At 36.8% G+C, this 70467-nt stretch overlaps 8 protein-coding genes across 10 annotated transcripts in view; 4 read left to right on the top strand and 4 right to left on the bottom strand.

Annotated features, from left to right (window-relative positions):
• The window catches only part of LOC131004557 (uncharacterized), a 1468-nt gene extending 387 nt beyond the window's left edge, over positions 1–1081 (bottom strand). Inside the window, exons 1-2 of the mRNA XM_057931265.1 lie at positions 278–1081; positions 1–198 (exon numbers count right to left, since the gene is read on the bottom strand). The exon at positions 1–198 is cut by the window's left edge and continues 387 nt beyond it. Of these exons, the coding sequence (XP_057787248.1) occupies positions 1–198; positions 278–1081 (1002 nt within the window). The remainder of the gene's footprint in view (positions 199–277) is intronic.
• Positions 1082–6176: 5095 nt separating this feature from the next.
• On the bottom strand, positions 6177–9552 carry LOC131004539 (uncharacterized). Its single transcript, XM_057931247.1, has 9 exons — positions 9196–9552; positions 8946–8993; positions 8540–8599; positions 7898–7984; positions 7672–7776; positions 7226–7369; positions 7025–7125; positions 6809–6920; positions 6177–6628 (listed from the first exon to the last, which is right to left on the bottom strand). The coding sequence occupies exons 1-9, from the start codon at positions 9502–9504 to the stop codon at positions 6599–6601; spliced, it is 996 nt and encodes a 331-aa protein (XP_057787230.1). The 5' UTR covers positions 9505–9552; the 3' UTR covers positions 6177–6598.
• A 2063-nt stretch (positions 9553–11615) lies between these two features.
• On the bottom strand, positions 11616–14749 carry LOC131004556 (uncharacterized). The gene is made up of 4 exons (XM_057931264.1): positions 14696–14749; positions 12441–12979; positions 11950–12349; positions 11616–11865 (listed from the first exon to the last, which is right to left on the bottom strand). The coding sequence occupies exons 1-4, from the start codon at positions 14747–14749 to the stop codon at positions 11683–11685; spliced, it is 1176 nt and encodes a 391-aa protein (XP_057787247.1). The 3' UTR covers positions 11616–11682.
• A 5285-nt stretch (positions 14750–20034) lies between these two features.
• Positions 20035–24183, bottom strand: LOC131004538 (putative zinc finger protein CONSTANS-LIKE 11). 2 transcript variants are annotated; one of them, XM_057931245.1, is made up of 6 exons: positions 23376–24183; positions 22876–23112; positions 22478–22791; positions 21360–21493; positions 20383–20459; positions 20035–20270 (listed from the first exon to the last, which is right to left on the bottom strand). In XM_057931245.1, exons 1-4 carry the CDS (start codon positions 23907–23909, stop codon positions 21361–21363), a joined length of 1218 nt encoding a protein of 405 aa, XP_057787228.1. In that variant the 5' UTR covers positions 23910–24183; the 3' UTR covers positions 20035–20270; positions 20383–20459; position 21360. The 2 variants fall into 2 exon arrangements, with proteins under 2 accessions (XP_057787228.1, XP_057787229.1); XM_057931246.1 differs by having other exon boundaries at positions 22505–22791.
• Positions 24184–31641: 7458 nt separating this feature from the next.
• Positions 31642–50205, top strand: LOC131004537 (cyclin-U1-1-like). The gene is made up of 3 exons (XM_057931244.1): positions 31642–32099; positions 34437–34721; positions 50121–50205. The coding sequence occupies exons 1-2, from the start codon at positions 31717–31719 to the stop codon at positions 34711–34713; spliced, it is 660 nt and encodes a 219-aa protein (XP_057787227.1). The 5' UTR covers positions 31642–31716; the 3' UTR covers positions 34714–34721; positions 50121–50205.
• A 972-nt stretch (positions 50206–51177) lies between these two features.
• Positions 51178–52762, top strand: LOC131004536 (uncharacterized). The gene is made up of 5 exons (XM_057931243.1): positions 51178–51342; positions 51432–51561; positions 51631–51939; positions 52025–52126; positions 52213–52762. Exons 1-5 carry the CDS (start codon positions 51185–51187, stop codon positions 52546–52548), a joined length of 1035 nt encoding a protein of 344 aa, XP_057787226.1. The 5' UTR covers positions 51178–51184; the 3' UTR covers positions 52549–52762.
• A 3087-nt stretch (positions 52763–55849) lies between these two features.
• LOC131004535 (F-box protein CPR1-like) lies at positions 55850–57473 on the top strand. Of its 2 annotated transcripts, XM_057931242.1 has the most exons (2): positions 55852–56793; positions 56971–57473. In XM_057931242.1, the coding sequence occupies exons 1-2, from the start codon at positions 56217–56219 to the stop codon at positions 57351–57353; spliced, it is 960 nt and encodes a 319-aa protein (XP_057787225.1). In that variant the 5' UTR covers positions 55852–56216; the 3' UTR covers positions 57354–57473. The 2 variants fall into 2 exon arrangements, with proteins under 2 accessions (XP_057787223.1, XP_057787225.1); XM_057931240.1 differs by having other exon boundaries at positions 55850–57473.
• Positions 57474–59743: 2270 nt separating this feature from the next.
• On the top strand, positions 59744–68653 carry LOC131004555 (uncharacterized). Its single transcript, XM_057931263.1, has 3 exons — positions 59744–60102; positions 68146–68442; positions 68488–68653. The coding sequence occupies exons 1-3, from the start codon at positions 59744–59746 to the stop codon at positions 68651–68653; spliced, it is 822 nt and encodes a 273-aa protein (XP_057787246.1).
• The last annotated feature ends 1814 nt before the right edge of the window (positions 68654–70467 follow it).

Genomic DNA, 70467 nt, shown 5'->3' with positions numbered 1-70467 from the left:
AAACCAACCAAGGTCATTGATATTGGTGTCGGGTGAGTTTGGAGGTTGATGAATTATGTTGATATTGAAACCATCACTTGATGCAACCTCTCTAAACTCTAAGTCATCATTTCTAATGTGTGGTCTTGCATTATCTTGTTGTATAAAGATATCCTTGCTGTAAAAGGAGGGCCACTTGGCCTTGATGGCAGGTACAAGCTGCCACAATTTATCATTCATACATCAGTACATATTTCAAGTAAATAAACTGAACTGGATTGCATACTAAGAGTATTACCTGCTTGATGAACCCCTCTCTAACAACATCCTTTGTGATGCTCTCTATTGACTTTTGCTCTAGAGTTCCTGCCACTCTGTTTTTACTTGATCTCTTGGCTGCCACCATCTCTGTATATGGGAAGATGCCTATCTTCCCATCAAACAACACACTACCATCTTGAGCAAACAATGGCATGCACACTGCGCACGAAAACATCACCTTTTGGATGAACTTTTTGCTTTTGCAAGCTCTATGTGGCTCAGCCTCTGCTGGAGTTAAGTACCACCTTTGAGAACTTTTGGTTATGTAAAACCATTTCTCATCAATATGTATAGTGTTATGCATGGTCTTGAACCTCAATACATCTTGTTGCCTGTCATACTCCATTGCCTCGAGGCAAAACCTCATCCTTAACAGCTTATTTGCTGCTGTAAGGTCAGGTTTTATTGCATTAGTGTGTGCTTTGATCAGCCCTTGATCTACCCAACGCCCAACAGTACTCTTGCTGCAGTTTATGCCTTTTGCTAGCCTTCTAATTGTTGATCGCTTTGTTAACTCTATACTTGCAATTAGTTCTAGGTCTATGTGCACTCTTCTTCTCCTTGGCCTACATATCTTCTTACTCTGTGAACTTATGCACTGACCTTGCTGTTGTTGATGTTTTGCTTCAGCCCAAATGCGAGAAATGGTCTTCCGGCAGACATGGAACTTCTCCTCCATAGCTTTCATCTTGCCTCTTGGTGGCTTCCCATTCTTGCACTCTAAAAGCAAGGTTTGAAGAATTGAAGTTCTTTCTTGTGTTGTCAAATCCTTCCTCCTCATTCTCTTTTTTTTTTGGCTCATTTATTGCAAGGAAGAATGTAATGCAATAAATGAAGCAGCAATTGTATTTGTACAGCCTCTGCCGCCTTTTTTTTGGCGATGAACAGTAATCTATGAAATTGGTTTTGGTTAAATTTGTGTACTGCAAGTTCAATTTGTTGGCGCCTCTTTTAAACTCATTTAATTAATCAAGTTAAATTGGTGTAAAAGGTGCCTTTTTGGTTAAATTGGTCTACTGCCACAATTTCTCATTTTCGGCAGATTAAAGTCAAATAATTAATCAACTTAATTAATTAATGAATAAATAAGTTTTAAAATTATTCCAGATTTTAATTTATTTTTTAAAGGCAATTAGTTAAAGAAATTAGTTAGTGTATAAATAACATTAAATATTACACTAAACATGTGGGGTCATTTACTTTTACATCCACTTTAACTCTCCTAAATACCCGTGCCCAAAAGAAAGGGGACTTGATTAACGGGACGGAGGGAGTATTAAAAAAGGAAAAAACAGAAACAAGACCTATAAATCCATGAGAGCACAGACGCAAACTAAGGGACGAGTCACAAATGATCCGTCTAAAAGCAAAACAAAATCAGACGAAAAACACCTGCAAGAAACCACGGGTAACCGAAAAATAAACAAACCAAGACTATGAGGAAAAATTTACGAGGCCATCCTCGTCCAAAGAATCTTCGTCGTCCAACATATCTTCTCATCTTTGCATAGCCGACTTAGATCGAGCTATGTCGAAAGAAGAATGAATTACAAAATTTAGCTGAATCGCACCTCCAGCCTGACCTTGTTGCACTTTATTCAAAAACTCTACTGGCAATGACGTGTCAGCGCCCTGCAAAATGGCCCCAGTAGCACAGTCTGTTGCTTTTTGGATCTTACTCATATCTGAAAACATACCATTCTTGATCATATGTCGGAGCCGGTGCTTTATAGAGGAATCAGAAACTCTCCCCTTCTTGGTAGCACCTTTCGGACGCCCTCGGCCGCGAGTCACGGGAGGATCCTCAATCACCGCATTTCCTGACGTCACACTCAAAGCCAGATGATGCCCGCTACAGTGCGTCGGGGAAATAGCCTCATTATCAATCTACGTATCAAGCACAATAGCAGCAGATGTCGAGACCGAAGATGGGTGATCAATCGCCGAAGAAGGAGGCGTCCCATCCGATGACTCACGCTGCCCAGTGATAAACAAATCTGGGGAATGCCGACTCGACTCAGAAGCAGCAGCCGATTGCAGGACCTAGTGCAAAGAACCCGCGGTGGCATGAGTAGATACCGGAATATGCGAACGTGGCGTGACAATATCACTATCTTCTCCGTCGCCAGAATGACGAAGGGGTTAGAAGTCACAGCGCCACCAACCGGAGCCGAATGCAAACTATTAGTGAATTTTGGCTCATCCCCCTCTGTAGTGTCTTTGGTAATGCCAGTGTCAGGGTGCACGACATCAACAACATTTTTGGGGGGAATTTCACGAAAAACAATCGAGCGGCCCATAGGCTTCCTGCCCCCCTCCCCTCCCCCATTCTTTCTTTTGTGATTATGCTTGCCCAGATCGGTGGCCGAAGAAGAAGGCTCCATATCAGTACGATTCTTCCTGCAATCGTCAGTTGCATGGCTAATAACAGAGCAAATCCAACAAAAATATGAGAGATTTTCATATCCAAATTCTATTTCATAGACATCATCACCGCATTTCACATCCAAATAATCAGGAACCTCAGCTACAACATTCATTTCAACAAGCACACGAGCAAAATAACCAATAGAAGCTCTAGCATAAAACAACCATCAATAATAATAAGAGTACCCACATGCCTAGCAATACCAGTAAGAACCTCAAGATGTTAATACTCATGTGGAAGATTGAAGATATGAATCCGAACCTGAGCAAGCGTAGCCTTATTGGGATTGAATTTGGGAACACAAGCTTGGAGATGGAGAATTCCAGTGCGTAAGCGCTAAGAAGCCTTGGAGAAGACGGTAGAATAATCCTCTTGTGAAGAGAATTTCAAAGTGAAATAACCATTCCCAAGATGAATGACTTCCCAAGGGTGCGACGGCTTCCACAGAAAGGTGAGCTCATTGTAAATATCAGCGACGAATCGGGGGGCATCGCCCTTGCAAAGAAATAATCGGCCATGCAAGGTAAATTGGAACGAACGGACTTATCTCTTATAGAAAGCCGGAAAGAGGGTGAGGCAAGTTCGATCATCCTCCATCGAGGGCTTGAGGACAACGAAGTCGTGAGCCGAAAGGTCAGCAGACCGTCCCAACTACAACTTGAGCGTCTCAGCGAAGGATTTAACCGTTGGGGAAACACGTCCTTCATCAGGCGGCGGACGAACCCCAGAATCCTGGAGGATAATAGAAGAACTGGAAAAATCGGGATGGGACGTTTGCCTAGCTCCCACAAGACCCGTCAGCGAAAGCAAGGTGGTCTCTAGAAAAAAAATGTCGGCGGGCCTGTCAAGAGGCACTCCGGCTATAGACCAACCGCATGGTACAACAAGGAAGCTGGCCCTTGAAGCTTATTCAAAACCGACGTGGCAACCGGCTGATGCTGGAGAGCCCCAACATCCGGCGGCTGCCCTAAGTCACGAAGAATAATATTCCCAGAAAAAACATGTAACGGCTGGTCGAGCGAACTGGGAATCAGCAGGGTCTTACTACCATCAGACTAGGGAGAACTCAATGCAGAGATGCCGCCAACAGAAGAAACTGCGGCCACGGGGCCGAACAAAACTAGCGTAAGGGCCGAAACCCTAAAACCAGAGTGAGGCGGCGCTAGCGCCAAACCGGACGAGGAGGGCGGAACCCTAGGAGATGGCATGGAAGCATCGAGAGAGTGAGAGACCCGGACAGTACACTCCGGCGATAACAGTATCGGCAGGAGAGAAAGCTAGGGCAGAAACCGTAGCATCCAAAGGAGATGGAAGCGGCTCCATAACAGAAACCCTAGAGGGCGTCGCAACAACACTAAGTTCAGGGAAAAGAACCGCGGCATCTGAGGGGAGGACCACCGTAGCAGAGGTTATCAGCAGCGGAGGAGACGCCGAAGATCTGCGAGGAGGCGGATGAGCGAAATTATTCAACACAATCGGGAACTGTGAGTGCAACGAAGAAGGAGAAGTCCTGGCCGGTCCGGAGAAAACCAAAGTCGAACGGCCGCAGAGAAGCGCCAGAGAAGCTACAATGAGAAGAAAGAGAAGATCCTCCTAGGGTTGAGAGAGTGTTGGATTTGTATACTGAAAGCAGGAACTTTTATGCTTGTATACAATGATTCCTGAGTTCACTATCTAATCTCCTATCTGAATTGTTCATAATTACATATATATGTCCAATTATCTCTATATAAGTAGATTATATGGTGTGTTGTAGATCACAGAAGACCATATAATTGGAATAACCTTATGAGATATAAAATTGATCACAGCCGAGACGACTTTAGGACGAGTTGTTGGTTTGCGCTACAGTATAGATGAAAGTAGTTTGTCTTGGCTACTTCTCTATACTGGTGCGTGTAAACGTATTGATAGGATCACAATGAGGACCTAAGTGAAGAATCAAGATCCCGGTGACTTAATGAGACCTAAATCTTAATAAGATTTCAAGTGTATGTATAAATTTGTGTATCACTTTAATTTACTATGGGTGAGAGTTACATATTAACTTGAGTACTCTGTATCTTGGGTGATAGCAATTTATATATGACATTTGGTCATCTGTATTAGGTGACCGTATCCGATATAGGATGATAACATCCCCTTAAGGAGCTCAAAAGGTTTATTGCACTAAACCCTGTAGGTTTATTAAGTTCAAATGCAATAATAAGGTTGAGTGGTATTACTTAAGGATTAATAAGAAATTAATTAATATAAGCTATTAGAAGCTTTAATTAATTAATGAATGTTGGATATCTTAAATACGAGCGTTCCATAAGTCTAAATACAAGCCCCGACTCATCATTGGCAATAAAGGAGTAAGTCAATATTGATTCTCTAGTGGAATGAATTAATATTTATGTATTAATTGTGATCTGGGCTGATCATAAGAATTAATTCATTTGAGGCCCATCTTTATTCCTTGTATTTGATCCATGGGTTGGCCCAAAGACTCCTAAGCCCAGTAGGAAAAAAATAGTCCAACTCATAAGTTTGGCCCATTTCCTGTATTTATAATTATAAATACACAGCAACCCTCAAAACAAAAATAAGATTCACGTAATTTCATATTACAGAAATTAGGTTTTCTGTGAGTGTTGAACGGCGCCTGTTGAGTGGGTGATTTCTTCAGGGAATCCTCGAAGATCGTCGTCCATCCGACGTCGGGGATTGAACGGGATATAATCCAGAAGATCAGAGCTGGAGTTAGATTTTCGCAGAAAATCAAGTTTTGGCAGTCTCCGAAGAACGGCCATAACTTCCTGTACAGAGCTCGAATTAAGGCGAAACAGGCGGCCACAGAAAGCTCTTTCGAAGACGAAGAAGTCGTATTTCTAAAGAAAAAAATATGATTGGAGGACGTTTGAGGCTTTAAACAAAGGGTTGAAGACGGTTGACCGGTTCAGCGACGAATTGACGAATTAAGATAATCGAATAAACGATCGTCGGACAAATTGAGTATTAATTAAGTTTAATATTCCTACAGAGAGAGCACCATCCACAAGAAGGAGAAGATCCTCCTAGGGTTGAGAGAGAGCATCATCCAATCGCCGACATATTGCATCATGTAACTTGTACAAGAACTTTTGTGAAAAAAGAATGAGTTGGCATCGAGAGGTTGTAATAAAAGTTGACATCAACATCAATTTAGGCATCCGTATGGTGCGGACGATGTGACAAGAGTCTTTGTATTCAACGCGTAAGGAAAATAAAAATGAAAAGATATATGAAAAGATTGAAAGAAAATAAAAAGGAGAATTTTGTTACATGAGATGCAGAGAGTTATATCTTGATGGAGAGATAAATGCCAAAAATTACAGCAACTCTAGCTGATGAGGATGGAAATAAGATAAATGGATGAAATAAGATAGTATGCCAAATTCGACTTCTAAGTTGAAAGAACAAGAAATTAAGAACTCTATTCTCAAACTTCATATAATCAAATTATCATAAACTCAAGTCTACATTTTTCTCCATAAGATACGCTATTTATAGGCCCCAATACAAAGAAATCTTAATGCAAGAAATAAATAAGAACTTTAGAAATTACCAACATTAAAGAAAAGATTTTTCAGTTTTTGGTGTTTATTGAAACGTCCATAACTTTTCGGCTACTTGGAATCTGAAGCTCCATAGTATATTGATGGAAATGTATCTGAACTGGCTTTTCCAATGCAATTGGCCGTTCATTATTTGGAGTTAAATTGAAGAAGTTATGATCGAAACATTGAAGAGTGGTCAAGCTAACAATTTCCACGAATTTGAACCATATCACCAGCGAATATTACTCCAATAGAACCAAGTATCTTGCACGCTGTTATCGTTTTATTTTCAATTGGCACGCTTGAGAAGTTGATCCATCTAAAACATTCAAGTGCGTAAAGTTACATCAGGCTGATATAATTGAAATCAAAGCAATTAAGCCGGGTTAGAAAAGAGGGGCATTATTTAAGAAATCGCGATTTCCCTTATGTAGAAGGTTAACATCAAGAAGAGAATTTGAACAGACAAAGTAATCAATGAATGACATAAAATCTTTACCTTAACTGGTTGTTTCCAGTTCTTCTGGATTCCTGGTAAGTGGCCCTTTCCCACAACGGCTACCACCGAGTTATGTTCACGTGCTACTTTAAGTAACATGGCCGACATATATCTACATACGACAATATGGAATGAAAACAACCAAACACACAATATTACAAGGATAAGAAGCCTGGCATAGCATAGTGAAGAATTAGAAAGTATGAGAATACTAACTGGTCGCGCTCATGGATGAGGGCTTCCGCAAGAGTAGGAAACTCCTCGCTCAGCTTCTCAATTCTTCGAGTTAAGTTGTCAACATCGTTCAATTCCTTCAGCTACACTAGGGAAAAATGGACCTTCTAACATCAGTAAAATTCACTTCGCCAGATACAATGCAGATAGCATATGTCAGTCTTATACGGCGAGTTCGTATACCCTCTTGGCGATATCTTCTGGGCCTATCACGGAATTCACTTGTCCAGAAGAAATGTCGAAAAAAGGTCGTCGAAAAAACAACTTCAAGAAAAATTTTATCTTGTGCCCAAGAGGCATCATGGCCCATGTTCTCTGCAACGTAATCTACCAAAGGCGAAAGAAATAGGAACTGAAAAGTCAGGAAAGAACTCAAACAATACTAAGAAAACTTCAAATTTAATCGTGCATGAATTTCTTCCTACAGGCAATGGAAAGGGACGACACAACTTGCTGCTATTAATTAAGAGGAAAACATTATTGTAAAGAAAACTCAATAGCCAGCAACAGATGTTCATAATGCACAAATAGTATGACTACAGAGGAAGAAAGAGCAGTGACAAAGCTAGCAAATTTGCCCAAATTGGCTTCTGTGTTACTTTACAATAGTAAAATTAGAGGAAAAGTACCTGAACAGGTCGATCGCCTAGTATAATCTTGCCATCATATTTCATGGCTTCTTCATATGCCACTCGAAATTCTGCACCGGGCTCAACTTCAAGTTGTCTAGCAACCTAGAAAAAGGCGATTATGGGAAAAACAATAAAGTCACCAGATTTATCTATTGTTTGTTGAAGAAGCCAAAACAAGAAGTTTCTCTAGTAAGTTACCACAAAATGGAAAACAGAATCATGCCTTACGAAGATACGAGCTGTAGAGTATCCCTAAAAGACTTTCCTTTTCCTTTTTCCACACGTCAAACAATTCTCCTATGGTCGGCTTCTGCAAAACATGGTTTATTTGTGAATTTGAGTTGACCGTGAGCATATAAAAGAACTAGCATCATGTCTTGAATAAGGTATTAGAAAGTCAGATTAGGGAAGCATTCATAACAGGTCAAGATCATTCGTTGCGGTTCTGAAAGGGAAATGTGACCTCTTGTGGTTAAGTTAATTCTCAAAGTCCACTGAGCAACAACAATACAAGAAGGTTTCTATTCAAGTCTAGCTTCCGATCTCACAGAGTATCTATTTCAGCATCACCTGGCCTTATAGGACTTGAAACAAAGTTCACAAGAATTCATTGTGCTAATTATCTTCTCGAATCAATCATTCAGCCATATGACATTAAATTCATAGAGGGTGAAGGGTCATTGCAAGCAGTTCTGAATTCTCTCACCTCACTCGGAGCTCGGGTCCTATACATGTACATCTTCAAGAAACAGAGCAAAAGCAGACTACATGGCTCTCAAGCTATCATTTCATGTTTTCTGACTAATCACACACACTAAAATCAATTAATTCTAGAGAGAGAATAGAAGTACAAATACAGGCCAACCTTCGAGCTTTGAGGCTTAAGTACCGCCTTGCGCCTATGGCACAGCTCCAAAAAGACAACCTGCAGTAAACACACAACATAACATTGCTATATTGGGGATTGAAAAGGAAAATGGGCCATGACAATAATAATAGCAGAAGACCTAAAAGTACATTGAGAAGGCGTTTACTTTTCATGATTCAATATTTTTATCCTTGTTACTAGGATTTCTCCAATCCTTTTATTTCAATAGGATATTAATATAGCAAAATTAGCTCAAATTACAGAAATTATCAATGGCCTAGGGATATCCTAAGTTTCAATCCATAACGTAAACACTGGATTAGTATAGTGCTACTAGATTTCAAAAGTAAACGCCCACTAATAGAAAAGAAAAGAGTAATTAAATCTATCAAAAGAAAAGCACCTGGGGTTTCAAGAATTGAATCACAGCCCGAACTTCTTCGCAAGATTCCTGAAAATGAAAGAGCAATTCACTTAAGCTATTCTGATTTAATAAGCAATCTCTATCCGAACAATCCCACAAAATTCCCAGCAGTAATCAAAAGGAGAAAAACAGTTGGAAAAGGGTAAAACGAGCTGCTTTAGATTTAGAGATCAAACTGTATAATCATGAAAATCTCAAAACAAATTCATCAAAATAACACCAAAATTACCGTAGAAACGTGGCAGGTTCCAACCAAATAAACATCGCAGACGCCGCCGGCCGCAGACGACTCGCACGTGAGCGTAGCCACACTCCTCGAGAGCTCCGGCGGCAGCACTTTCCTCTCATAACTGCTGTTACTGTCATTACTCGAGAGCTTCTTCAGCTGTTTCTCCATTTCCCCCTCACATTTGCAGCGGTCAGCAATCTGATGGATTCTGGCGAGAGAGCGGCTGTCAAAAATCTGACTGATTTCCGCATTGGGGGCGACGGCGGTGAAGAAAGCGACGAGGTTTTTGGCCGAATTGAACCTGTTCATCTTTTCGCTACTGAGTGCCGATTTTGGGTGAAATTTTTGGAATGTAGCTTTAGACCCGTCTCATTCGAAACGAGCCCTTCTATTTATTTATACTCCCTCCGTCCCCAAAATAAGTTCATCATTGGGGAGGCACGGGTTTTAAGGAAAAGTGGTAAAGTGTATTGATAGTGGAGAAAAATATGTTATAATTAGTATTGGGAGTGGTGAAAAGGTGAAAAAGTGTTATAATTAGTATTGAGAATGGTGAAAAAGTGAAAAGTAAAAATAAATAAAGTATTATTAGTGGTGGGGTAGTGGTCCAAAAATGGAAAGAAAGAAAGAGGAACTTATTTGGGGGACGTTCCAAAAAGGAAAAATGGGAACTTATTTCAGGGACGGAGGGAGTATTAAAATACTACCCTTTCCGTTTGATAAGAGCATCCATTGATTGAGGCAGGTTTATCTAATTGATTCATATCTATTAATTTTATTTGAGTTAATATATAAAACTATCCACTTTCATATTGTAAAGATAAAAATTGTCCACTAAGATAAAAATGATAAAAACTGTCCACTTTTTGATTGAAAAGACAAAAATACCATCCTTTAAATATATGCTCTCTCTCTCTCTCTTCTCCCTCACGGCCCTTCCCCCTTCTCTCTCTATCTCCCTCCCTCCCTCCCTTTGATCTCAGATCGCCGCCTCTGCCTCATCGCCTCCGCCATCTCCTGGTTCGCCCCCCGCCACGAAGCGCCGCTGCCCCCGACCTCGTCGCCTCTGCCATCTTCTACTTCAATCCCCGCCGCGAATCTGCAGGAGAAGGATATGTAACCTGACCCATATGTTTACAAAGCTTTAGCAGAAGCTTTTGCATCCGAGTCAAACATAGATTTGGCTCATAAAGTATTAGACAAGATGTCCGAGATGGATGGTGTAGAGATTTTGGGAGTACTGCTGCCTGGTAAATTTTGGGATTAATTTTTCAAAGTGAGCAAACAGTAAGGGATCGATGGTGTTGTTACTTTACCATGTCAGCCACTGATTCTCTGAATACAGAATCAAGATCTTCCACAAGCAGAACCAGCAACAGCAACCACTAGTCAAGAAGAGGATAACGTTGAGATGCCATTCTTTGCTGCAGATAATCCAGCTTTGTTCCTTAATCTTCGCGTCATAGATGTATTTTGATTGTTGATTTAGAGGAATTGATGTATTTTGATGGTAGATTGAGTTGCTGTATTTTGGTGTTGTAGAACAATTTGATTCAGCTGTATAATTATTTTTTTTAATGTTCTTAAATTCACAACCAAATTTATGAATTCACATCATGTTTTTGAATTCACAACCACATCTATGAATTCACTACTTAATATTCTTAAATTCACAACCAGATCTATTAATTCACAACTAAAACTCGAATTCACAATCAAAATAAATTATAGTTATAGTTGTGAATTCAAACTTTAAAAACTCAAATTCACAACTACTTGAATTCACAACCAAAATAAATTCTAGTTGTGAATTAAATTCAGGTTGTGAATTCGACTGATTGTAAATTCACAACCAACATAAATCTGGTTGTGAATTAAATTTTGGTTGTGAATTAAATTTTGGTTGTGAATTCGTTTGGTTGTGAATTCACAACCAAAAAATTCTAGTTGTGAATTAAATTTTGGTTGTGAATTCGACTGGTTGTGAATTAAATTTTGGCTGTGAATTCAACTAGTTGTGAATTCACAAACAAAAAATTCTGGTTGTGAATTCGACTGGTTGTGAATTCTCAATTCACAACCAGTGTGAATTCACAACCGAAAAATTTTGGTTGTGAATTCACACTGGTTGTGAATTGCGGGATTTTTTAAAGGGGTGATGTAAAGTGGACATTTTTTTAATTTTTAATGTGAAGGGTATTTTGGTAACAGTGGACATTTTTTATGTTTTTTATTTTAGTGGACATTTTTTATCTTTACAATATGAAAGTGGATAAATCTATCCACTTTCATATTGTAAAGATAAAAAATGTCCATTAAGATAAAAATAATAAAAACTGTCCACTTTTTGATTGAAAAGTCAGAAATGCCCTTTTCCCAAAAATCTAAAATTCTCGTGCTCTCTCTGTCGCATACGCTCTCTCTCTCTCGCTGAACTCTCTCTCTCTCTCCCTCCCTCTCCTTCTCCTCTCGCCGCGCTGCCGCCATTCAATCTCCGGCAATCGCAGCGGCAGCGCCGCACAGCCACCACCACCGCGACGCCTCTATCAAAAAATCTGCTTCCGTTCTCTCGTCCGCCGTCAAACTTGAGACCTTCCTCCACGCCTGCAATTTCCCCAATTTTCTGTCTAGGTTTTGCTTCTTCGCCTGCAGCCTCTCCATCATCAACGCCTACTTCGCGTTGACGCGAGCGAAGACCTTGAAGAACTCCTGCGTGAACGGCTCCTCCGCGGCGCTGAAATTCCTCAATTCCGCCAGAGTTCTCGAGTAATTCCTCCCCGCATTTGCTCGGTCGTCGTCGAAGGATTTTAGCCGTTGGATCTCCTTGTAGCTGGATTTCCTCTTCCAGAAAATACTTTTCCTGATGATTTTCCTTGACAGGTTGCGCGGTAGGATCGGCTTCTTCTCCGACGAGGAGCCGAAGGGGAGGCGTTTGACGGCGGCGATGAATCTGTGAAACGCGGAGGCGGCGGATTTGGTTGAGATATTTCTAATGAAATATTTCTTCTGCTGGTTGAGGTCGATCTCGACGAGGAATCGGACGGTGCTGGGGCAGCATTGCCTTCTCGGGAACGATTTGAAGCCGTTGGACGAGCAGGAGCTCATGTCGTCCATCAAGTAATCTTTCAGCAGCGAGGGTTTCGGAAACGCCTTGCTGTGTTTGATCAATTTGGAATCCATAGTCATGGAGTTATAATTGGGGCTTGGGCTTGTATATTTTGAGGAATGAGAAACGGTAATCAAACTAGAATTTGAGGTGTGAAAATGGTGTGAAGATGAGTGTTTGACATCTCGAGTAATTCCTCCCCGCATTTGCTCGGTCGTCGTCGAATTTGCGGAGGGCGACTTTGACGATGGATTCGATGCGCGCGGCGCGTTTGAGGCACGAATCGAGGGTGGTGCAGAAATCCAAGGTGAGGAGGCAATTCTCGAAGACGACGAGGTCGGAGAATTCGTCGTCTTTCCAAATGTCGCGCTTGTTTTGGAGGGTGATTGTGACGACCTCCTGGTTCATCTCGAGGAGGTATTCGGTGACTTCGCGGAGGGAGTCGAGGGGGAGGGAGCGGACGTCGAGGACCACGGAGATGGAGTTGATGGCGCGGCTTGTGCGGATCTGGAGCTTCGAGTCGAAGTTTTGGAGGTCGGGGTCGGAGCAGCACGCCGCTTCGTACGAGCTCAGCTCGGAGTCGGTGGAAGTAAAATTGGAGGAGCTGAGGTCATGATTTGCAGCAGGTGGCTCAGCCGCCGCCGGCGCACGGAGGCTGCCGGCGCGGCGGAACTCAACCTATTTTGCTACATTTGTTTGACATTTGGAATAAATTCTGGTGCTATTTACTGTGTTTTTTGTTTATTCACTACTGAATTGACGGGAATTTCCTAGATGGGATGTAGATTTGATTTCCTTGGACTAAAGTTTTTTTTCTTTTCTCACATAATGATATTGAATGCAACCTGTTTGATGGAAGTCCTCAATGAGATGTTGAAGCTATTTCAAGATGCGGTTTTGCAATGGTGTTTATGAGATTTATGAATTCACAATTTAATTTTCTTAAATTCACAATCACATCTATAAATTCACAACTTAATGTTTTTAAATTCACAACTAGATCTATGAATTCACAACCAATTCGATGAATTCACAACTTAATGTTTTTGAATTCACAATCAGCTCGATGAATTCACAACTTAATATTCTCGAATTCACAACTAAAACTCGAATTCACAACCAAAATAAATTCTAATTTCAGTTGTGAATTCAAACTTTAAAAACTCAAATTCACAACTGCTTGAATTCACAACCATTCTGGTTGTGAATTCACAACCAAAAAAATCTGGCTGTGAATTAAATTTTCGTTGTGAATTCAACTGGTTTTGAATTCACAACCAAAAAATTCTTATTGTGAATTAAATTTAGGTTGTGAATTCACAACCAAAAAAATCTGGTTGTGAATTAAATTTTGATTGTGAATTCGACTGGTTCTGAATTCACAAACAAACAATTCTGGTTGTGAATTCGATTGGTTGTGAATTGTGAATTCACAACCAGTGTGAATTCACAACCAAAAATTTTTGGTTGTGAATTCACACAGGTTGTGAATTGCGGGATTTTTTAAAGGGGTGATGTAAAGTGGACATTTTTTTAATTTTTAATGTGAAGGGTATTTTGGTAACAGTGGACATTTTTTAAGTTTTTTATTTTAGTGGACATTTTTTATCTTTACAATATGAAAGTGGCCATTTTAAAAATCCACTCATTTTATTTTTTGTATTTTTTATTTAATTTAAATTGTACTAACTTAAATAATACATTTACTTCAATTAAAATTGCTTTACTTTAAATTACATATAATTTAAAAATAAAATAAAACATAGCTTAAAGTAAACACCTAAATAACTATCATGGTCCTAGAGGTTCGAAATGTGCTCAAACGTATTTGATCAAATTTTCTTGAAGCTTCGCATGTATCTTCATATCTTTGAAAATTGCATCTCTGTGCACATACTCCGCGAATCTAGGAGGGGTAGATTGAGAAGCATCGGATGAGTCACTGCTAAATGCCCTGTGTCACGAGTCGTCATCTCTCCGGTGCATAGCTTCTTCCCCTTCATTCTCCACAATATGATTGTGGAGAATGATACAGGCCAACATGATGCCTCTGAGATGATTAATATACGAAGGTCGGGCCGAAATTCTAATGATTTCCCATCGAGTTGAAGCACTCCAAAGGCACGTTCGACATCCTTTTCGTGTAGATTCTTGCTTTTTCTTGAACCTCGCCTCTTTCGAATTGGTCGCCAACGGTGGGCTCTTGACGAACGTTGGCCACTCAAGGTAGATGCCATTACACAAGTAGTAACTTATCTGAAAATAGTATCGGTTGATTAAAAATGTCACCAACGATGATGTTCCTCCCAAGACGTCGGTGAACAGAGGCGACTAGTTCAAATACTCATCAAAAGTATCCGCAGAAACACCAGTGGCTAGTTGTCGGATAGTCACCGTGTATTTCTGCAATAGCGTGAGGAAGTCCCAGCCTGCAGCATCCACTATCATTCGGAAGTAACCATCTACACCTTGCACACCACCGATGATGCGCAAGAACAACTCATTTTGTATCCGAAAACGATGTCGGAAAAAAATATTGGATCGTACATCGGGTTATCGTTGAAGTAATCTAGAAGAAGTCGTTGATGGGCGGCCTCACGATCACGATAAACGAAGGCCCTATTCGAGATAACTCGTCGTTAGGGTTGTGGTTGGGAGTGAGAAATTGAGCCACCATTTCTTGCGATTGGAAGATGATGACTTCATCGAACCATGAAGTCATTTTGTGATAGATAAAAAAAATGAAGAAGAAAGGAAGATGAATGAGTGAATTGGATGAAGGAATGGTGAAAAAATGAAGAAGAAAGTGGTGAATAAAGAGAAGAAAAAAGGAAAAAAATAAAATCTAGCCGTTTTCGGCCTTGCAAACTTTGAAATTCAAGATTCTTTCTTTAAAAAAGATGGCGTGTGCAACGCACCTTTCATTTCGCTCGAATGAGTTGAGCTCATCGAGATGAGCCGAACTCAAGTCAACGATGCCCTACATCGGTAGACTCATCCACAAACTGACTTGAGTCCCCCGCATGAGTAGATCGATGTGGGTGCTCTAAGAGAGTATCACATATATGACACAAGTTTTAAAAAAATATAGGTTGTTAATGTGTTAAATAGAAATAAATGATTGTAGTTGAATTGATTATAAAGTTATATAAAAATGAGTGGATGACACGATGTTTAAGAAAATATAGATAGATAATCTGATGAATGAAAACGAATGATTGTAGGTGAATTGATTGTAGGATTATGTAGAAATAAGTGGTTATTCTTAAAATAAAAAAAAAAAAGTGGGGCTATATCTCAAAGCCGACCAAAATATAAAATGTGATATTTTATTATGGGAGTGAAAGAATATATGATTAGACTTCTTCAAAAATATACTACCATATGTTTGACTTATTTATTCAATTTATTGTTCTACAATTTACTATTCATGCTCCATAAGACCCACAAAGACATTTTTATTCAAGGCCACAACCACAACTACAAAAGGAAGATGGTGGCTTACTAGACGACAACAACGAATATGCGGGGCTTTGGGGCTGAAACCCCTTCTCAACTTTTGATTTTTTTTAATTATATACTTCTCCGTTCACGAAAAAGAGTCTTACTTTTTCTTTTTTGTCACAAAAAAGAGTCCTATTTAACTTTTTATACAATTATATCCTCTATAACTTTATGTATTTACTTTATTTGTCATTGGATGACCCACCTCAATAATTAAGAACTCTCCCCACTTATATTTTTTAAAATTTGTTACACCTAAAAAAGAAAAAACACACTCACACTCTACCCTTTTAGGTGATTGGAACATCCGACCTTTTGGTTGGAGGATAAGCGTCTTACCAACATATTGCGTTTCATCGTAAAAAAATATAAGTATTTCTGTCTCCACTTAAACTTAATTAAACACAATTAGCAATTATAAATCCTCATAATTCTTTATGTTTGACTTCTTTATTTATTACTTTCTTGATTTTGCTAATGTTGCGCCGCCTCCCTACCTTCTTCATTATTCATCGTAGATGAAACCCTAAAAATCACAGCCTCTCTAAATCAGCTCCCTCAAATTGGCCGCCTCACTGAAATAGCCGCTTCGCTCCTTCTTCTTCACCATAAGGCGCCACCTCTTTCTTTCTTCATTGTTCACCCGTCTGAAACCCTAAAATCACCGCCTCTGTAAAGATGCGTCGCCTCCCTCAAACTCGTTGCCTCACTGAAGCAGCCGCTTCGCTCCTTCTTATTCACCCTAAAGTGCTGCCTCCTCAAAGCACGCTTCCCCTAAATCATTGTCTCCCTCCGCGATGGATCTCACATTCACTCGGACTTTTCTCTCTGAAATCGGTGATTCTCTCATCGAATCATCATTTTTCGCCGTCGTTGACGGTGACCCACACGAAATTGGACAATGCGGTGCCATCGTTGACAACGGCCCATATAGAGTCCCTTTCAATGTCATTACTAGAAATGGATATTGGGCACAATCCTCCCTTAAAAGGCCTTGTAAGGGAGAAGGGTTGCCTCACCATATAAAGTGGCTCATACCACTATCTCCAACCAATGTGGGACACTTCAACACGCCCCCTCATGCGCAGCGTGGACAATACCAACGCTATCTGTTGACAACGATATTGGGGGCCCATCATTGGATTGGATTGACTCTGATACCATATTAGAAATGGATATTGAGCCCAATCCTTCTTTAAAAGGCCTTGTAAGGGGGAAGGGTTGCCTCACCATATAAAGTGGCTCATGCCACTATCTCCAACCAATGTGGGACACTTCAACAGTCATCATGGGCCTTCAAGCCGGATATAGTGGTGTCGGAAACATCTGTGGATCTGGTTGTGGATGGCTTCATCGAAGATGAAGATGGCCGATCGGACAATTGGAATGGCTGGAGCGACGAGAGGAGGATTCAGCACCTGCAATCGCTTTCCATTTGGTGCCCGAGTGCCTTGGCCCTAATTTAATCATGTGATTGTGTTCCTAATTTAAATTTCTGCTGGAGGGTGGTGATTCCTTATTTCTTATGTTGGTTGTGTTTGGTAAGCTAGTGATGCCATATTTGTTGTGATCTTGGAGCTTAAGAACTGTGGTTGTCATGTGATTTTTGAAAGGATTATAGTTGTTCAAACATAACATTTCATCTTTATTTGATATGTAAGTAAGCCCACTTGATTGCAAAACTTTGCTATTCAGGGCAGTAATTCTTCTGATAGCATTTACTCCCAAATTAACTTGACCTTTATTACGAGAATAAAAGGTTCATGTTTGAAATGTCCTCAATTAATGAGAATGCATGTTTTTAACTATGAATTCACCAAGAAATTATTATTCTTAAATAATAATTCAAGTAGTGTTATTAATAATCTAGAATATAAGATTAAATAATAAAATTAAATTACTGGCTTGATTAATGAGTTGAATTAATAGATCGCATCACTTATTTTGACTCAGGATATCTAATCCCCTTCATTAATTAATTAGAATGAATCTAATTAAGTGCATAATTTAAAGTAATAAGTCTAATTAATGAATTAATACAAGTGGGAATTATCACATATAACCCTTTTTGTTAAAAACATAAGTTTTGTAGCCCTAATTTATATTAGATAAATTATATAGTCATTTTAAACTTAAAAGACTATAACACCCTTTGAATACTTCTTTTAAATTTAAAATTGCTATATATAACTTATCTATTATAAACTAGGGCTATAAAACTTATGTTTTTATGAAAGAGGGCTATAATAAGATTTCCCTCAATTAATAAAGTTTAGCAAACTACTTTAATTAATCAAGGCTCAACTTAAATTAAATGATAGATTAATTGAGCCCAAATAAATAAATAAAATAGAAGCCCATCAAAACAATTAATTAAATTAAACTTAGCCCAAGTATTTAGCACATTCACTTAATTATACCTCATCCGTCCGCGAAAGAATTTTGTAGGAGGGTATGACACAAATTTTAATAAAATCTTATTAAGTGTATTTATTGAGAGTGAAAAAAAATTATTGAGTGTATTGTGAATAGTGAAAAAGTGTTAGTAAAATGAAAAAGTAAGGGTAACTGGGGTATTTTTAAGTGGTTGGGGTATAGTTAGGAAGTTGTTTTGTGGACGTTCCAAAAAGGAAAAATAAGAAGTTCTTAGAGCACTCCCAGCAGAAATCCCAAAATTATGCTCCTATATTCCACCCTAAAGCTTCCCTATTTAATTTTAGGATCTCGATTTTATAAATGCATACACTAGATCTCATATTTTATACATAAAAACAATAATTATGTGTGGGCCCTACTAATTATAAGTTTAAAATAAATTTAGGGTGGGTGTAAATTTAAGATTGAATTTAGGTAGGTGTAAAAAAATTTGTGGGCCCCATCCAATTTAGGGGATCTGCTGGATGCATTTTTTATCTCATTTTTAATTGTTTTAGCCTAAATTTAGAGTTAGTGATGCATTTAAGTGATCTGCTGGAAGTGCTCTTTGGGAGTATATTTTATTTCTTAGACTAAAAAAAAAGCCCAAAAACTAGTCAACCTACTTCTGTAGATGAAAGTGGAAATGATACTGTGGATATACAAAAATAGCAAAAGTGGAAATGATATCGTGGACGGAAATAGTATAATATTGTGAATTATACTTAATTTTTATTTCAGAAAAATTAAATTTTTTAGAAAATATATACCATGACTTTGAATTTATCAACTTCTTATTAGCCCATAAAAGTAAAATTAAATGGTAAAAATAATTATATACCCTAACAATATGGGATAAATCCTAATTAATTATCACAAAATTAAACTAAACTCTAAAGCATACAAAGTTGAAATTTGAGAAAAAAAATATGTAAAAAATGAATAAAATTAAAAGTGAAACACAAAATAAGACATCAAGGGTGATACACTGAATCTTAATCCCTCGTTACTAATGTCCCATTTTCTTATAAAAGTGAAAATTTTCACATTACCTGTAATATTTCAAGCTTGTATTTCATTTCGCTATATATGAAAATAAAATATTTGGACTATCTCATTCAACCTCTTTCCATTTTTGCTAAATATTATACTTCTCCATCCCCAAATAACTTCCTATATTTCTTTTTTAGGACATTCCCAAAATAACTTTCTATTCATTTTGGAACATTACACACCACTAATAATACTTTATTTATTCTTTCTTTTCAACTTTTCACCATTTTCAATACTAATTATAACACATTTTTACCACTTTCAATATTAATTATAACATTTTTTTTTCTCACTACCAATATATTTAACAACTTTTTCTTTAAATCCATGCCAAAAGTTATTTGGGGGACGGAGGAAGTATTTCGATCCTGTATTTTATTTTACCAACTAAAACAAGAAACAAGTGCTGATTTTAGTTCTTCATCTACTTCTTTTTCTATTATCTATCATACTTCAATCTTGTAGGCTTATTTTACTAGCTAAAGCTACTCCATCTAACATAGGATCTGAACTGTTCCACTATGAATATGCATTTTTGACATGATAAATAAAACAAATGTATATCAATTTCACTAGTTAAAACTAAGAAATTACCATTAAAAAAAATATCTCGATTTCAATACAGCTTCATCTCGCTTACAAGGAGTCCCAAAAGAAATTAATGGCAATTTTTTTCACTTAGAGCATGAGGAGGTTTCTGCAAACTAGTTTCCATAAAGACATGTTCACCAAAAAATGATCCTATTTTTTTTTTCTCTATCTCTCTCTCTCTCTCTATATATATTCTCAATCACATAAAACCTTGAAGAAATTATTGAAATATCAGTACATGTACTTCTTTGTACTATACAGTCTATACTGATATTCTTGTAAGAATAATGTCTTGCAAGAAACCTTCAAATCCTTTTTTTTTTTTTTCTGTATAGAAGAAGACCCCTCTCTCTATCTCTCTCATGCACATAGCCTCAACACCAACTCCATCTTCCAACTTGAGGCCCTTCAAAAATACAAATAAAAAACATCACCTCTTTTGCTACATAATGATCTCGAATACGCGAAGAATTCATGAGTGATATTGATGCCCACGGATACAAGTGTTCAAAACTAACCTCGAGTCATGAGGAATTCCCTCACAGGTCCAGGCAGCGCGCGGTTCAGCAGCCTGTCATCCCTTCCGATCTCCGTTCTGATGGTTGAAACGTTTCAAAAGTTGTGTTTTACAATGGGCAAGAATAGGGTTTTGCAGATAACAAAATATGTTTGATAGCAAGCCATGGCTAATTTGAACTTTTTTTTTTATTACACAAGTAAATAAAAAAATTTAAAGGCAGCACCACGGTGGACTCGAACTTAGGACCTCATGCTCTGGGCATTAACCACAGGGTAACACTTGCACACGTTAATTTGAACTTTTGAGATAAAATAAAAGGTGCGGCCCACGTTGAAAAAGTAAAAATTTGGTCCGACCGTGCCAAAGTAAATCAACCGTGCCACGACATGCTAATCGTGCAGAGCTTCAACGAGGCTACCGTGTGGCTTTCTAGTGCAACCCCCTTGCAAGTTTTTCGACGAGGCTACCGTGCCTACAATATCCATGGCTAGATAATCGGTCACGGTTGATTCATGGTTAGTCTTACCCGAAAATTGGCCACGACAGCCTCGTTAAAACGCGCACGGGAGTCACGCCGAAGCTCTGCACAGTTAGCTTGCCGTGGCACGGTTGATTTGCTTTGGTACCGTCAAAACAGCTTTTACTTTTTCAATGTGGGCCCCACTCTATTCTCAAAAGTTCATATTGACATACTTTTATGAATGTGCCACAATTTCTTTTTCAGTCCATGCACGAAAAAACCGTCACTTTCATTTAAAATAGTAGGATCAACATAATTCTACTCATATTGAAAGCGAGACCATTACTCTATTAACAACTTCACTCACATTTTATTAAAATTCGTGCAGTCCACAATGTGGCAAATATTTTGTGGTCGGAGGGACTATTTAATTCAAATAGCTACATGTAAATTCTATACTTGATATGAAAAAGCTAAGATCTATGCAAGAAAATGAAGTGTATATATATATATACCTTAGTCTTGAAAATGCAGTGCTCCTTCAGGATCATAGTCATAAGTCTCCCCCGACTTCACGAACCTGCCTTTAACACGCTTTCTTGTATCTGCTCTCGCTTTGCGCGAGGCGTACCTTATCTGTTTCCCGAACCTGCATTCATAACGTGCGTACGTTCATCCAATACGACACACAAGAAAAAACGTAACACGTCAATCATCCACGAATGACTTATGTTAGGGTAACCTTAGAGGAATGACATATATCAATTATGAATGTTCAAGATTACCCAATGTTAGGGCGCATATTTTTTCCTTATATAAACCATAAATCTCAAACCCTTCATACTAACAATACTGACACACGTCAATCATCTACGAATGCAATAGAAGGTGTCATTGCAAGACCAGTTTTAATGCAACATCTAACTATGCAGAAAAAATGAAGTAATATAGGAAAGCCAAACATTATAAGCCAAAATGAGTGGTAATGCATGATCTAATTAACTCTGCAATAAAATGAAAAAGTCACACATCATAAGCCAAGATGAACATCATCTACAAAAGATTTAAAAATCATGAATCCAAAATAAGTGTTATTATTGCATCATCAACCTCTGCAAAAGAGAATGAAAGTCTAGGAAAACCACACATATCATAGACCAAATTAAATAAGTACTAATGCAGCATATACGAAGATAAAAATGAAATAATCATGAAGCCAAAATGAGTATTATTATTGCATCATCAACCTCTGCAAAAATCAATAACCTCATAAGCCAAAAAAAAAGTACTAATGAATCATATAACTCTGAAAAAAGTGAAATATTGTGGCAAAACACCACAAATCATAAACCAAATAAGTACTAAATGCATCATCTAACTCTACAAAAAAGAAAGAAAAAATAGTAATCAAAAGCAAAACAAGTAATACTATTGCATCATCAACTTCTGCAAAAAACAAAACCACACATCATAAGCCAAAATAAGTACTAATGCATCATATAACTCTTGCAAAAATGTGACATAATCTAAGAAATCCACACATCATAACCCAAAATCAGCAACAATAATGCATCAACCAACTCTTTCTTGAAAAAAAATAAAAATAAATAAATAAATCAAGAAGATGACATACGTCCGTGTCTTCTTCTTCTCGTTGTACCTCATCTTCGCCTTGTCCCTCGCCTGCGGGCTGGTGCTCATCATGGCTTCATAATTCGAGTCCCACCGCGAGTCTCCTGTTAGAAACAGGGGCGACAAACCACAATCTTGATACTCGGACACGCTGCTCTCCCCCGTGATCAGGGGCAGGCTCGAGGGGGCTTGCCTGTTTGCAGCGAACCCGAGGCCAATGCTAGGGTTCATGAGCACGCCCGAGCTCATCCCCTGCATCAAGCTCGTCGTGCCACCCACCTGAGCAACGCAGTCGTGCTGTGCTGACGTGGACGCCTAATGCACACATCAGTCACCATGTTCGTATCATCGGAGTTTGGAATGCGATAAAACGAGCGAAAAACACGAAAAAAATTGTACCTCTATGACACTCTCAATGTGAGTGATGTTGGATTCTGCAGCAGAGGTGGCGTTGTTCTCCATTAACAATGCAGTTAATCCTCCATCATCGCAGTGGAATCTTGGTTGATTATTTGGAAGATTTTCAAATATTTCATAGCTACTATCAAAGCTCAAAGGCATCCCATCAATGTCAACACTACATATATCCTCACTCTCTTGATTAATCCCTAAATCTTTGATACTTTCTCCGCAATTCTGTCACATAAATTCAAATCAAAATCCTTTAAATACACTTTCATCAATTTCCCTATTTTAACACGACCTTTTGGCGACACCGGCTCTGGTGAGGTATGCCACGTCAACTCTTTGACGACCAGAAAATTTAGGGACTGTTAAAGGTGATAATATTATCCTTCGTATTATAATTCAAAAATAAGTGAAAGTTCGTGTATTTATTTAACAATTAAACCTAAACTAAATGGTTGCAAATTGAAAAAGTTTAATTTGATAAAAATTACCGTTTCTAAACTGGATTCTTGAGGTAGGTAAGGGATGAGATCCCCGCTAAATGAAGATGCCCTGCCGTACAAGAACGAAAATTTAGCCTGCAGCTCACACGTCAGCGCCGCCGTCGCCGCCGCCGCCGCCGCGGGCGGCGGCGGCGGCCATTGAGCGAACTTCAGAAACGGCGGAATCTCATTCGCTTCGTTCCCGCCGAATTCACCGGCATCGAGAGCGAACGGCCACACCTTCGAGAGCTCGGCGACGGAGGGGCAGCCGCCGTAGAAGCTGAGCTTGGCGCGGCGGTGGTCCGCCGCCGGGAAGCAGCCGTTGTCGCAGCCCTCGCAGAGGGAGAGCTTCTCGTCGAGGCAGCGGACCACCGCCGCCTCCGAGAAGCAGCGGTCGCAGATTAGCGAGCGGAGGTGGCGGCGCGAGAGGGCGTTGGCGGCGTGCACGCAGCCGTCGCACTTCAGGCACAGCGGCGCGCCGTCGGACTTGCAGTACACCACCGCCCTCACCACCCTGCAAATCTCGCACACCGGCTCACCCATCTCTCTCTCTCTCTCTCTCTCTCTCTTCTCGTTAATTTAATTAATATTAATTATATATATCTATCACAAAAATGTCGAATTTTTCATCATCAACTACGGGAATCGAATAGTGAGTAGAAGCTAGATATATACAAAGTTGTAGTATTTTATTAGAAGGAAAAAAATTATAAAAAAAATGTTGAGTGACAAATGGTAATCAGCCGACGTCTAAGAAGCGATGATCCATTTTTCTTCTCAAGGAAAAGGAAGAAGCGATGATCCATTTACCGCAGTTAATAATTGTTGGGGGAGGAAAGAACAGTGATTTTAGAGTAGCCGCGTATTTATACCACGAGTTTGTGGGCTTGCGCCACGTGGAGGGCCGTGAGCTGTTGGATTCTGCTGACGTGGAGGGGTGCTGATGTGGACAGCAACCGAAGCTGTGGACTCGCTCGATCGCACGTGCGGTGATTGCGGGGGTGAGTGATTCTGAGCCGCACGCTCCCGCCACGTCATCCGTGGAGTTCGGGGAGAGCGTTTCGTGAGATCGCGGAGCGCTGACGTGGCGGCGGAGGTGGGGCCCCGTCTTCTTGGTTTCAACGACGCCGTTGTCCTTTTCCGCGTTTCCTGTGTTGGAATTTCTTGTAAAAAAAGTGTTCTTCTTTTTTAGTTTTTTGTTTAAATATTTTGGAATGCTTAATCTAAACGTGACACCGCTAATGGTGTCAACACTGAGACGAGGTTCGGTGTTTTATCAGTGCATGTCTATCATATTTCCCAGTAATATTTACTATTATTTTCATGATATGGTTTATAAAATAAAATTTGTTATGAATTTGTACTCAGTTTTCTATATAAAAAAAGTTGAAATTATATACTCTAATTTTTAATTTATCAATTATAATAATATACTCCATCCATTTACAACAAGAGTACGTTTATTTTGATTGTAAATTTTTATTAGAAAATGATAGATAAAAAAAGATGAGAAAATACTTTTCTTCTCATTTTCTTAATCATATGTTTACTATAGATGAAAAGATGGAAAAAAAATATTGGAAAATATTTTCACACCTTTACCCTAGAATAATACTCCCTCCATCCACGAAAGAATTTCCTAATTTTTTTTTAAGACGTCCACAAAAGAACTTCCTACCAATTTTTGGACTATATGCCACAACTTATTTTTCACTTTTCACCGCTCTCAATACTAATTACTCCCTCTGTCCTGCCGAGCTTGAGACGTTTCTTTTGGACACGGGAATTAAGGAGTTGTTGGTTAGTTATTTAAGTGTGTGTGTGTGTGTGTGTATATATATATATATGTTTGTAAATTTATGGTTAACTAATTATTTTAAATATAAAATTTAACGTAATTAGATCTAAAATTTAAATGAAATAATAAAATTATTTTGATTATTTTAATTATTTTTTATTTTAAAATAATAAAATTATCTTTATTTTAAATATAAAATTTAAATTATTTAAGTATGGCTGTAAAAATGTTTTGATTTTTGAGAAATAAGGATTATTTGGCGTGATTAAAGAAAAATAAGGGGTGCAATTAGTTATGTTAATTAGTGTTTTAAATTACCTAAGTTTTGGGAAAAAAGAAAATGACTCAAGCTCGGTGGGACAACCCGAAAATGAATACGACTCAAGCTCGGTGGAACGGAGGGAGTATAACATCTTTTCACCACTCTCAATACACTCAATAATATTTTTCTCACACTTAACAACTTTTTTCTTAAAACTTGTGTCACTTCCTCCTAGAATTTCTTTCATGGACGGAGGAAGTATTATCTAACATTAGAGAGAAAATAAGTGAAAAAGAGCTGCCCAAGAAAATATTCCTCCATACCCGGAGAAAATTTTCCATCATAGTAAACATGTGAAAATGATGGAAAATGAGTGAAAATATATACTCCCTTCGTCCCACTGTAAGTGGGACCTTTTTTTGGGCACGAGAATTAAGAAATGTGTATTTTGTGTGTATGTGAAAAAGTGAAAAGGTGTTTAAAGGGAAAAGCTTTTACCCAAAAAGGAAAGATCTCACTTACAGTGGGACGCCCAAAATAGAAAGAGTCTCAGATACAGTGGGACGGAGGGAGTATATTTTTTTCTCCTTTTCCATTAAAGTAAACACACCCTAAAGTGTAATCTTTTTCTCATTTTCGTTCGTTCATAATAAGTGTTATTTACAGCTTTCAGTATTTATCTTCTTACTCGTGCTCTTACCTTTCTAAAGTGAAAACTGATTAATTGCAAAGACAAACTTAACTGCTGACAACGTTATTAATATCACAGGCTATTTCGAAATAAAAGTTTTCCGCTGCGTGTGTTATCAGTCTAACTGATCTATCTTCTGATAGTCAGTAAGATTCATAACATCTCTCTATTTATCAGTTAAAGTCTTTGACTTAACTGATAACTCCTTGCTGAAGAATATTCAGTATCAGTCGTCAACTTTGTTTTGACAAAACTTTTTTCAGTAAACATGTTGAGTCAGTTTGTATTCAAAGTTTCTTTTTATTGAAAAATAGCCTATAGATGTATTCCCCCTCCCCCCATACACCTATTCGAGACTCTCCGGACCTAACACATAATATCAATTTTTTGTTATTGTTATAGTTTTTATATATTTAGCTCATATATATTCAATTAAAATTGTATTTTTTATTATATTTATAAATATGATAATTGAGTTTATATCAATTATATATATAATATATTGTTGGCACAAGATTTTTTTGTTACAAAATAAATATATTTTTATTGATTTTATATCTTTGTTTATTTTGAAATTTTATGAAATCTAAAATTAAATAAGATACATTATTAATAAAGATATTGTCATATCTTAAAGATATACTCCATATATCAATTTCTTTGGCAACAAGTCAAATCTTGATATGGTCCATATGGATATATATATATATATATATATATATATATATATATATATATATATATATATCAATATTCAAGAGTGAATAAAATCATGCCGCGTCAGCTCTTGGCTTATAATTATACAAGCTCAAGCTCAGAGTTTGGATATTCTTACAATTATAAATAGGGGTCTCCATATCAATTCTAAAGACATCAAAATCATAATTCAAAAGCTCAAGAATTGAAGGAGAACTCTCTACAGCACATTTTCTCCAGTATTCTCCCTAGTATTCAAAATCATAATTCGTGCAATGCACAAGTGCAAATGCTAAATTAATAAAAGTGGATTAAATTATGATATATATATATATATATATATATATATATATACTAGTTGAATGGAATAAACTCTAGTTAATAATTACTCACTCGGTCCACAATAAGTGTAGTGTAGATGGAAGGGCACACGTTTTAAGAAGATATATGGAGATATGTATAAAGTGGAGAAAAGATCCCACCAAAGTTGATTTCTTAGGTAATTAATCAATGATTTGTGAGAAGATCATTTCAAAAATATTATGTGTGAATGGGGTAAAAGTATAAATGTATATGTCCCAAAATAGAAAATCACACTTATTTGAATGGACAAAAGATGACAAAAAAAAGCCACTTTTATCATGGACAAATGAAGTGCAATATTATACTTCAACATATAAAATTAAAATCAAAGGAAAAAAAATGGTGAAAATAATCATAAAATTTGAAATGGAGACATATATATGACAATAAATGTGATACAAAGGATCTGGAGTGTGAGACTACTACTAATGTAAAAGTGAATATAATATATAGATATTTTGTCATTTAATTGCTTGTGATGAGCCCATATTTTTGCTCATTTTCGTGTCTGTTTTAGGTTTCGATAGAGTTTTTTTCCTTTATTTTTGTTTGTGTCTTGTGCGTGGGAAGGCATAGTTTGAAAGAGAGCTCGTTGTTAGGCATAACGTGTAGGTGGGACATAATGTTACTGCATTCTGTGAGAGAGGTACGGTTATCAAGACAAAGGCATTTTGGGGCAAAAAGCAATTGGAATTAAAGACCAAAAGTCTGAAGTGAATGTGACTAATTGACCCAAGCCTTTACCTAAAGTACCGCTGAGGAATCCAGTAGGATTGGACGGAGATGACAGAACAGACGGACGCAGTAAGACTAACGTCTGGGGCGCTTGATCAAAGCAGAGATGATGATCATCCATGAAGAGACCGATAGGGTTAAACCTCTACCCTATACACAAGGATTCGAATCTCCAAGATTAGGGCTGAAGATATGGATGTATCATGAGGATGAAAGACTCCTTGCTCTAGCTAGCTGACTCTCTATGGGTTGGGCCTTCTTGAGCCCAAATCGTGCCGATAAATACCTGAAGGCTTCTCACCGGATGATACTATTCACAGACCAACTCGTCCGCGTGTGGGCATATTATCTTTAAATTTTGTTGATGTTTTGTATGACACTTTTGGCCGTAAGTACTCTTTTATTTTAGTAAATGTCCTTTCCAGTTTAGCATGTTATTGTTTATGTCTTTGGCCTTATTTATTAATTTTATTTATATTTAGCTAAGTTTATTAGTCTGATTTGGGCACGATGATTTAAGCATGACCACTTAAACTCGTGAGGTCTAATTGATTCTAATATCTGCATGAATATGATCCTGATACACTAGGTTTGATTCAAACGGGTTGGGCAACTTGATTAATTAAATAATCACTAATTGGTTAAGGGGTTTTGACCACAAGTAAGCTTTGGGCATAAGGCGAAAGAAATTTCGGTTTCGAAGAATACAATTGGTGTTGGATCGCGATTTGGCTTTGCCCATTCGAGAGGTTGAATTGGGTCTTTCTATATCTAAATGCTTTTTGGGCATAATTCCTTCAAGCGAGAGGCCAACGCAGAGAGAGCTTATGGGTAGAATAGTTAATTCCATTAATTGATAATTTCTGGGTTATACACCGAAATGAAAGATTGGATTGGGTGCTTTAGCGTGTGCTACGTATGACAATAGAGGCATTATTGCTCTTGACCTATAACCAATTGATATATACATGTAGTGAATATGATTGCACCTATGATCGTGTAACGTTCATGTTTAATCAATCAAGTCCAAATTGGGTTTCATTTATCATTTAACCAAATTACTTTATTGTTTCAGTTCAACTTTTGTTATCGTTTTGCCCATAAGAGTAGTCATAGCAGGTGACAGAAATCAACTATTTTTCGTAGTGACACCGTGATAAAAAAAAAAAAGTTATAATCAATTCCATATGAATTCGATCGTGAACATGCTGCTAATTATTGTAATTATGGACACACGACAAATTATTTGAGCGGACTTCGTCAGCTTGCTTGATTGGTAAACTTTGTTCAAGTTCATTAATAGCTTGCTTGAGTCTACTACTAATTTAAAGGTGAATACAGTATACAAATATTGTCATTTAATGGCTTGCTTACTAATGTAAAGGTGAATACAAATACGTTGGATATGATAATTTTGATCTATAATACATTAAAGGCTCGCTTGCTACGTGGTATGGGACAAGTCATGATATTTTTTACTTTGATATCTATTAAATTTATTAGATATTTATATCATGTTTGGTAAGATATATATACAAAAGATATTTTACGCTATCACATCTCCCAGATGTGATACAAAATTCAAAAAATATGGATAATAAATAACAGACCATGAATCTATAAAAGGCTTTGAATTTTGAAGCAAACAACATATTAAGGTATTATATGTATTTATCAACACTTATCATGCATAGCAAACAAGCCCTGAATCGATCATATATCTGTACTTTCCCATCTTCGATTATAGAAACTCAAAAATGTTAAAATGAAAAATTTTCTTTTAAATAATTAAATATTTAAAAAGAAAATATATGCACTGATGTATTATGTACTCTCTCCGTCCACTTTAAGTGTCTTATTTTTCTTTTTGCATTGTCCTACTTCAAATATCATGTTTACCTTTATAAAAAGAAAAAAAAAAACTCTCAAAAAGTGAGAATTTTTGAGATCCACGTCACCTTTTCAACTCTATACCACACAACTTAATACTATAATTAATATTTCCATAAATAATCGTGTCAAAAAAATCAGGACACTTAAAGTGGGAAGGAAGAAATATAATATAGTGCATTTTTTGGTAATTATGTGATATGTAGCAAACCATACAGGATTAGGTATGTAGAAAGTAAGCTATCGAAATATAGCAAACCACACATAATTATCTTTTAGAGATGTGAATCCAACTCGAAACTCATAAGTTGATAAATATATATTAATAATGTAATAAGGTTATGATTGAAAATTTTAATTTATCTCAAAAAATTACAATTCTAATAACATGTAAATAGCTTTCAATCTAATAAAGTTGGTCCGGAAATAACACGAGTCATATAGAACTGACCTCCAAATTAGTGAGTTGACCTGATTAAATGCACAATTTACTCATTATGTGATTTTCAAACTTTATTACTTTACTTTTGAAAGTAAAGTAAAAATAACAATTTTCATAAATTTTGTAAAATATATTTTGATGTTCAATATTCAAAAGATATACTCATCATTTCATTTATCTGTATTTTTATTCTTACACTTAACATAAACCGTTTAGTAAAATGATTTTCATTTAACTAAAATATGTGTATCTTTGTCTCTCTAAGAGTCATATAGTTATTATGCAAGTCGATGTTGATATGATACTTATATAATACGGATATTCTTTGTTACAATTATAGATTTATTAATAAAATATATTTGTTTTGTCCACAAAAAATAGTTCTCAAATGGGACAATACGAGTTTTAATAAAAATAGTTGAGTGTATTGTGATTGGAGATAAGCTCCATTTAAAAGGTAGTATTAATAATGATAATTAATTGTATTATGAGTTAAGAAAGAGATCCGTCGTGTAATAGAAAGTTTCAAAAAATAGAAAGAGATTAATTTTTATGAACATCCCAAAAAATAATAAAAATAGAATACTAATAAATGGACCTAACTCACGGTGATGACCCAAATTAATTTCTGAATTTTAGATTAACTAATTGGATCAATCGAATTTGAAAATTTATTTTTATTTATTACTCCCTCCGTCCCAATAGTAGTGTCTCATAATTTTTCGGTACAAAGATTAAGAAATGTGTAAAAAGTAGATAAAATGAGTTGATGAAAATTATTTAAATATTAGGTATAGATAGAGAATATATTGACAAAAAGAGAATGAGATATTTGTATTGGAACGTCCCAAAAAGGAAAGTGAGACATTACTATTGGAACGGAGGGAGTATTTTTGAAAAAAAAAAAAATCCAAATTCAACTGATCCAATTAGTTAATCCAAAACTCAAAAGATTAAGATTAGGGTCAGATAATTTTTAGGCCGAAAAAATTAATATTCCCCCGTCCCGCGAAGCATGATTAATATTTTTTTAGGGTTTTCCTGTGAAACTTAATCAATTTCATTACATGACAATTTTTTTTCTTCATTTTTTCACTTTTTCATCTACAATATTTAATATACTAAATACTAACTTTTTAAAAATTCGTGTCAAAAGATAAAGTGATCAAGCTTGGCGGAACTGAGGAAGTACAACTTAACTTGAATAATTCTTAAATGTCGACAAGATAAGCTAGCCTAAATCCAAGCAAATTGGCCCGATCACTCCAAATTCTATCCGATGAAATGAAATAGTCTCCAATCTTAAACCGGTGAACGGCGGATGCAAGCGCCACGTGGCAGCTCCTCATTACCCCACAGCAGATAAGATAGCATGGCAGCTAAACCCTTCGCTGAAATCCCACCACAGCCAAAAACCGCCCCCGATAAAAACCCTCAAAATGCCTCCTCCGCCACCACACAATGCCACTGTAGATGTTATCCGGCGGCGAACGGCGGCACCTCCAGCCGCGGCTGACGGAGCCGAGCAGCTACGACGCGTCGGCCACTCCCAGAGTCCTCACCGTGCTCTCCTGCGTGCTGGAGAAGCTCGTCGCTCGGAACGACCAATTGAGCGGCGGAGGCTACGGGAAGAGGCTGAGCGCGTTCCACGGCGTCCGATCGCCGGCGATCGGGCTGGATAAGTACGTGGAGCGGATCTACAAGTACACGAGCTGCAGCCCGTCGTGCTTCGTGGTGGCGTTCGTCTACATCGACCGGCTGCTCCACCGCTATCCGGATTCGCTGGTGGTCTCGCTCAATGTTCATCGATTGCTCGTCACCAGCGTCATGATTGCTTCCAAAACTCTCGATGATGAGTGAGTTTTTTCGGTTTTGGGATTTTTCTTTTTCGCTTTTATTAATTTCGAAATTATTGGTGCGCATCTATTTACCTCTTTACAGTCATCTATAATTCATTTATGGAGAGTTTAAATTGGAGGATTAACCTTGATAGATAAAAATAATAAAGTTAATTTCTTATATACTTTGATGGATTGCAACCTGCCATATCCCAAAACTTTAATTATTTCTATCATTTAAATTAGTTTTACTTGATTCTTAATTTCTTATCCCATAAAAATGTTGAAATTTAAGATATTCCATTCTTGAGAATAAAAATAATCAATCGCCTCCTTATTTTTTTGAAATCTATACATTTATTGTGTAAGAGTGCTTCCATGTGAGATCGATATCAATCAGTTCTAACAACTATTTTTTACCGCCAAATTTTAAAAAATTAGTTTTTTTCTTTTCCAACTATAATCCCATATTTTCGGACACTCCAATTTATCCAAATACGGTTTAGTTTCTCAGCCCACTTTAAAAACATGATACTTTACCAATTTCTTTTTTTTTCTTTCTAAAATGTGTATAATTTATATAATATATAAAAAAAGAGTTTGTCCTCTATTTCTTTCCTTTCTTTTTTCTCTCTCTTCTCTCATCAATTTTTATCACTATTTTTATTTTTTTTTCTATATTTTAATTCTTTTCTAAATATTGTCACATGATTTGATTTTAAAAAAATATGTAATATGCATTTTAAATTTAATATAGTATAAAAATCGTGAAAATGAATTTAAAGCAAATAAGTTATGAAAAAAAATTAAAGATTAAAATATTTTATTTCTCTCTTTATTAAAATTTTACAAATTTTCATTTATGTTTGTGTATGAAAATATTTATTTATTTATTTATTTATTTATTACGATGTGTAATACTAGATAATAATGCTAATTTTTATTATAGACTTTTTTTACATTTATTTAATAACTTTAATTATCATTACGCTTTATACAAAGTTGAAAATTTATATTTTCAAGTTCAGGCTTTTATTAAGTAATTGGCGTGAAATGTTTTAGTTTATTTTATTTTTAAAATATATTTTGTATTTATATATTTTAATTTTATTTAATATTTTTATTTATTTATTTAAATATATTATTTAATTTCAATGTTCGTCGTGCATCGCACGAATGGTTCGTGCTAGTACACATATAAGAGATACTCCGCCAAAATTATCTCCAAATTTTTTCCACCAATTTTTCACTCTCCTCTTTTTTTTTCTGGTTTAATTATTTTCAAAACATCTTTAACTTCGATTCATAAAGAATATTCAATATAAATATTAAATTAAAGATTACGAGAAAATTTTTAATTCAATGCAAGATTGGAAAAAATGAATTTGAAATGATTGTCTAAAATGTCAAAATTAATATTTGATATCTCTCTTATTTTTAATACTATTGAACATCATACTCTTTTTTATTTTGTTTTCATTTGTTGGTGAAAAAATAAGTAGATACCATTTTTTTCTTTCAAAAAAATTTTCATGATTGTTTAAGTATAATTATCTTAAGTTAAAATAATTGTAAATTGTAATAGTTTTTAATGCAAAATAAGGAGAAGAAAATTTGTATAATTTTGATATGAACTTTTAAATTAAAATGTATTATATATATATATATATATATATATCTTAAAATTAGAATTTAAAATATTAAATAGATCTATTTAATGTCTGACGAATTATTTATTTGTTTATATAAACATTTTTATTGTTATTTTTTTATACTATTCGTATTTTTTTTCTAATTTTTTAAATTAATATTAAGCTGTTTAAATATGAATTTTTAATAATAACATTGTTTGGACTTTAAGAGCCGAAAATTGTTACATTAAATTATAGTAGTTATTAGTTTTATTATATTGATGATGTAGTTACTAGCTCAAAATGAAATTGACTTAAATTATTTAATTTATAATTAATTAATTTTAATTATTATTATACAATACTCATTAAATTATATAAATAAATATTATACTCTTGAAGTTGATAATATTGGTATTTTACACTATTTTGAATCAAATACTAATATTTAAATTAACATAAAGCTTTTTGTTACCAAGAAATCTAACTCATAATGACAATTTGACATTTTTACATAATTTTAAATTTTAAAAAAGGGTAAATATACCATGAACAGTGCATCGCACGAGATGGTATACTAGTTACACATAAATACATATACTTTCACTCCATGGTCCAATTATCCTCTTCTAAATATATAGTTTATGTTTGAATTTAATACCTTTTTCTCATGTTATTTTTTGTTTATTAATAGAAATATTACAAACAATTTATAATATTGCAGACACTACAACAACGCATTCTACGCTCGAGTTGGTGGGGTGAGCAATTCGGAACTAAACAAGCTAGAACTCGAGCTACTTTTTCTTTTAGATTTTGATGTTACTGTTAGCTCTCGAATTTTCGAGAGCTATTGCCAGCATTTGGAGAAAGAAATGCTCTGCAACGATCTCGTCGAGAGGCTACCGGCGCCGGGGATAACCATCTCCGTCGACGATGTCACTGAGATTTCTGTGGGAGACGCACAAACTTCTTCACCACCCATCCTAGTCGATTCATAGATAAGATTGTAGTGACCCGCTCTTTTATATAATTTAAATCCAGTAATGAGTGTGTATTTTTGTTCATCAGTGAATGAAAACGGATATTATTCTGATATGAATTCAGCTTATGATCCTGAATTTATATTGTTAAAGCAGTTAATGATATTATTTCAGAGTTATAACTGACTTAGCAAGTCACGTTATTTATTTAAGCGAGATGGAATTAGATTTTATTTTTACTCAAGTTGTGGATTATTTCCGACTCGTGAATTAATTAAATCTGCGGATTTAATTTATATATTAGAACAACGAACGAATTAAATCTACGGATTTAATTTTGATTCATTATATAACTTATCGATTTTAGCGAGATATCACATGTCGAAATCGAGATTTATGTAAATACAGTATCAAGCAGAATCGAAGCCAGTATTTTATTTCAGTTACTGAATCACAGAGATTTGTTTATTACAATATATATATATATAAAATACTACAATCTGCTTCGATAAAACAGTATTACACGCACACAACATATTTTTTACAACTACCAGTAACAATATACAATATTCCAATCACATTGATACATTGATGTCCACAACTCATAATAACATACAAAGTCATCAGTATCATTACACAAACTTTCTTTTTTTCGCTCCACCATGCTTTTCTCCCCATTCATACAACACCACCACTACACTCCTACCTCCCCCACCACTACACTCAAGTCTTCACCAATGAATTATTAGTATCAACCCCAGCCAACAAACAGCTCTCAATCTCACTTCATTTCACCGAAAAATATCGAAGAGCAGCCCCAATTCATTCTGCTAAGATCTCAAGGTAAGGCTTGGCCTCAATATTTATCTCTTTTCATCAAGTTCACCTACATTAACAGAAGACCAATTCATTTCAGTCATTTCACAAGCTATTCGAACTTCATCAGCCACCCATCAGCTCGAAAACATTCAAGGTATTCTACTATCTTGAATATTCAATTCAGTTCACATCCATGCTTAGCATAATCACAGTTCATTCAACAACAACAATACTCAAGGTATTTATGATATCCCAGACATTCATCCAGTCCACATTCATACCAATAACATGACAAGGGCTATTTGATAAGAAAACCTTTCCATATATGATAGACAATAGCTAAAGCACAAGTTCCGTAGCAGAGCATAGACCAACTCAAGAAGAATCACATTGATGTAGCTAAAACAAAGACATCTCACACTCTATAAGGCAGAACACCAATCACTATACTTGTATGTAAGAACTCAAGGGACTCAACATAATAAGCACAACAAGGAAAATCAAAATTTAAAATAGAGTAGATGGGGACTTAGCTTTTAGAAATGAGGGGCGCTGCTTTGCTTAGTCAAGCCGAGATACGATATCTGGACGGCAACTCGCGGGAACAGCAGCGTCGACGGCGTCGAGCGGTGAAAGGCAGACGACTCCCGACCTCGGCGATGGCCCTCGCCGATTCTGGAGTAGCAGCAGCGGCGGCGTACCCATTACCCGAATCCAGCAGCAGCGTGGCGAGGCTCAAACCTTCGACCCCGGAGAAAATAGCAGCAGCAGCTCGGTGCGCCGCGGCAGTGGAGTTTCAGGCGGAGACGATTTCTGACTGAGGAACTTGGGTTTCTTCCCTTTTCTTTTCCCTCGACCTTCAAGGAAAGGAAGTGAGGTGGGAGGGGGAGCAGCCGAGGATCGGCGCCCTCGGCGGGCTGAAGACCGGCGGCGCGGCGAAGCCGGTCCTCCAGTCGCAGCGGAGGCGGTATCCTTTTCTCTGGCAGAAATTAGGGCTTCTTCGTTCTTTCAATAGATTCGAGGGAGAGAAGAACGGTTGAAGCCGAGAGGAGATGGGCGAAGGGAGTGTCCGAGTCAGGCAGAGCAACGACCGGCGACCGTTCGCCGTCCTTCCATGGGCAGCGGCGACGGCGGCGATTTCTAAATTGGGAGGGGAGAGTGACAGCTCTGTTTCGGAGAAAATAAGAAGGACGTTGAGGGATTGACGTTGACGAGGAGAAGCGGCGAAGCGTCGACCTCGCCGGGCTCCAGAGCTGCGGCGGCAGGCGCCTCGGCTGAGGCCGGTTGGAGGCGGCGTACTCCTCGGCTGGGGGGGGCTGATCGAGAGAGAGAGATATAGGTGGCGTCTGATTTGAGGAATTAGAGAGAGAGATCGGTCCTTGAGAGAGAAAAGGGATGGACCGAGAGTTGTTGGGAGAGAAAGAGAGTTGGGCTCTCAAATTTTAAATGATTGGGCCTTGTTTTTTTTTTTCAGTTGGGCCGAAAATTTTTAGTTTTGGGCCTCTTCATTTATTTTACTTGGGCTTTTAATTATTTTGGGCACCTATTTTGGGCCGAATTAAATCATCTGGGCCGTGTTATTTCTTTATTTTGGGCCGAGTCTTGGGCCGATTTTTAATAAGAAATGGGCTACCTTATTATTTAATTGTGCTGCAGTTCAAAGAAAAATGGATACTTATTAATTAGACTATTTATTTAGTTTAATTAATTATTTTTCTCAAAAGATGATTTATATAATAATAATAATATTGTATTATTATTATGTGCATATTTTAAGTAAAATTTCTTATTATATGCTAAACATGACATGAAATTGTATTTTTTTAATTGCAATAAAAGTATTTAATTGGTTTTAATTATAAATCCAATTATTAAAGAAAGACGAGTAAGAATATTGTTGGTGTTCTTAACTCAAGAGAAATGTTTTCAATTATTTATTAAATTTTGAAAAGCCCGATAATTTTACGAGATCACACCTCGATTAAAGCCGAGTTAGTTCTTTATTTTCGATCGAGTACAAATGCGAGATCTATTTTACAATTAGAATATTCCGATGGGAAAGGAAGAATCACAGTTCTATTCGACCGCGTTGGACCTCGTTTGATTTATTTAATTGAGCCCAGTTAATCAAATTATTTATTTATTGGGCCAAGATTTATTTAATTACTTGAGCCGATGAATTATTTCAATTGGGCCTCTCATGTTAATTATTCAAGCCCACTTCTATTTAATTAATTATTAGGCTGTCTTATGTTGATCCTTTTAATTATTTAAATCTTATAACATTACTTATTCCTATTTATTAAGCCCGATTAATTATGAGGTTATAAAGCGAATAAGTCGAAGTTTTTATTTATTTCTTTTCTATCGATTACCTCGAGTAAGATTATTTAATCAGTGGAGTATAACATCCTGAAGAGAATAGATTAATTTTAGTTAATTATCCGGTTTCATGAGACGAGACTTAGTTTTATCCGATAGCTTGGATTTATAATAGAATCTTCCAGATTATTATCTCAGAATAATAATTCATGCATAAGGATCATACATCATTAATTCTGTATTCTCATTATTTGAGGATTTTACTCGAGCAGTATCTTATTTATATTCTCGTAATAAAGGTCAAGCACGAGATTAATAATCAGTCAAGGAGCTACTGTACCACAAAAAGTTTCTAACAGGTGGGCATTACTTTCATATATATCAAATGAGTTTAAAATATTACGTTCAAGCAAGTTATTTCATGATTAAATTAATTGAAGTTATTTCAAATATTGTCTTGCCATAAAATATTTAAATTTCAGTATGATATCTATCTGATGTGACTTTTATCATGTAATCGAATTCGGGTCTTGAGCAGTTGATAGCTATCCTGCCAGGGCTAGTGTACACCAGTGACCGTGAGTCATCTAGCGGGTTGGCCGGTCAAGTGACCGTGAGAGGTGGCCACCTCTCCGGCACAAAGTTCCAGATATGATAGATTACAAGAGAACTTAGACTGATCAGTCGAACTTTAAGAATCACAAATGAATTTAGTAAGCTTGGGCCTTTTAGCGAAAAACTCCCTTGCTGTACTGTTTATTATGGCTTGACAATTTACAGTTTTGAAGCATGTATTTTATACTTAGGCATACGTGCCCACTGAGTACTTTTGTACTCAAGCCCTGCATATATTTCTAAATGTGCAGGTTGAGCAGCTGCCGATGGTGATGAAGTGACGAGCGGGATTCTTTTGTTTTATTTTGTATTAATGAACTCTAGGGTTACATGTCTTCATACATGTAATCAGAATCATATTCCGCTGCGTACTCAGAAGTTTTATGTTTATTTGGCTAAGTCAGAGATATCTGAACTTACTAGTTATTTGAGTCTATACGACTAAACTTCTGTTATATTATAAATATCCTTTTTTTTAAATGATGAAATGCGATCCTTCCTTGTTTGATTATCCCCTTTCTACCCCGCTTCTAATCTTCCCCCATTAGTCACGTTTTCCCCGGCTTAATTATCCTTAATTAGGGTCGGTCGTGACAGAGTGGTATCAGAGCAGTTCATTTGCTCTGAACCCTAGAGTTAATAAATTTTTCTAGTATGATCACTAGTATGAAAGAGTCAGTCGGCAAAAGCTCAGCACTTCATCACATCGCTATGCTCAACAGAAAGGAATGCAACAGAAAGTTTTGAATGTTGAAGTTTATATTTCGCCTTGATGCAAATGTTGATTTTACTTATGCCTTTTTATGGAGATGTTACTCAATGAACTTAGATGCGCTAAGGATGCATGATCACTGTTATGAGCACAACAATAGAAGGAATTTAGCAAGAACATTTTTGCTTTTCTCTGTAAATTGAGGCGATGAGTAAGTTACAAAGTTAGTGAACCAGACGAGAAATCAACAAACAAAATACAATGGGGAGTAAAGAAAAGTGTCACACACGAGATAGTGACACGGGCATAGATCTTCGTTCGGATTATTCACGCGAGGCGGATACCGAATCAACTATTGCCTTAATCAGAGTATAGTGGAAACACTTTTCATAGTAATAAGAATACCCTACATAGTTTGGAAACTGCAACATAGCGGAGTTATCTCTTTTCAAAAACCTAGTTAGTACTAGTTGCAGCATATTTAAGACTTCACGAATTATATTCGAGTCTAGTGTTAGGCTATTATGATTATAATACCGTGGTTTGAATTTCGAGACCTCAAGTAGAATTATTACCTTACTGTTATAGATATGTTTGAACCCTACTGTTTTTGCCACCTATTTTGATATTCGTGAGTTTGATTATGCGACCTTCATGTATAGATGGCAAGGATGCGCTTTACCAGACGACGGCCGTTGCGTCGAGATGCTAGTCCGGATACTATCAGGAACTCATATTTTACTTATCGCCGATGCCACGGTGATGACTTAGGCCAATTCTTGGCCGGCTTCCATCGACACTGGGTCGCTGCAAGAGACCATGGGATATCGGACTATGACGGAATGGAGCGGCTAATGGATTTGCTGCCATCAGAATGGCAGGGATGGGCGAGGATGATTTCCGCTCACTACATCACTCGTTCTGGCAGGTCCTATGATTTGCATTATGACTTCTCTGGATTTACTGCTGAGATCCAGGCACAATTCACTCGTTGGGGAAATGCTCCTCGAGGGCCGTATATACGTCCGGGAGACCTTGCTCGAGTCGGAGTACTTTCGCCCGACGAACTACTGGACCCACTTCCGGAGCTGACTCCACCAGCAGCCCCTATCTTAGGGCAACCCAGGAGGCACGACGCTGAGGCAGGCCCCTCTAGACCTCAAGCCTACAGAGATTTTCCACCTGGCACGGGTTCAGTGCCATTAGTCTGTGAGCCACCATTGTCATCGAGGCAGTTGAGCAAGGCAGAGATAGCAGCCGCTATGGCCGACGTGGACAGAGTCTTAGCCGATACCATGGATTTCCTCAATAGGGGAAAAGTCCCGGCCATGGACGACCGCCCAACTCTTCGAGTCACCTTGAAGATGATTCGCTCAGCCATCATTGGCCAGGCAGCAGGTGAAGGAGGGGGTGAGTCGCACCCATCTGGCGGAGAAACAGATGAAGACCCAGAGGAAGATCCGGAAGAGGATCCAGAGGAAGACAGCCATGCCCCGACCCAGGGATCTTGTACCCGATCTTCTTAGACCGGTTTATATATATATCTAATAGGATGATATTTAAATATTCCAGAAACATAGATTGTTCTGATGCTTTTGTATGCCATGTGTCGGCATAGACTTTTGACTAGTATTAGTACGGAGACGCGAAACCTTGGGACGTTCCGTGACTGAGTAGTTTTTGTAATGGCTCACTAGGTAGCCAGTTCATCATGTGTGGTACTTGGATAGATCTTTGAATCTAGATTTTATGATGATGTAAAGTCCTCATTGAGGCAATTTTTTTTTCTATGGTATATATATGGTGATCTTATTGGTTTTTCGCAGCAAGTCGTTCCGCTATGTTTTATTTATATATTCGCTTAAGTTTTAGCAAGAGCAGAACTCGATGAGTTAAAGAGTAACTATAGAAATGATAGTATGACCTTATTGTTTTTTTTAATGCGCTGACAACTTGTGTTAACCTAATAGAATGCCGCCAAAACGAGGACGACCAAGAGGAGGGGGCAGGATTCCCCGAAATGAAAGAAGAGGCCCAGAAACAGGGCCAGAACCGGAACCCGAAATAGTTCAACCACCTGTTCAGCCAGAACGACGGATTGAAGAATTATTCTTGCGACAGAACCCACCTACCTTCAACGGGACAGGAGACCCGGCAGAAGCTGAAACTTGGGTTCGCGCTATTGAACGCATTTTCAACTTCTTGCGTTGCACCGACCAAGAACGTCTGACTTGTATGTCCTTTCAGTTGACTGGGTCAGCTGATTTCTGGTGGGAAGCACGGATGAAAACGATGACAGCAGAGCAGTTAGAAAATCTGACCTGGGAACAATTCAAAGCTGGTATATATGACAAGTATATACCCAAGAGCTACCGCAAGAAGAAGGAAGCTGAATTTTACAATCTAAAGCAAGGGAAGATGTCGGTAACTCAATATGACAGGATGTTCTGCGATATGTCTAGATATGCGCCGGAACAAGTGGACACAGATGAGAAGATGGCTGAAAAGTTTTGTGCTGGTCTGAGGCACGAGATTAGGATGGCCTTGGCAAGCCATGGAGGATTGTCTTACACTGAGTCGCTCAGCCGAGCGTTAGACATTGAGGCAGCCATGCCAGGAGAAAGACTTGCAACTGTACCTGCTCCAGCACCTCTACATGATCAAAATCATAATCAGAATTTCAAAGGGAAGAGAAGATGGGACAACAATAACCCGAACCAAAGCGAGAAGAGGCCATGGCAGGGACGGATCTTCCAGTCACAGGGCTATGGAGGTCAGAGTGCACCGAAACAGATGGGAAATAACCAACAGAGGGCCCCACATTGCCCCAAATGTAACAAAAATCATGTGGGAATCTGTAAGGCCGGCAGTGATAGTTGCTATATCTGTAACCAGAAAGGGCACTATGCAAACCGGTGCCCGAATAAGCAACATGGAACGAGTTCAAGGCCAAACCCACCTATCCAGGCTCCGCATCTTCGAGCAATTCAAGCTTTGCCCCAACCATACCCAAGGCAGCAACCACAGTATCAGCAGCCACAGCAGCACCAACAGCTACAGTACCAACCACAACCTCAACAACAGTATCAGCAACAGGCCCGCCAACAACAGCAGCGACAACAGAAACAACATGAAAAACCTCGTCATGCTAGAGCCTATGCTATGAGGCAGAAGCAGCCCGAGAACAACCAGGGAAACCTGGCAGGTATGGGCATGCTACTCGATACTCCTGTTGTACTTCTATTTGATACGGGCGCATCGCATACTTTCATTTCAAGTACATGTGTTGATACATTAAAACTTAAAATGGAAAGAGCTGACCAGGAGTTGAGTATATCATCACCTATAGGAGGAATGACGACAGTAGATCATGTGTGCTTGAACCTAGAACTGAACATAGGGTCACACAAGATTGTAGTAAACAACTCCTATGTTATACCGATGGGAGATGTGGACATAATCCTAGGAATGGACTGGCTAGCTGAGAACTATGCCACCATCCTTTGTAACGAAAGACGGATATCGTTTCGACCCCCAGGAAGGGAGCCGTCACATTTCCACGGAATTAGTATGGGAAGAAGAAAGATGATCATCTCTGCCCTACAAGCAACGAAAATGATGAAGAAGGGATACCCAGCTTACCTCGTATACTTGCACGGAGAACTGGGTACTGAAAAGAGTATAGAAGATGTAGCAATTGTACGGGACTTTTCAGATGTATTTCCAGAGATTCTGCCAGGGCCACCACCGGACAGACCAATTGAGTTTACCATTGATTTGGAGCCCGGGGCAGCTCCCATTTCGAAGGCACCATACCGGATGGCTCCTAAAGAGTTGGAAGAACTCAAAATACAACTGCAAGAACTTTTGGAACTTGGATTCATTAGGCCAAGTGTATCACCTTGGGGTGCACCTGTACTTTTTGTGAAGAAAAAGGATGGCACATTGAGAATGTGCATAGACTATAGGGAACTGAACAAAGTGACACTGAAGAACAAATATCCTTTACCAAGGATAGATGACCTCTTCGACCAGCTCAAGGGAGCAAGCGTGTTCTCGAAGATTGATTTGCGGTCTGGTTATCACCAGCTGAAGATTCGACCAGAAGACGTACCTAAGACGGCATTTCGAACTAGGTATGGCCACTACGAATTTGTAGTTGTGCCATTCGGGCTAACTAATGCGCCAGCCGTGTTCATGGACCTCATGAATCGAGTGTTCCATCCGTATTTAGACAAATTTGTCTTGGTATTCATAGATGACATCCTGATCTACTCGAAGAACGATAAAGACCATGAGGAACATCTCAGAATTGTTCTAGAAACGTTGAGGACAGAGCGCCTTTATGCCAAATTCAGCAAGTGTGAGTTTTGGCTCAGCGAAGTCACGTTTTTAGGACATATTGTATCATCAGAAGGGATTAAAGTGGACCCTGAAAAAGTGCAAGCAGTGCGCGAATGGAAATCGCCTACTAACCCTAATGAGATAAGAAGTTTCTTAGGATTGGCAGGTTACTATAGGAGGTTTATGGAAGGATTTTCCAAAATTGCAAGGCCAATGACGCAACTACTCAGGAAGGGAATAAAATTTTCTTGGACAGAGGAGTGCGAGAAGAGCTTCCAAGAACTTAAGGAGAAGTTAACTACGGCACCAGTGTTAGCCGTCCCAACAGCTGATAAGGAATATATGATCTACACGGACGCGTCCAAAAATGGACTTGGTTGCGTGCTGATGCAAGAAGGAAGAGTGATAGCATATGCGTCACGACAGCTTAGGCCACATGAACTGAATTACCCGACTCATGATCTGGAGTTAGCTGCAGTGGTGCATGCGCTGAAGATTTGGAGGCACCACCTATATGGAGTTAGGTGTGAAATATTCACAGATCATAAAAGCCTGAAATACTTTTTCGAGCAAAAGGACCTCAACATGAGACAGAGGAGATGGCTCGAACTAGTGAAAGACTATGACTGCAGTATTAACTACCACCCAGGCAAGGCCAACGTAGTGGCTGATGCATTGAGTCGTAAGACCCAATCTAAATTGGGAGCTCTCATCACTCGAGAGACGGTGCTCATAAGGGAATTTAGCAAAATGAGCATAGAAGTGGTTAAACCACCAGGGACGATAGCAAGCGTTGTGGCAACAGTACCTAACTTGAGGAAGATGATCGTAGAAGCACAAAGAAAAGACGGGAAGATGGAAAAACTACGGGAAGCAGTAAGAAAAGGAGGCGTCAAGAATTATCAAGAAGCATCAGATAATGTTATCCTCTTTGAAGGAAGAATATGCATCCCCCACGATGATGAGCTTAAGGATAAAATCATGAGTGAGGCTCACAATACCCCTTATACTGCTCACCCAGGCAGTACTAAGATGTATCAGGACCTAAAGAAACACTTTTGGTGGGAAGGAATGAAGAGAGACATAGCGTCATTTGTGGAGAAATGCCTAGCATGCCAACAGGTGAAGGCCTTACATCAAAGGCCATATGGAAAACTACAACCGTTGGAAATTCCAGAATGGAAGTGGGAGCACATCGCAATGGATTTTGTGACCAGTTTGCCCAAAACAAAGAGAGGGAACACTGCCATTTGGGTAATAGTGGATCGACTCACAAAATGTGCTCATTTTATACCAATACCGATCACACATGGGTCAGACAAGCTAGCTCAGTTGTATGTTCGAGAGATTGTACGTTTACACGGTGTACCCGTGTCGATCACTTCAGACCGAGACTCAAAATTTACTTCTAGATTTTGGATGAGCTTACAGAAGGAGTTAGGCACGAGGTTAAATTTCAGCACCGCCTTCCACCCGCAGACAGATGGGCAGTCTGAAAGGACAATTCAGACCCTCGAAGATATGTTGAGAACAGTGGTCCTAGACAGGGGTGGAAGTTGGGAAGCAGTGCTGCCGTTGATTGAATTTGCCTATAATAACAGTTATCAGGCGACTATTGATATGGCACCATATGAGGCATTATATGGAAGAAAATGTAGATCACCGCTTTATTGGGATGAAGTGGGTGAGAGAAAAGTTTTAGGACCAGACATGGTAAACGAGATGGTTGAGATAGTCCGCCAGATCAGAGGGCGAATAAAAGAGGCACAAGATAGACAGAAATCTTACGCTGATGCACGTCGAACTGAGTTATGTTTTGAAATAGGAGACAAGGTCTTCCTAAAGGTATCTCCTACCAAGGGGATAACTAGGTTTGGTGTCAAGGGAAAACTTAGGCCCCGATTCGTAGGACCTTATGAGATTTTGGAGAGAATAGGCCCAGTAGCCTATAGGTTGGCGTTACCGCCAAGCTTTGGAAACGTTCACAATGTTTTCCACGTATCACAACTCAGGAAATACGTTTTCGATCCAAAGCACATAATCCACCAAGAAGAGATGATCCTTTGTCCAGACTTGAGCTATGAAGAAAGACCAGAGGCCATTCTAGATCGAAAAGTACAACAACTCAGGAATAAGGCAATCACATCAGTGAAAGTCTTATGGAGACACCACGGACAAGAGGAAGCCACGTGGGAGCTTGAAGACAAAATGAAGGATAAATACCCCGAACTATTTTAGAAGAAATATGCAAATTTCGGGACGAAATTTTTGTTAAGAGGGGTAGTATGTAGTGACCCGCTCTTTTATATAATTTAAATCCAGTAATGAGTGTGTATTTTTGTTCATCAGTGAATGAAAACGGATATTATTCTGATATGAATTCAGCTTATGATCCTGAATTTATATTGTTAAAGCAGTTAATGATATTATTTCAGAGTTATAACTGACTTAGCAAGTCACGTTATTTATTTAAGCGAGATGGAATTAGATTTTATTTTTACTCAAGTTGTGGATTATTTCCGACTCGTGAATTAATTAAATCTGCGGATTTAATTTATATATTAGAACAACGAACGAATTAAATCTACGGATTTAATTTTGATTCATTATATAACTTATCGATTTTAGCGAGATATCACATGTCGAAATCGAGATTTATGTAAATACAGTATCAAGCAGAATCGAAGCCAGTATTTTATTTCAGTTACTGAATCACAGAGATTTGTTTATTACAATATATATATATAAAATACTACAATCTGCTTCGATAAAACAGTATTACACGCACACAACATATTTTTTACAACTACCAGTAACAATATACAATATTCCAATCACATTGATACATTGATGTCCACAACTCATAATAACATACAAAGTCATCAGTATCATTACACAAACTTTCTTTTTTTCGCTCCACCATGCTTTTCTCCCCATTCATACAACACCACCACTACACTCCTACCTCCCCCACCACTACACTCAAGTCTTCACCAATGAATTATTAGTATCAACCCCAGCCAACAAACAGCTCTCAATCTCACTTCATTTCACCGAAAAATATCGAAGAGCAGCCCCAATTCATTCTGCTAAGATCTCAAGGTAAGGCTTGGCCTCAATATTTATCTCTTTTCATCAAGTTCACCTACATTAACAGAAGACCAATTCATTTCAGTCATTTCACAAGCTATTCGAACTTCATCAGCCACCCATCAGCTCGAAAACATTCAAGGTATTCTACTATCTTGAATATTCAATTCAGTTCACATCCATGCTTAGCATAATCACAGTTCATTCAACAACAACAATACTCAAGGTATTTATGATATCCCAGACATTCATCCAGTCCACATTCATACCAATAACATGACAAGGGCTATTTGATAAGAAAACCTTTCCATATATGATAGACAATAGCTAAAGCACAAGTTCCGTAGCAGAGCATAGACCAACTCAAGAAGAATCACATTGATGTAGCTAAAACAAAGACATCTCACACTCTATAAGGCAGAACACCAATCACTATACTTGTATGTAAGAACTCAAGGGACTCAACATAATAAGCACAACAAGGAAAATCAAGCTTTAAAATAGAGTAGATGGGGACTTAGCTTTTAGAAATGAGGGGCGCTGCTTTGCTTAGTCAAGCCGAGATACGATATCTGGACGGCAACTCGCGGGAACAGCAGCGTCGACGGCGTCGAGCGGTGAAAGGCAGACGACTCCCGACCTCGGCGATGGCCCTCGCCGATTCTGGAGTAGCAGCAGCGGCGGCGTACCCATTACCCGAATCCAGCAGCAGCGTGGCGAGGCTCAAACCTTCGACCCCGGAGAAAATAGCAGCAGCAGCTCGGTGCGCCGCGGCAGTGGAGTTTCAGGCGGAGACGATTTCTGACTGAGGAACTTGGGTTTCTTCCCTTTTCTTTTCCCTCGACCTTCAAGGAAAGGAAGTGAGGTGGGAGGGGGAGCAGCCGAGGATCGGCGCCCTCGGCGGGCTGAAGACCGGCGGCGCGGCGAAGCCGGTCCTCCAGTCGCAGCGGAGGCGGTATCCTTTTCTCTGGCAGAAATTAGGGCTTCTTCGTTCTTTCAATAGATTCGAGGGAGAGAAGAACGGTTGAAGCCGAGAGGAGATGGGCGAAGGGAGTGTCCGAGTCAGGCAGAGCAACGACCGGCGACCGTTCGCCGTCCTTCCATGGGCAGCGGCGACGGCGGCGATTTCTAAATTGGGAGGGGAGAGTGACAGCTCTGTTTCGGAGAAAATAAGAAGGACGTTGAGGGATTGACGTTGACGAGGAGAAGCGGCGAAGCGTCGACCTCGCCGGGCTCCAGAGCTGCGGCGGCAGGCGCCTCGGCTGAGGCCGGTTGGAGGCGGCGTACTCCTCGGCTGGGGGGGGCTGATCGAGAGAGAGAGATATAGGTGGCGTCTGATTTGAGGAATTAGAGAGAGAGATCGGTCCTTGAGAGAGAAAAGGGATGGACCGAGAGTTGTTGGGAGAGAAAGAGAGTTGGGCTCTCAAATTTTAAATGATTGGGCCTTGTTTTTTTTTTCAGTTGGGCCGAAAATTTTTAGTTTTGGGCCTCTTCATTTATTTTACTTGGGCTTTTAATTATTTTGGGCACCTATTTTGGGCCGAATTAAATCATCTGGGCCGTGTTATTTCTTTATTTTGGGCCGAGTCTTGGGCCGATTTTTAATAAGAAATGGGCTACCTTATTATTTAATTGTGCTGCAGTTCAAAGAAAAATGGATACTTATTAATTAGACTATTTATTTAGTTTAATTAATTATTTTTCTCAAAAGATGATTTATATAATAATAATAATATTGTATTATTATTATGTGCATATTTTAAGTAAAATTTCTTATTATATGCTAAACATGACATGAAATTGTATTTTTTTAATTGCAATAAAAGTATTTAATTGGTTTTAATTATAAATCCAATTATTAAAGAAAGACGAGTAAGAATATTGTTGGTGTTCTTAACTCAAGAGAAATGTTTTCAATTATTTATTAAATTTTGAAAAGCCCGATAATTTTACGAGATCACACCTCGATTAAAGCCGAGTTAGTTCTTTATTTTCGATCGAGTACAAATGCGAGATCTATTTTACAATTAGAATATTCCGATGGGAAAGGAAGAATCACAGTTCTATTCGACCGCGTTGGACCTCGTTTGATTTATTTAATTGAGCCCAGTTAATCAAATTATTTATTTATTGGGCCAAGATTTATTTAATTACTTGAGCCGATGAATTATTTCAATTGGGCCTCTCATGTTAATTATTCAAGCCCACTTCTATTTAATTAATTATTAGGCTGTCTTATGTTGATCCTTTTAATTATTTAAATCTTATAACATTACTTATTCCTATTTATTAAGCCCGATTAATTATGAGGTTATAAAGCGAATAAGTCGAAGTTTTTATTTATTTCTTTTCTATCGATTACCTCGAGTAAGATTATTTAATCAGTGGAGTATAACATCCTGAAGAGAATAGATTAATTTTAGTTAATTATCCGGTTTCATGAGACGAGACTTAGTTTTATCCGATAGCTTGGATTTATAATAGAATCTTCCAGATTATTATCTCAGAATAATAATTCATGCATAAGGATCATACATCATTAATTCTGTATTCTCATTATTTGAGGATTTTACTCGAGCAGTATCTTATTTATATTCTCGTAATAAAGGTCAAGCACGAGATTAATAATCAGTCAAGGAGCTACTGTACCACAAAAAGTTTCTAACAGGTGGGCATTACTTTCATATATATCAAATGAGTTTAAAATATTACGTTCAAGCAAGTTATTTCATGATTAAATTAATTGAAGTTATTTCAAATATTGTCTTGCCATAAAATATTTAAATTTCAGTATGATATCTATCTGATGTGACTTTTATCATGTAATCGAATTCGGGTCTTGAGCAGTTGATAGCTATCCTGCCAGGGCTAGTGTACACCAGTGACCGTGAGTCATCTAGCGGGTTGGCCGGTCAAGTGACCGTGAGAGGTGGCCACCTCTCCGGCACAAAGTTCCAGATATGATAGATTACAAGAGAACTTAGACTGATCAGTCGAACTTTAAGAATCACAAATGAATTTAGTAAGCTTGGGCCTTTTAGCGAAAAACTCCCTTGCTGTACTGTTTATTATGGCTTGACAATTTACAGTTTTGAAGCATGTATTTTATACTTAGGCATACGTGCCCACTGAGTACTTTTGTACTCAAGCCCTGCATATATTTCTAAATGTGCAGGTTGAGCAGCTGCCGATGGTGATGAAGTGACGAGCGGGATTCTTTTGTTTTATTTTGTATTAATGAACTCTAGGGTTACATGTCTTCATACATGTAATCAGAATCATATTCCGCTGCGTACTCAGAAGTTTTATGTTTATTTGGCTAAGTCAGAGATATCTGAACTTACTAGTTATTTGAGTCTATACGACTAAACTTCTGTTATATTATAAATATCCTTTTTTTTAAATGATGAAATGCGATCCTTCCTTGTTTGATTATCCCCTTTCTACCCCGCTTCTAATCTTCCCCCATTAGTCACGTTTTCCCCGGCTTAATTATCCTTAATTAGGGTCGGTCGTGACAAAGATAACTTGCTTTGATTTTCTTTTTCTTATTTTTGCCCTAATCTGTAAAATATGCCATATTTTTTCAATTGAGCTGATTTACAAAAGTTGTAATAGTTGTGTACCCCCTCTATCCACGAAATGAGTACCCATATTTCCTTTTTCGTCCGTCCACGAAATGAGTACACATTTCCCTTTTTGGCAAGTGTACCCCACACATTTCTTTAATTAATACACTAAAAAGTGGGACCCTTAAACTATCACTACAAGAAATCGCCAGATTAGCTACTGAATTTAACTATGGAAATTATTTCGTAGTTAATTAGTGACGGATTACTAACGGAAACATATTAATTTTGATTTTTTAATTAATTTTAAATATTTCGTTATTAAACCGTAGCTAAATAGCCGTTAAAATATCATGGGCGTTTGTTGGAGGTTGTGATTTTGGAGTATCTTGGGCTACCAACCAAAAAAACCACTTTGTTCAAGTGTCAATGGTTTGACCCTTCTCCAACTTGGACATTTGTGGATCGAGAATTCAAGTTGGTTTCCATCAACCAAACTCATTTATACAATAAATATGAACCATTTGTCCTAGCATCACAAGCTATTCAAGTTTATTACTGCACATACCCAAGTAAAAATGTGACTAGGCGAAACTGGTTGGCAGCTTGCAAAGTGAAGGCAAGATCGCTTGTAGAAGTTTCGAGCAATGAAACTTCTTTGCCTTTCCAAGAGGAGTTGTTTACCCAAGTACATCATACAATAATAGATGATGATCCAATTCCCGTTCATCTTGATGGTGGCTTGGTAGACATGGTAGAGGATGAGGATGGAGATGAAGATGCAATTCATGAAAGCATTCTGGAAACATCATCCTCTGAAGCCGATGATTTAGATGATATAGAATAGTTATTATTTTGTTAGTTCTTGTCAACATTTACTTGTCTGTTTCATTTTCAAGGTACAATGCATGTTATTACTAAGCAATCATTTTCTCTCTATTCTTTTTATGATCATAATAATTATTAATTATTATATCGCTATCATATATCACTATCATATACCATTTTTAGATAGAAGATGAGTAGTACTGCTTCGCATCCCACCGACTCAGACTCGACTGAGTCTCATGCTACTGAGACCCGTGCTACTGAGACACACGTTTCTGAGACGCAGACGTCGGCAGTCCGTCCAGAATTAGCACCTGACGGTAGGCGGATCTGTTGGTTGGAAAATGGGTATGTATATATGTTTGTCGAATTAAGTAAAATGTTTTGATATATTTAATTTGAGTTACTAATATTGAATTCAATACTTTATAATTCAGCATTTTGAGGCCGACTGAGAACATCCGACGTACAACTACTTCAAGCTTTCAAGGCTTCATAGATCCTGAAGGCGTCAATTGGAAGAGTTTGTCGCCCAGCACCATAGACATATATTATGATGAGTTTAAGGTATATTATAGTAATTATTTAGTTTAGATATCATTAAATTTATACTAACTTCAAATTCAAATGTTGTAGAAAGCTTTTACATGGGATGGGGAAGTTTACAGCTCGGACGTCATTCGTAAGACATGGATCTCACAAGCTAGGCATGCTTATAAAAATTTTGTCCATGGATGTAAGGTTATTATCGATGAAGGGAGCAGACCTCAATTTCTTCATAAAGACATTGTTACAAAGTGGAAGGAATATTGGGCGACACCTGAATTCCAAGTTAAGTCGCAGCAGGCGAGCAAGAATCGTCGATCTGAGCCTGCTGGTCCAGGTACAGGGATATCTATCCACTATGGAGGCTCTCGCAGTGCTATTAGTCATGCTGAGCATGTGGTAAGTTATTGCAAACGTGTTTTTATCTTTTTAAAAAATTCAATAATTCAATAATTTAATTTTGAATCATCTTTCTTTATTACAGGCTCGAGAGAAGAACATTTCTATCGCAGATGCACATTATGATACTTTCATGAGGATGCACTTTAAGAAAGGACAGTTCGATGGACGGGCACAGACTCAGGGTGTAAGTAATATGAACATTTTAATTATTCTAAGCATTTAATTCTATTTTATCACATTTTAAGTTGTTTGTAATGCATCTAAATATAGCTTGAGATACATAGTCGAGTCGAGGAGTTACGCTCTACTCTTGGACGAGATGTCACTCCAGATGAGGTCAGTCAGATCTATAGGGAGGTGGTGACGCTAGATCCGAAGGGGCGTAGACTCGGATTGGGCATTATGTCTCAGATGCGTTCCACTGGTTCAACGAGCACTCATTCGACGTGCTCGTCTCAATTTTCTTCAGCAGCAGTCTCAGCTCAGATTGCACAGCTCCAGACAGAGTTAGAGCAGACACAACAGAGAGAGGCTACTCTACAAGCTACTCTACAGGCTGAGGTGCAGGAGCGACGACGAAAAGAAGCAGAAATGGAGACTAGGTAGTTGGAAATGCAACAACAAATTTCTCAGCTTATGAAATTCTTCCAATCATCCTCAGGGTCGTTCCCCCGTTCCTCGTCTCCACCCTAAATACATGTTTTGTACTTATTATATATTGTTATTAGATTTTTATTTAGATGTTTATGAATTTATTACACTAACAGGTATCCTTTATGATATTTTATTAGTTTGATTTTGAGATGATTATTAATTTAAATATTGCACTGATTTTGTATTTATTAGAAAAAGGTTTTACTGTGAAATATTAAAAAAATAAAAATAAAAAGTATATATATTGCTACGGTTTTACTACTGAATACTAAAAACAATGCAGGTATGTAGCTACGGTTTTGCTACGGAACAGAAAAAAAATAAAAGAAAGTATCTGTATATAGCTACGGTTTTGCTACGGAATATTAAAAAAAATAAAAAAATACTATATATAGCTACGGTTTTACTACGGAAGGTTAAAAAAAAATAAAAAAATACCTATATGTAGCTACGGTTTTGCTACGGATTATTAAAAAAAATATAAAAGAAATCTATATATAGCTACGGTTTTACTACGGAAGGTTAAAAAAAATAAAAAAATACCTATATGTAGCTACGGTTTTGCTACGGATTATTAAAAAAATATAAAAGAAATCTATATATAGCTACAGTTTTACTACGGAAGGTTAAAAAAAATAGAAAAAAAAAACCTGTATATAGCTACGGATTATTAAAAAAAATGAAAATAAAATGTGTTTATGGTTACGGTTTTATGACGGAATGTAAAAAAATTACAAAAATGAAAAAGTAAAATAACGACGGTATATTCCGTTATTAAACCGTTGTTAAATTTAACGACTGAATATTCCGTAACAGGTGAACAGTACGACCAAGCATATCGCGACGCTTGTCATTTTGTGGTAAATTTTGAAATTTTCGTAGTTAATCATTTTTTGCTACGGTTTAGCTACGAAATTTTCCATAGTTAATTTCAATTTTTTTTGTAGTGTATTCACACTACACTCCATATATTTCTTAAAACTCGTGCCGTCCACAAATGGGTACTCATTTCTTGGACGGAGGGAGTATATTTCTATCATTATATATAGTTAATCAAATAAAGTTTGTATTGACGATTTATTATTAGAATAAATCTAGAGTAAAATTTTGAAGTAGCAAAAATGAAGCATAAAACACAATTTATGGCCACACATTGAATTTTTTTTTGGCTATTTTTATTGATTTTGACGTTTTTACCCTTAATGAGGCGGACCGGGTAGGATCAGGCACGCGAGTCGCGTGCCGGGTCGGGTTAGACACTTATGGCACTAATAGTGTCATAAGTGCCAAGATTTTACTTTGGTTTTATTTTGGATTTCCGTTGGTATTAGTGCCATAAGTGCCAACGAAAATCCAAAATAAAACCAAGTAAAATGATCCTTTTGGCACTTATGGCACCAATAGTGTCATAAGTGTCATACGTGCAACACAAATACAGAAACAACAACAATAGAATCAAGAAATCATAAATGGATAATCTAAACCCTAAATGGAACATCTATACCCTACGGGGAAGTGTTTAAAATGGTTCTTTTGGCACTTATGGCACTATTAGTGCCATAAGTGCCAACGGAAATTCAAAATAAAACCAAGTAATAAAATGATGCTTATGGCACTTATGACACTATTAGTGCCATAAGTGCCAACGCGCAGCGGGCGCTGGCTTTTCCCCGCGAGAGCGCAACTCACCCATAAGCTTCCAGCGGCCGCGCAATCATCCAGCGGTCGCGCAATCACCCCAGCAGCCGAGTAAAAAGAGCAAATTAGACATACCACCTAATTAATGACCATATTTTGATGTTTTAAGATTAGGGGCCAAAAATTGATTTTTAATCTTCATTATGGCCATTTGACTACATTGTTTCTTAAAATAATACACACTAAAAAGGAAACAAAGTGAAAGAGCCGAAAAAAGGAAGAAAAAATAAGTTAAAAAAGCAATTTTCAAATCAAACGGATTGAAGAAAGAAAAATATTGCTTCCGTCTTATTATTATTGGTCTATTTTTTTTTATTTGATTGTCCCATTAATATAAGTATGTTTCTATTTTTAATAATAATTTTATATTTATACTATAAATAATATGGTCCCATACATCTTCATTCATTATTACAATAATTTTATTTTTCTAAATACATGTGCCCTAAGAGCATCAGCAATGGGGAGCTCAATAGTGGGTGTGAGCCCCCACCAATGCTGCACCCCCGGTGCGCGAACTCGGAGCACCCCTCCGCTCCGGGTGCAATGGTGAAAAAGGGGAGGGCGCGTGCAAGCCACTCCCCTATCATCCACGTGGCAAATTATAATTGGGAAGATAGGTTTGTTTTAGAGAGCCAAGGATGAGTTCTCCCATTGTGGAGAGTGGGTGCAATAGTGGTGGGGACCACAATTGTGAGCCAAGGTGGGCTCACCGTTGTGGATGCTCTAAGGAAATAAGCTAATAACAGTGAAATTAAGGAGGTGATTGGTATGATAAAATGGAATAAGGATGGAATGGAATGGAAGTAGGAATTGAATGAGTGTGGGAAAAGAATGACAAACCTTAGGTGATTCCTATGCTTGGTATGCACAAGGAATACCAAAGAAATGGAATTGTCATACTTTGCTTAATTTAATTTCTATGATAATTCTAAAAAAAATCAATTCATATGATTGGTAGCTAGAAATAAAGTTTAGGAATTGAATGAAATTAGTTTATTTTATTAAATTACCTTTTACATCACTTTAAAAGTATAAAAAAATATAAATATAATTGAGTAGATAATAGTTTATTGATGTATTTCATGAAGAACATTTGCAAAAATTTAAATTAAAATGGTAATTTTGTGGATGTAATATATATGAGACTATTGCTTATTTAAAGTTGATAATATTTTATTTTAAAAATATATATATTTTTAATGAAAAAATATTTTATATATAATAATAATAATAATAATAATAATAATAATAATAATAAAAAAAAAATGATGCATGTTTTATACAAATATACATGTCAAAATTTAAATTTAGATGGTTTAAGAATGAAATGAAATGGCTAATACATGGTAGATGAAAGGAATGGTCATTCCCATAAATGTGAGAATGGTGATTCCACACGAAATGATGATTCCTGCAAAAAGAACATACCAAACAAAGAAATGGAATAAATGTAGGAATTATCATTCCATTCTCACCTCCATTCCATTACCAATCACGATAAGGGATTAATGAAAAAATGTTAAATTGGAAAAAGGTAGCAGTGTGGGCCACTGCATCAGACTTAAAGGTTGATGCAAGATAGGAAGTGGTTTCTTCGCTTTATGTGTTGAAAACTGGTGTTTCCATTCCTATGCAACGATGCTTCCCAATTTAAGAAACTGGAAAAAGCCTGTTCAAGAAAGGTGCTGTTCAAGCCTCCCTAAATTGTGTGATAAAATCTTTAAGATATCTTTCTTCTGAAACCGTATGTGATAAAATCTTTATGACTCTCCAATATTTCCGTTGCCCTATCTTCATTTCCGCCCTTCACTCTCTGTTTTTACCTCCAATTATTATCTGCTTCATGAATTTGTTCGACACAAGTCTCAGATTGGAGTTTCTATTATACTCTTAAAAAACCCTCTCAATCCATCCCCAAAATGGAGCCAGATTTCTTCAAAAATCTACCACCAGAAATCATCACCGAGATCTTCTTAAGGCTACCTGTTGTAAGCATTCCAATATGCAAATGCGTTTGCAAGCGATGGCTCCATCTGCTGGAGCCTGATGATTTTATCGAGTCTCATTTTGCCAGATCCGCTCCCGCCCTAGTTGTTTTGGGGGATTCAGGTGGGTTGAAAGTTTTGGAATTGGAAGGCGAGCTCGATCTCCATCTCGATCCACTCACCCACTATGATTTCCCTTACCACCCAAGAAAAATAATAAATTGTGTTAATGGTTTTCTTATTCTAAGAAAGTGTGGTTTTGGTGTTCTAATGGAGAGTGTTGATTGGCTTTGTGTATGTAATCCGATCACTCGTGAAGTTATTAAGCTGGATCTTCCTCCTTTAATGGATTCACAGTATCCATCTTTAGAAGAAGTATCTGCTTTTGGATTTGGGGCAAGCAAAATCACTGGCAGATACAAGGCGGTCTGTTTTAAATGCAATGACTATGATGATAAATTTGATTGTCATGTATACACTCTTGGAACAGGATCTTGGCGACTCCTTGAAGGTATTAATCCGTATGTGTACCAGTATGATAAAGGTGCATTTGTTAATGGAAATCTCCATTGGACAGCATCCATTGGAAGAGAAGCGTCATGGATTTCTTGCTTTGATCTTGAAACAGAATGTTTTAGCCTCTTTAAAGCTCCTCCTTATCATGCTCAAGGATTGCCCTTCTTAAGAGGAATGCGCATTTCTGCTATGAGCGGTTGCCTATGGTTTTGCAAGGTAGCATCCGAATATGAAAATAATGGTGGGCGATGCGAGCTTACTATATGGATTATGAAGGAATATGGAGTGGACGAATCTTGGAGCATGGAATATGTGATCCCTCTTGATGATGACATGAGTTTTGTTGATCCCATCGAAGTTTGCGAAAATGGCGACCTATTGATGTTAGTGACGGTATACTTTTCCGAGCGCCTTTTCTACTACTCTTCCAAGAATAAAACTATACAAATGATTGATTTGTTTGGTGCTGACCGTGTCAACTGTGAGCTTTTCACTCCCACTCTTGTTTCGCTCAAAACCTTAGGTTTAGGTGTGGAGAATGTAATCTCATTCTAATTGTTTGCATTTTCATAATGCTACCATCAACTCAATGTATGTTTGAAGATTGAGTTAGTAATGAAGCATATCATTTAGATCAAGGAAACTATCTTATATATATTATGGTTCCTTTTGGTACATGTCTTAGTAACAATGATGCTGCTCCTGCTTGTATAGTTTGATTGATTATTACCTGTCTTTTTTTTTTTTTTGACTGCATTCGACATGGATGCAAGATAGGAACCGATTTCTTGGCTTTATGTGTTGAAAACTGGTGTTTCCATTCCTTTGCAACGATGCTTCCCAATTTATGAAACTGCTGTTCGAGCCTCCCTAAATTGTGTGATAAAATCTTGAAGAAATCTTCCTTCTGAAGCCGTGTGGGCATTGAAGGGTTTCGAAGACTAGCAGGCAGCTGGTAAAGCGGACTAATCGACTATCTCCCAACATATCATATAAGGCCTCGCCTCAGATATTGGTTCCCTTCATTAGCCAGCCGCTTGCAAGATCTGGAAACGACCGGCGAATAGAAAGCTCTATGTAAGGTAGATTCAATAGCTGCTGATGCTGCTGCCTTTAGAAAATCTGTTGATTCAATAGCTGCTGCGGCCTTTAGAATATCCTCTTCCTGGAAGCAAGCTAGGCTCATAGCCATCTCTTTAGCATCGAATCCCATTTTTCAACCTCAACCAATGAATTAAACAACATCGTTCCACTTAAGAATTTAGAGAGGTGACTCAGTATCCCGTCGTCGAATCTATTTATTATATGAAAACACAGTTTATGGCAAAATTGTAATTAAATGATCAATTAAAGGATATTTATAAAACTCAACAAATCTCATATATTTTCTCTCCTCTCTCTTCTCTACTCTCTTTCATCATACGCATTCTTCAATTTTCTATACTCGCTCTCTCTTTCTCCCTCTCTCTCATATTCTCTTTTTCATATTTTGATAATTTTTTAAAAAAATCAAATTTTATTTATAAAAAAATATTCTATATATATCTTAAATTAAAGATAAATGCAAGATCTTTGATTTGGTATCGAATAATTATTCAACTCTTTTATTAGTATTCTAATAAATTTTAATAATATAATTTATTTTCCTACTTATCAATTGAAGCTTTTCTAATAAGATGACATAAGTAATGAGCTAACTTAGAAAAAATAATTTTATGCATGATTAGCTCATGTTTTAAAAATATATATTGTGATGTGAAAACTCTTTTTTTTATTATTTCTTCGTTTCTTTTAATTTGAATGATGTGTTTATTCTATAATTTTAGGGAAGAAAATAAAGTTTTCCATCAAATAGATGGAAATTAAAAACGATACTTTTCAAAATTATAAAATAAAATTAAGGATCTTTACTGAGTAATTGATGTAGATTATTTTGTTTTTTAAGAAAAAATAATTTACATTTACTTATATTCTAACTATATTTAATATTTATTTTTTATTTATTTGATACATCATTTAATTTATTTATTTATTATAAATTAACATGATTAAATAAAGAAATTTAAAGGCCGCGCCACAGGGGGCTCGAACCCAAGACCTTCGGTTTTGGACATTAACCTCTAATCGCTTAACCGATACACGCACTACATCGTTTAATTTTGATGAAAACTATGTTCGCCGTGTATCGCACGGGCGAACTTACTAGTTTTATATAATGAAACATTTTTTGAAAAGGCGCTAAAAACTAAGTAGAAAATGAAAATTAACATTTTTCTAAAAAAAAAAACACTAGAAGTTGAGGACACAAACATAAGGGTATTAAAAAAAAATAGCTTGAATTTATAAAAATTACAAATATAACATAAACTTATTTGCATTATTCATTTTATTATAGCCCGAGTCAAAATTTCACTACAAATGTCATTGTTTCTGTTGATGCTGCTCACATTAACTGGTGCATGGACGCATGCATGCATGGAGCTGTCGTAGAGGATCATAGCCAACTAATAACAGAATAAGAGTTTGTTATGATTTGCTGGTTTTATCTCTTTACTTTTAGCTGTTAGATGTAGAGTATATATCTCAGTTTATTCCTTGTAGATTGGCTGTTGCTCATTCCATGATTGAGAGTGAAAAGCGAGAGTTACAGAGAGAGTTAGAGTGCTAAGCGTAGCTAATTCTGAGCTCGAAGCACCATTGTTATATTCTGTGAAACTTCAAAGTAATAAGAGTGAGTCCATCTGCCGTGGACGTAGGTCGTTAGTGGCCAAACCACGTAATCGCCGTTGTTCTTTCTTTCAGTTTTCTCTTGATTCTTTGTGTGTTACTCGATTCCTCACAATCCCTACAATTGGCGCCGTTTGTGGGAAGGGCGTAGAGGAGGAATCAAACTCACGACAGCATCTGAAATCAATTCAGACTTGATGTTTACAAATCTTGAAGGCATGAGTTCAACGAGATTTGATACTGAAAAATTCCACGGCAAAAATGATTTCGCCCTATGGCAAATCAAGATGCATGCTCTGCTGGTTCAACAAGGCTTGGATGAAGCTCTGTCTCCATCCAGATTCAAGCTCAAACAAGAAGATCTATCTGCCGATCAAAAGGCGAAGGTGGAGCAGATTGACAAGAAGGCTCGCAGCGCGATCATTTTGTGTTTGAGCGACAAGGTTTTGCGAGAGGTGGTGAAAGAAAATTCTGCTGCTGATGTGTGGATGAAGCTTGAGTCATTGTATATGACAAAGTCCCTCGCAAATAGGCTTTACATGAAGAAGAGGTTGTATTCCATGAGATTCTTGGAGGAGTAAGTATCTTCGCAGAGGTCCTTGCAGCGCACACGAGCTTCCCACCTTTGCCCTGGGCGGAGCTCAATGTTGTGAATTTGCATTCCTATTGCATATTTGACAGAGGCATACAGCTCCCATAGTGAGAGCTTATGTCAAGAGGCCAACCAACAAGAGAAAAGCTTCAGGAGCTAAGACCAATCTCAATCTCAAATCAATAGACAGCTAACAAAATATTGCTAGTGCTCTCATGTAATCATGATCAACTGTGAAGTCTTCACTCCCACCACCTATATTATTGATTTACAGTGCACCTTCTTGTTTTTCATATCGAATTTGTAGCATTCAGCTTCCCGGAACTGAACATCAAACTTTTTCTTCCACCAGGAAACAACATACATATAGCAGAGTCATCAAACTTTTGCTGCATTATATATTGATGTGTGTGTGAGAGGGTATACTCGTCATGACAAGGAGCAAAAGAGAGACAACCTCAGGATCAATCTTCGTTGGTGATGGTGATGTTTGAATCTGATCTAATTTTACAAACTCTACAAAAATAAGATCAACATCTAGGAAAGTCTAGGAAATATGCATCTATTATTCTCCAAAGTCACATAGAAATCAGTAGCAAAATTACATGTAAGGGCTTTAAATCGACAAATTTTTGAAATGTCTACATGTAGCAAAGTTTGCGCAGCTTAAAGCATACACCACAACAAGATAAACAGTTAAGACATATTTATATATAGAGAGAGAAGGGTTCAACAGAGAAGCTAAATATTGTGGAGAATAGAGAATTCGTAAAATAAAAACGAACAGATCTATAATTTTAATTAACACATCAATGTACCGTATGAACAACAATTTGCCAAGGGTTCGAATCCTGCTGGTGGCGAGTTTTTCTTTATTTTTACTAAATACGACTGTTCATTACTTATGTTGATCTGTTCGTAAAATGAATGGATTTGTTCATAATGAATAAAAAGATAATTCTCTATTGAACTCAACCCTATATATATATATATATATATATATATATATATATATAGATTCACAAGTAGATACACTTTACTACACTCTCTCTCTCTCTTAGCAAGGCAAGATGAATTCATACAATGTGGAGAGCGGTAACAGTATTGGAAAGAAGAAGGCAAGTGAAGGTTTTTCGTATCGAACTGAACAACAACATTCTTCTTCTGCAACTAGGAATCAGCATACATATGTTATAGCGGATTCATCAAACTCCATTTAAAAAAAATTCATCAAACAACATACATAAGTATATTTAACAAACACTAATTATAAGCATATCAATATTATTTATGTTCTTCAAATGCTATAACTAAAAATAGTATTCTGGGATGTATACAAATCATCACAGAATTTTATCAACGGAAATATCAAATTTACCTTGAAGTTCTTTAATTAATCTGATGATATCGCTTACGTGTTGAGGATATGGTCACCAGATTGTATCAGTGACATCGCCACTAAATCTTTTACCAACGCGTATATTTTGACCAAATCCTCGTAAATGAAATCATGAAGTGCACCTTCTTAATTGTTTATCATATCAATTTTGTAGCATTCAGCTTCCAGGAATTGAACAACAAACTTCTTCTGCAACCAGGAAACAAATAAATACTCCCTCCGTCCCAATATTGTTGGCCACATTTGGTTTCGGCACGGGAATTAAGAAGTTGTAAATTAATATTTTAAGTGTGTGGGTAATATAGTATAAAAGTAATAAAGTAGGAGAGAGAAGGTGATAAAGTATGAGAGAGAAGGTAATAAAATAATAAAGCAGGAGAGAGAATGCGATAAAATAGGAGAGAGAATGTAATAAAGTGATAAAGTAGGAGAGATAATGTGATAAAGTAAGAGATTGAATGTGATAAATATTTCCATTTTAGGAAAGTGGCCAACAATAGTGGGACAAACTAAAAAGGAAATGTGGCCAACAATATTGGGACGGAGGGAGTACATTTTACTGCGCGCGCGCACACAGTCTTAGAAAAGCAAATTAGATATTCTCCATATTACATTTAGTTTCACTAGGGTTCTTTACGAATGAGCTCACGGAGCAATTTTGTACCTATCGACAGAGGAATCAAACTGGAAGTTGAAAAAAACATTTAGAGATGGATTCATACAATGGGGAGAACAGCAACAGTATTGGAAAGAAGAAGGCAAGTGAAGGTTTCAACAATGATGGGACAAAAAATACCTAGGTTTGCTGGAAAATTTTCAACCGCAACTTCAAGAAATGTAGTATTCTGAAGAGTAACTCACATAATTACTTATGTTGTTCAAATGAGAAAAATCCTCTTCAGGTGAACATAATTTTCATTAGAGAAGACATGGATGAGAAGACATGATGAACCTTGTGGCGAACATAAACAGAGCATAAGCTCAAGATCAAGTGGAAATTTTGAGGCAACATTAGAGCATCCGCATCGCTTACACGATGGCGGCCTACTCGTGTAGAGCTCGCATCATGTAAGGTGATGCAGCCCTCCCTTACACGAGGGCTACACGTCTGCTCGACCCTTTAATTTAGGAACACGCGCCATTAAAAAAAATCGAATTTGAATATGCCGCTTCCGCTTTGACTGCCTCGATTTCCATGCAGATTTTGACCATTTTTTTTCTCTTCTTTATCTTCTCTTTTTCTTCTCTTTTTTTACTTCATTATTTTAATTATTAGTAAAATGTGTTATTTAAATTTGAGCAATTAAATTTAAGTGAAAAGCATAAAAATCAAAACTAAAAAAATCATGTAGGCTATCATGTAATCCCAATGCAACATCTTTACACAATGTGCCCCCCTCATCAAGTAAGCTATCATGTAGGTTATCATGTAACCCCAATGTGGATGCTCTTCGTAAGGAAAGTACATTACCTTTATGCGGCATTTTAAACAGGCATTGCTGCTACAGAGATACTAAATATTTGAGACTTCACCAATAATCTCCACAATTACATACACTTCCTTCGAAGTGGTGAAAACGGTTAGAATCGCGTAAGATGATCAATCTCCCTGCAATCTTCGCGATGTGTTTGATCGCAGTATGGCAGTCCTCACAGACGCGCAAGTTCTTGAAAATACGACAGTAGACCTGACAATATTAATTACATGCAAATTATACAGATTTCGATTCACATAAAGCCCACGTTTGGTTGGATGTTTTTAGAGGTTGGAAAGGGAATCAAGTAATTGAATCCATTACTTGTTATTTGGTTTGGGTAATGAGATAATCATTACCCTTACTTAGGGTAACCCAATCACCCAATTTGTTACCCTTCAAAATAGAGGAGAACCAAAAGAAAGGGAATCTCTTACTAATGTTTCCTTTCCATTGTTAAACCAAACACTCAATAAAAGTAATGAATTTTGTTACCATTCCACTCCTTTATTTGATTTCATTCCCTTTCCATTCCTCTACTTGAACCAAACGAGCACTAACGACCACTCATTGTTGAACAATTTAACACTACTCTTAATTTTCTCAGTTTTTTATGCTCTTGTTTATGTGTATGAGCTGGGTAAGTATATTTGTACATGTTAATGAATAAAAGGATGTAATGAGCCCAATCTGGACAGGATGGAATTGGGCCTAAATTTTTGAATTCGATCCATTCATCCAAAAAAAATGAAATCATATTTTTTTAGTTTCTAAAATAAATTTAAAATAAAATAAAATCCACCATAACACATGTAATTATATAAAGTTTCTCAAATCATTCAAAAATCAACAACATATACTTGTGACGACCGAGCCGAGGCCTTGAGATAAGGGAAATGGGAATATAGATTTTTCAATGTGAAGAATCACTAGATACATGTAATACAATGGCGATACATAAAAATAAAAAATAAAATATACTCCCTCTGTCTACGAAAATATATCATAATTTGTCATTTTCGGCCTTCTATAAAAATAAGTTCTAACCTTTTTTTGTTATTCATGGATCCACCACTTTTTAATTTGTTGGGCCATTTCTCTTACTAACTCTCTCTACTTTTTAAAATTTGTGAGACTCTTTATCCACTCAATAAATAAATAATTTCTCTTAAAATTCGCGTCACCTCCTCTGTGACCTATTTTCATGGACGGAGTGAGTATATATTATAAATTAAATGGACCCACAAGCCGGGTTTGGATCGAAATTGTAACATTAGTTAGATGGTTAATTAAATCGTAGTATTACATCTTGTAATTTTAGCCAAATGATTATAAATATTGTAATGTAATTCACATTAATGAGTTTACTCCAGTGAGAAAGCATCATGTTTCTAATATTGTAAATTAAAAAATAAAATACATATGCAATTTATTTAACAAATGTAGTAAAACCTTTAAAAATTAATATTGTTGGGTTTGTAATCTATATATCTATACTATATTAAAAATAGAGTTTTCAATTTCAAATTGATTTCAAATCAATTTCAAAATTGAGTAGCAATTTTGTAGTTAGAATAAAATTGAAGGTTTATTATAAGCTATACATCTTTTTTTTTTCTTTTTCTTTAACTTCATATTTTTCTTTTTTTTTCTTTTTTAAAATTGTGAAATTCGACTAATTATAAAATATTTGATATGCATATTAAATTAAAGATCATGACAAGAGCTTTAATTTGATATATGTTATGTAAATATTGGATTTAAAATATAAAAATTATATTTATTTAAAAATTAAAGCTTAAGAAAATTATCTCTTCTCTTTCCTATTTTTTTTTTGAATAAATCTATTTTTTTCAATTATCTTTTTTCACAATATCATTTTTTATTAATATGAATTATTCTTTATTATTTTTATATTAAACTAAAATATATTTATCTTAAATTAGTATTTTTAATTATATTTATAATTTTTATATAATAATCAAATGATAATCAATTTTATACTCCCTCCGTCCCACGAATCTCGACACGTTTGGTTTCGGCATGGGAATTAAGGAGTTGTAGATTAGTGTTTTAAGTGTGTAGTTAATAAAGTATACAAGTGATAAAGTAAGAGAGAGAAGATAATAAAAATGATAAAATAGGAGAGAGAAAGTAATAAAAGTGATAAAGTAGGAAAGAGAATGTAATAATTACTCCCTCCGTCCACCAATTAAAGGCCTATATGAAAAAACACGGGTTTTAAAAAAAAGTGTATTTTTATTAGTTGAGTGGAGAAAGAGTCCCACTTTTTAAGAAAAAGTGCATTTTTATTAGTTGAGTGGAGAAAGGGTCCCACTTTTTTGTAAAGAATCTTTGACTTTTTTGATTAAATAATGAATAAAAACTTACCAAAAATAGGTAGGCCTTGTTTTTGTGGACGGACCAAAAAGGCAAGTAGGCCTTGAATTGGTGGACGGAGGGAGTATTACCTTATTTGAAAATGTGTCAAGATTCGTGGGACGGCCCAAAAAGAAAAACGTGTCAAGATTCGTGGGATGGATGGAGTATATAATAAAATATAAAAATATTTTTCGTGTGTTGCACAAATGCAAATGCTGGTACTATATTAAAAAGACAACTTTCAATTGGAAATCACTTTCACATTAATTTCAAAATTGAGTGGCAATTTTGTAGTTAAAATAAAATCAAAAGTTTGTTTGTAAACTATTTTTTTTCTTTTTCTTTTTCTTTTCCTTTGTCTTTTTTATTTTTGTTTTGTTATATTTCTTTCTAACATTATGAAATTCGACTAAATATAAAAAAATTTAATATGCATATCAAATTAAATATCACGATAAGAACTTTAATTTAATACATATTTTATGTAAATATTTGATTTAAAATGTTAAGTTATATTTATTTAAAGGGTTAATTGTCTCTAAATTCATAAACTATAGTCACTTTCCGTTTTTTCCCAGAATCTTTGAACTTCCTATTAAAAATTCACCAATTATCGATTTTTCCCAATTTTTCCATGACGGAAATTTCCGGTCAAATCCGATATCGGAATTATCCTATGTGGCTATATTCATTCAAAATGTGGCAAAACATGGCGTCGACATGTGCAGTGTATGCCACATAACCCTATACGACGTCGTTATGTCTTGAGATTTATAAAAGGCGTGGAGGAATTTGAACCGTTTTTCAGTGTTAAGGCAATAGAAAATTTTTAGTAGAGGAGACGAAGGTCGAAGGTTAAGGCGTCGTTTCTCTTCCGTTTTTCTGGGTGATCGGAGATGAAGGTCGAAGGTCGTGCAACGGTAGAAATGCAGTAATGGCATAAAGGTGTGTGCTTAGTTTTTGTCTAATCCTCTAAAATCTTTTTGTAGTTGTTTTTCTTGTTGCCTTTGAATGGTTGCATGTTGAGTTTGAGGCAAATCGAAACTGAATTTCTTTGATTTTTTTTGGTTCTTGCAACAGCTCGTTCGATCTATTTATACATCATGGTGACTTTTTTAGTTGGATAGGAGGCTATCAAATTTATGTTGGTGGTAAGTCTGCACTAAGAGATGGACTAGATCGACTTTCTTGTCGTAGCTAGTATTACATCTTGTAATTTTAGCCAAATGATTATAAATATTGTAATGTAATTCACATTATTAGTTTACTCCAGTGAGAAAGCATCATGTTTCTAATATTGTAAATTAAAAAATAAAATATATATGCAATTTATTTAACAAATATAGTAAAACCTTTAAAAATTAATATTGTTGGGTTTGTAATATATATATATCTATACTATATTAAAAAGAGAGTTTCCAATTTGAAATGAATTTCAAATTAATTTTAAAATTGAATGGCAATTTTGTAGTTATAATAAAATTGAAGGTTTATGTTTAAACTATATATTTTTCCTTTTATTTTCATTTTCTTTAACTTCTTATTTGTTGTTACATTTCTTTCCAAAATTGTGAAATTCGATTAATTATAAAATATTTAATATGCATATCAAATTAAAGATCACGATAAGAGCTTTAATATAATATATTTTATGAAAATATTTGATTTAAAATATAAAAATTAAATTTGTTTAAATATTAAACTTTTATAAATTTCTCTCTCCTCTCTCATCTATTTTGAATAAATATATTTTTAATTAGTATTTATTTTTGTTTTTCATAATATCAAATTTTATAATTGTGAATTCTTTTTATTTTTTATTTTTTTAATATTCAATTCAAATATATTTAATTAAAATTAATTTTTTTTATTTATAAGTATAATAATTGAATTAGTATTAATTTTATATAAATATATATATAAAAAATCTGTGTATTACACGGGATGCAAATACTAGTTATATTGAAAGGACAACTTTGAATTGAAAATCAATTTCAAATTAATTTCAAAATTGAGTGGCAATTTTGTAGTTAAAATAAAATCAAAAGTTTGTTTGTAAACTATTTTTTTTCTTTTTCTTTGTCTTTTTTGTTTTTGTTTTGTTTTATTTCTTTCTAACATTATGAAATTCGACTAAATATAAAATATTTAATATGTACATCAAATTAAATATCACGATAAGAACTTTAATTTAATACATGTGGCGATATTCACTCAAAACGTGGCAAAATGTGGCGTCGTGTGCAGTGTATGCCACATAACCCTATACGACGTCGTTTCGTCTTGAGATTTATAAAAGGCGTGGAGGAATTTGAACCGTTTTTTCAGTGTTAAGGCAATAGAAAATATTCAGCAGAGGAGAAGAAGGTCGAAGGTTAAGGCGTCGTTTCTCTTCCGTTTTTCTGGGTGATCGAAGACGAAGGTCGAAGGTTGTGCAAGAGTAGAAATGCAGTAATGGCATAAAGGTGTGTGCTTAGTTTTTGTCTAATCCTCTAAAATCTTTTTGTAGTTGTTTTTCTTGTTGTCTTTGAATGGTTGCATGTTGAGTTTGAGGCAAATCGAAACATAATTTCTATGATTTTTTTTGTTCTTGAAACAGCTCGTTCGATCTATTTATACATCATGGTAGCTTTTTTAGTTGGATAGGAGGCTATCAAATTTATGTTGGTTGTAAGTCTGCACTGAGAGATGGACTAGATCAGAATAGGTTCGATTTTCTTGACATTGAGGATGAAGTGCATATATAAGTGTTTGAGTTGCCTTAATGTTCAGAATTCCGCTTACGAAGGAATACAATATCTTAAGTGAAGACAGGGATGTGATGCAAATGTTATCACATTTATCCCAAAATCAGAGAACATTCTCTGTGTATGTAGATCATGGTTTGGATTATCAAGAGGAAACTCCGGATTTGGAGTTGGATAGAGGTTGTAATAGTTATGAGATTGAGCAACATACTCGTGAACTGATTGATGGACATAGCTCAGAGGATGATGAGTACCAACCAAGCCATGAAGATGAAACAGATGATGACTTGGAGGATGTGGAATTGGCATCTGAAGATGAAGAGTACCAATCAGCCTGAAGGAATTTGAAGAGAAAACCTATTCGTAGAGATGTCTTTGATAAGCTAGTAGGTCAAGTTGAAGATGATGAAGGCATTGAGACTGAGAAAGAACCTGTTGTGTCAGATTACGAGGACAGTGATGGTGAGATAAATTCATCCTCCACTAAAGATGAGTTTGAGGCAGCCAGGAAGAGGTCCAAAAGAGTGAGGTAGGGTCTAAAATGTAGTCACAAGAATCTTAACGTTATACTCGGGATGAGATTTGAACGTGGATGGCAAGCAAAGTTGCCTTTTGAACAATTTGAGGTACCAAAAATATGATTGCTCCCTTTCTTAACAAGAATAGAAATAATGTTCTATCCCATGCCTATAATTTGGTTTATTATAGTTTTGTATTTCAATTATTTTGGTTGATTGTATTTTATAATTGTTTTTAGTGATTTATTTGATAATCTTGGTGAAGATTTTAAACCTCCTTTTGGCCTCTGAAATTTTGAAGAAAAAGGACAATATAGAAAAGATATCTTCAATAGATAGTCATTTTAGCCACGTTTACAAATAGGACAATCACCCCCAACCGTAACACCACGGGATAAAAGACGTTCTTTTGAGGGAAGATTATTCCGCGCCGCACGCCAAAGAAAGTTCTTGACCTTCGGAGGAATATCCACTTTCCACAAATTATCCCACTGACCAACCACAGAATGAGTGAAATCCAACGTCAAAGAACTAGCAAGATTGTAGGCAGATTTTACCCTATAGCGCCCATTATTAGAGAAATGCCAAATGAGCTTATCGGGGCAGCCATTTGAGAAAATCGGGGAGCTCATAATCTCTTTTATTTCTGCAGCAGGAACCAGCACCTTTAGACGATCAAAATCCCATTGATTTGTTCCTGGAACCAATAACTCTTGAACCGTGATATCCATCATAACCGGGGGGTAAAGAGTTTGCGTAACCCGAAAGGAGGACTTAGTTCTCAACCACGGATCTTTGAAGAAACGAACAGTAGAGCCGTCACCAATCCTCCACCGAGACCCTCTCCTAATCAAATCCTAGGCCGAACATATACTACACCAAGTAAAGCTTGGGTTGTGCCCCACCTTCGCCGTGAGGAAATCGCCCTGTGGGTAATACTTAGCTCTAAGCATTCTGCAAACAAGAGCATCGGGCCCCTCAATAAGGCGCCAAGCAGTTTTTCCAAGCATCGCAGCATTGAAAAGTTGAAAACTTCGAAAACCAAGCCCTCCCAATTTCTTATCAACACATAATCTCTCCCATTTCAACCAATTTATTCCTTTACCTGTCGCACCATTGTTGCCCCCACCAAAAGGAATTAAGCATACATTCGAGCTCATCCGTCAAACCCACAGGGAGGGAAAAGATAGCCATACAATAATAGGGAATCGCCTGAGCCACACATTTTATAAGAATCTCCTTCCCTGCTTTAGAGAGTTTCTTGTTGCTCCAACCTTGAATCTAAGACCACATTCTATCCCGCAGATAATTAAAAATTTCCCGTTCTTTCCGCCCTACAAGAGAAGGAAGGCCGAGATACCGACCCGTGTTGAGAGGAAGAGAAACGCCCATGCAAACTGAAATTTCCTCACGAACGGTCGAGCTCACATTTGAGCTGAAAAATATCCCCGACTTTTGTAAATTAATAGCCTGCCCCGAAGCTTCTTCATAATCTTTCAAGACCCGCTTAAGAACTTCACATTCATGTCTCACAGCCCTACAGAAAAATATACAATCGTCAGCGAACATGAGATGAGAGATCGCCGGACCACCTCTGCCCGATTGCACACCATGCAGATTCCCCCTGGCCGTCTCATGTTGCACCATAGCAGAGAGCCCCTCAGAGTAGAGGATGAATAAATAGGGCGAAAGAGGGTCACCCTGGCGAAGACCCCGCATAGGAATTATCGGACCAACCGGCTCCCCATTCACCAGTACATCATAAGAAACCGTTTGAACACACATACGCATCCAAGCACACCATTTATCGCAGAAACCCAGACGCCTAA

Source organism: Salvia miltiorrhiza, unplaced genomic scaffold, assembly GCF_028751815.1.
Source record: "Salvia miltiorrhiza cultivar Shanhuang (shh) unplaced genomic scaffold, IMPLAD_Smil_shh original_scaffold_419_1, whole genome shotgun sequence".
Classification (NCBI taxonomy): Eukaryota; Viridiplantae; Streptophyta; class Magnoliopsida; order Lamiales; family Lamiaceae; genus Salvia; species Salvia miltiorrhiza.
The sequence above is the reverse complement of the archived record's forward strand: the minus strand, read 5'-3'. Positions and strand labels throughout refer to the sequence as shown.

Bases quoted from the DNA above. Each gene is read 5' to 3' on its own strand.
- LOC131004555 (XM_057931263.1), top strand. From the start codon at position 59,744: ATGAGTTCAACGAGATTTGATACTGAAAAATTCCACGGCAAAAATGAT. The intron at 60,103-68,145 runs GTAAGTATCTTC...CTTAATGTTCAG, and splicing joins TCCATGAGATTCTTGGAGGA to AATTCCGCTTACGAAGGAAT. The intron at 68,443-68,487 runs GTACCAATCAGC...ACCTATTCGTAG, and splicing joins TTGGCATCTGAAGATGAAGA to AGATGTCTTTGATAAGCTAG.
- LOC131004539 (XM_057931247.1), bottom strand. From the start codon at position 9,504: ATGAACAGGTTCAATTCGGCCAAAAACCTCGTCGCTTTCTTCACCGCC. The intron at 7,370-7,671 runs GTACTTTTCCTC...CGCCTTTGGTAG, and splicing joins TAGGCGATCGACCTGTTCAG to ATTACGTTGCAGAGAACATG. The intron at 6,921-7,024 runs GTTAGTATTCTC...TGTCGTATGTAG, and splicing joins CTCATCCATGAGCGCGACCA to ATATATGTCGGCCATGTTAC.
- LOC131004535 (XM_057931240.1), top strand. From the start codon at position 56,217: ATGGAGCCAGATTTCTTCAAAAATCTACCACCAGAAATCATCACCGAG.
- LOC131004556 (XM_057931264.1), bottom strand. From the start codon at position 14,749: ATGATAGTGGATGCTGCAGGCTGGGACTTCCTCACGCTATTGCAGAAA. The intron at 12,980-14,695 runs GTGACTATCCGA...GTAGCAAAATAG, and splicing joins CGCTATTGCAGAAATACACG to GTTGAGTTCCGCCGCGCCGG. The intron at 12,350-12,440 runs GTTTGATTACCG...GATCAAACACAG, and splicing joins TTTTCACACCTCAAATTCTA to CAAGGCGTTTCCGAAACCCT.
- LOC131004538 (XM_057931245.1), bottom strand. From the start codon at position 23,909: ATGGGTGAGCCGGTGTGCGAGATTTGCAGGGTGGTGAGGGCGGTGGTG. The intron at 23,113-23,375 runs GTAATTTTTATC...TTTATGTGACAG, and splicing joins AAGAATCCAGTTTAGAAACG to AATTGCGGAGAAAGTATCAA. The intron at 21,494-22,477 runs GTATGTCATCTT...TTATGAATGCAG, and splicing joins GAGAAGAAGAAGACACGGAC to GTTCGGGAAACAGATAAGGT.
- LOC131004537 (XM_057931244.1), top strand. From the start codon at position 31,717: ATGTTATCCGGCGGCGAACGGCGGCACCTCCAGCCGCGGCTGACGGAG. The intron at 32,100-34,436 runs GTGAGTTTTTTC...ATAATATTGCAG, and splicing joins TCCAAAACTCTCGATGATGA to ACACTACAACAACGCATTCT.
- LOC131004536 (XM_057931243.1), top strand. From the start codon at position 51,185: ATGAGTAGTACTGCTTCGCATCCCACCGACTCAGACTCGACTGAGTCT. The intron at 51,343-51,431 runs GTATGTATATAT...TTTATAATTCAG, and splicing joins ATCTGTTGGTTGGAAAATGG to CATTTTGAGGCCGACTGAGA. The intron at 51,940-52,024 runs GTAAGTTATTGC...TCTTTATTACAG, and splicing joins TTAGTCATGCTGAGCATGTG to GCTCGAGAGAAGAACATTTC.